Genomic DNA, 72,089 nt, shown 5'->3' with positions numbered 1-72,089 from the left:
TGCAGCTCTGGGGTATAATACATGATGTAACTCAGGATCAGTAATGTAATGTATGCACACAGTGACTGCACCAGCAGAATAGTGAGTGCAGCTCTGGGGTATAATACAGGAGGTAACTCAGGATCAGTAATGTAATGTATGTACACAGTGACTGCACCAGCAGAATAGTGAGTGCAGCTCTGGGGTATAATACATGATGTAACTCAGGATCAGTAATGTAATGTATGTACACAGTGACTGCATCAGCAGAATAGTGAGTGCAGCTCTAGGGTATAATACAGGATGTAACACAGGATCAGTAATGTAATGTATGTACACAGTGACTGCATCAGCAGAATAGTGAGTGCAGCTCTGGGGTATAATACAGGATGTAAATCAGGATCTGTAATGTAATGTATGTACACAGTGACAGCACCAGCATAATAGTGAGTGCAGCTCTGAAGTATAATACAGGATGTAACTCAGGACCAGTAATGTCATGTATGTACATAGTGACTGCACCAGCAGAATAGTGAGTTCAGCTCTGGAGTATAATATAGGATGTAACTCAGGATCAGTAATGTAATGTATGTGCACAGTGACTCCACCTGCAGAATAGTGAGTGCAGCTCTGGAGTATAATACAGGATGTAACGCAGGATCAGTAATGTAATGTATGTACATAGTGACTGCACCAGCAGAATTGTGAGTTCAGCTCTGGCGTATAATACAGGATGTAACTCAGGATCAGTACAGGATCAGTAATGTAATGTATGTACACAGTGACTTCACCAGCAGAATAGTGAGTGCAGCTCTGGGATATAATACAGGAGGTAAACCAGGATCAGTAATGTAATGTATGTACACAGTGACTGCACCAGCAGAATAGTGAGTGCAGCTCTTGTGTATAAGACAGGATGTCACTCAGGATCAGTAATGTAATGTATGTGCACAGTGACTGCACCAGCAGAATAGTGAGTGCAGTTCTGGGGTATAATACAGGATGTAACTCAGGATCAGTAATGTAATGTATGTACACAGTGACTGCACCAGCAGAATAGTGAGTGCAGCTCTGGAGTATAATACAGGATGTAACTCAGGATCAGTAATGTAATGTATGTTCACAGTGAATGCACCAGCAGAATAGTGAGTGCAGCTCTGGAGTATAATACAGGATGTAACTCAGGATCAGTAATGTAATATATGTACATAGTGACTGGTGACTGCACCAGCAGAATAGTGAGTGCAGCTCTGGAGTATAATAAAGGAGGTAACTCAGGATCAGAACCACCATATTTGTTTTCAACCATATACAAGGCAGCAGCTCGGGAATTGTAGTTTAGTATTCTCGGTATTACATTGAATTTCCGAATATCTAATTTATGGATAAACAGATAAAGCAGAGTGAGAACAGTTGTTAATGGCCCCTTTGTATATACTGAGTGTCGTTGTGCTGTGATAGGTTTTATGGACAGTAGTTGCCTTTAGAGCAGGGGTGCACATTATATTTGGTCCAAGTGCCAAAATTGCCATACCGAACCAATTACAAAGGCCCCAAAACATTTAAAGGAGTATTTAAATGAGTACATAACCAGAACCACTGTCAGGACATGAACACATCACAAGTTTTGGTAACTTCTGAGATTATGAAGAGGATCTGGACAGTTTCTGCTCCAAAAACTCAGTGCAAACACTCCTAACTTTCAGTGAGTTTTTAGAGAAGAGACTGTTCAGAAGCTCACCAAGTCCACCTCATATCAGAGCTCCAGGTTTTGAGCAATTTTGAGGTTTAACATACAGAAAGATGGGAGCTGACGTATGCCATTTGTCCGAGGGCCGCTGGCACGCTGACCGCACGCTGCAGGAACATTAAAATGGGCCCTTTATAGTCCAATAGCTCATCATGATGCAAAATCCCATCTACCTTGGAGGTGGTGGCCCCGGGCCCCCTGACCTCCCGCACAGGTTACACCTATAGCATGTCCATCACTGCGTTATGCTATTGTCAGACTTGTGTTTCCTCCTTACTGACGTCTTCCTGAGCTCTTGTGTATTATTATCCTCCTCACAACCCATCAATTCACTAACACATATTCATCTTATCTGAATTATTCATTGCCCCCCACCTTCTCGCTGTATATGTGTTCTGCATGGGAACGCTCAATGTATATATAATTACACATTATTATCTAATTACCTTGGAAATCCAGTGTAATTCATAATTAAAGACGTCTATTAGTGACGATATCAATATTACATTGTAGCGATCTGTCTCCAGCAACGCAGTAAATGACGGCTCAGGGTCTTTATATGCAGTAATGGGGTATGTCTCGTCTCTGCGGGAGTCCGCGCTCTGCTCTCTATTAGATATTAGACATGCAGCCGCTTCCCTGATATTCGGCACAGTAGAGCGCCGCTCGCTTTCTACCTTGGTTTATTATTTTCCCCGACTCTCCCAGAAACCGCCGGCTTCATCGCATTTATCAAATGTCGTATCTGCGAAGCCAAAATTAAAATTGTCTCTTCTGCTGATACATTTTGTTACTTTCATTACAAAGTCTGAGGAAAAAGCAGAAAATTTAATTTCTGCAAAAAACTTCGTTTTTAGATGATTTAGGTTTAGGTTTTCTTTTGTAGAGAAGCGGCAAAAATGTTTTTGGTTGCACAATTTAATTTATAATTGTTGTTGTGAAGGAAGCCCAGTTCCTCTCATGTCACCAATCTGTGACGTCACTACACAGGCACAGCTCTCCGGCGTCCCCTTTGTCTCTCAGGTCAGTAAGGGAACTGCACCTAGAGCAAATGACCGCCGGTGAGACTGCCCCGTTAGCCACGCTGGGTATTCTAAGATTCGCAATCAGAGTAAAAGGATCAGCCCCAAATTAATTTATGATTTAATTGCCTTAAGGGCGCACTAGGTAATTACAAAAATATACATTAAAAATATATCAAGAGTTACAGTCAGAGTAAAATATAACAATAATAATACAAGGCTTAAAGGTACAACGCTGGAGGTCAATATACCAGGTTGACGGTCGCTTGTGGAAGCCGGGGGGCTCAGCGTTCTGCAGGTCCAACACTTAGTTGCCGGGCAGCCCCCAGAAAGCGTGTGCTTGCTCCCCTCTGGCTGGCATACCCTGTTCCTTAGTTCATCGTCATCTTCTTCTGTTGAGTGTGTGACACTCTCCAACTGTCCTCAGATCTTAAACCTTCTGTGTCCCTCCCCCCTGTAACTGGGTGGGCTAGCAATCTCCACCCCTCAGCTTAACTGCGAAATCTGTACCCAATATCTAATATATGGAATAACAACTGCGCTCAGGATGATCGGATCAGTACATGGGCGGTACCAACGCATGTGGTTTGTTCTGCCGGTCATACAGGGATCAAACCTGGACCCATTCGATCGCTGTGGGAGGCTGATCTCCATATCTCAGGTGCCAGAACTCCCACGGACCCGGGAGTTGTGCTGTCAGATGCGCAATTTGTTTAGGGCGAGGGGGATATTGTTTATGAGCCTGTACCTCGGACGATGCGACCATAATTCATGATTCCATGTTGGAGACGGTTCGACTGGAAGAATAATAGACTTTGGCTCCTGCAGGGACCTGACATGCATGCTTTAATTAAGCTCCCAGTCTCTCCCGTGGGAGTCGACCAACATCTTAAGCATCTGCTTTAAGGTGCCATTGAACCGCTCACACAGGCCATTGGTCTGTGGGTGATATGGGCTGGCTACCAGATGTTGCACCTGTATCTGCTTACAGAGAGACTCCATCAGCTGTGACATGAACTGTGTCCCTCGGTCAGTGAGCATTTCCTGGGGAAACCCCACTCTGGAGAAGATCTCCAGTAAGGCAGTGGCCACTTTGTCAGCCCGAATGGATGACAAAGTTACCGCCTCCGGGTACCGAGTGGCATAGTCCACTACCGATAATATGAAGCATTTTCCAGAGCGGCTGGGAGTGGACAGAGGTCCAATGAGATCCACAGCCACCCTCGAGAAAGGCTCTTCAATGATGGGCAGAATTACCAGTGGGGCTTTGGGGTGCCGCCCCGCCTTCCCCACCCTCTGACAGGTGTCACAAGAATGGCAGTAGGCAATTACCTCGGTCCTCATTCCAGGCCAGTAGAAATGCTGCGCTAGCCTGGCCCTGGTTTTAGCGATCCCTAGGTGTCCGGCCATGGGAATCTCGTGTGCTATCCGCAACAATTCTGCCCTGAACGGATAGGGTACCACTAACTGTCGGTCCCTGGGCCACGCCTACGGTGAACCCTGCTGGACCGTTACCCGGTACAGCCGTCACTGGTCCCAGACCACCCGCTCACGGTCTGACTCCCTGGAAGGCTGTGCCGCCTGCTCCTTGAGAGCTTTCAGGCTAGCATCAGCTTCCAACGCTGCCTGAAATCCCTGACTCAATGTGGCGAGAATGGACGACACTGCCACATCCGCTGTCAGCTCCCCGGGATCTGTCTCCTGGCCGCTGTGTGACTCGGCAGCCACTTGGTCAGAGAGGGGGAAGCCGTCGGACCTCTGCGAGGATCCTTGGGCTCCGGCGCTCCTACTCCTGGTGACATCAGCCACGACCGCTGTGCCCATGGGTAGCGCCTGCTTCCCCCCGGCTCCTGACCGAGTCGCCGGGTCAGGCAGACTTCCCTGCACTCCTGACATCCCGGGTGTGGGGAATTCCTGCCCTGGGGTCTTACCTGGTGGCTTCTGTCCCGGAACGCCCCCTCCCCCGTGGCCTGTTCCTTTTCCTGTAGGGGCCCTAGACTCAGCAGGCTGGATTCACTTAGGGGCCCTACACTGCCCATAGCAGCCCCTCCCTCCACCTCTGAGCTCTCCCCTACAGTCTCCTCACCTGTCCTCCCTGTGAGCCCTGTGTGTTTGGTGTCAGTGTATGGAGTACCCTCAGGTTTCACTCCCTCCTCCACTGTTGGAGGCACCTTCAACACATCAACATTCACAGTAGAGTCATGACATTCTTGGGGAGCTGAACTTGGGGGTTCAGTGGCCACATACTGAGACACTAGCCGCTCCAAATCGGTCCCAAGCAGTACATTAGCAGGAATATTTGATGATACTCCCACCTCCCACATTCCCCTCCCGGCGCCCCAGTCAAAAAACACCTTGGCGACAGGCAGCGCCGGTTCCACGCCTCCAATTCCAGAGACGGAAAGGGTTTTCCCCGGCACCAAGTCTTGAGGGGACACCACCTCAGGACGTACCAGGGTTCGTTCAGCGCCTGTGTCCCGCAGTCCCATGACCGCTGAGCGGCCGATAGTGACGGGTTGGTAATTGTCCAGGGACCTCCCACCACCCCCTCCCACACATAAAACAGTGGACGGTTTAGGGTGCAGGGATGGGGCCTTAAGACGCTGGGGACATACAGCCTTGAAGGAAGTGTCCCAGCTGGTTGCAGTGATGACAACGTCTGGGTTCTGTGCCTGGCCTGGAGAGGGCAGCAGGGGGGTACACCCCTTGCACTCTGGGGGCTGGGGAAACAGGGGCAGGATTGGGCTTAAGGCCCCGTCTCACATAGCGAGATCGCTAGCGAGATCGCTGCTGAGTCACAAGTTTTGTGACGCAACAGCGATCTCAGTAGCGATCTCGCTATGTGTGACACGTACCAGCGATCAGGCCCCTGCTGCGAGATCGCTGGTCGTGTCGGAATGGCCTGGACCTTTTTTTGGTCGTTGAGGCCCCGCTGACATCGCTGAATCGGTGTGTGTGACACCGATCCAGCGATGTCTTCACTGGTAACCAGGGTAAACATCGGGTTACTAAGCGCAGGGCCGCGCTTAGTAACCCGATGTTTACCCTGGTTACCAAAAAAAACAAACAGTACATACTCGCCTTTCGGTGTCCAGGTCCCTTGCCGTCTGCTTCCTGCTCTGACTGCCGGCCGGAAAGTGAGAGCAGATCACAGCGGTGACGTCACCGCTGCGCTCTGCTCTCAGTGTACAGCGGCACTGTCAGAGCAGGAAGCAGACGGCAAGGGACCTGGACACCGAAAGGCGAGTATGTACTGTTTGTTTTTTTTGGTAACCAGGGTAAACATCGGGTTACTAAGCGCGGCCCTGCGCTTAGTAACCCGATGTTTACCCTGGTTACCGGGTGCTGCAGGGGGACTTCGGCATCATTGATGACAGTTTCAACGATGCCGAAGTCGTTCCCCTGATCGTTGGTCGCTGGAGAGAGCTGTCTGTGTGACAGCTCCCCAGCGACCACACAGCGACAAAACAGCGACGCTGCAGCGATCAGCATCGTTGTCTGTATCGCTGCAGCGTCGCTGTGTGAGACGGGGCCTTTACTCCCTCTCCAGGTGCTGCTGGCAGGCTTCTTCGGCTCAGGCGCCCTGTTATTGGCATACTTGTCTGCCAGGGCGGCTGTAGCAGAAGCCCCCTTCAGTTTCCGGTCACGGAGGAACTGCTGGAGGTCCTCTGGGCAGTTCCACAAGAACTGCTCCGTGACGAACAGTTCCTGCACCTCCTGGCGGGTGCTGAGCGCTAGACCCGAGGTCCATTGCTCTGCAGCTCTCAGCAACGCCCGCATGTGGTCGATCCAGGTGTCCTTTGGGCCCCGCTGCAGGCTCCGGAACTTCTTGTGGTAGGACTCCGGGGTGAGGTTGTAGTGCTGGATCAGGGCCCGCTTGATGCTACTGTAGTCCTGCTCCGCCCCGGCAGGTAAGTCCCCCAAAACTTTCAGGGACTTACCCCTCAAACGGGGGGTCAGGTATCTTGCCCACTGATCCGGGGCCAGATGGTGTTGAAGGCAGGTCCTTTCAAAGGCCAGCAGGAAGGAATCCAGGTCTCCATCCTTCTCAAGCAGAGGGAAGTCCTCGGCCCGGACTTTGGAAGCCCTGGACTCTGGTGGTGCTGGGGCGTCCAGCGGGAGCCCGTGTTGAGCCATCTCCAGCCTGTGCTGGCGCTCCGTTGCTCTCTCTGCTGCTGCTCGCTCCGCCACTTCATGAGTCTCATATAGGCATCTTCATTACCCGCCTCGAGACGTGCCACTGCCGCTGCAACAAGGGCCTCTGATGTGGACAGGCTGGGGCGGGTAGGTGGTGGGTAGTCTCTTGCCGGACTAAGCATGGGTGGCTGGCTCCTTGGGGAGTCCGGGCTGAGCTCCCCTTCGCCTTGAACAGTACCGTCTACCACCACCTCCTCATAGACCATAGCACTGGCCTGCGCCCTCACCGCGCTCCTGGTGCCATCCGCCATCTCTGGAACCTCTGGTTACTGACACAGCTGTAACCCTGACCTTGCACACAACTTATTATATCTACACTCTGACCGTCTAGTGCTGGGGTGACCTTAAGACCCCAGCAGTGAAAGTTACCGCTGGTAGTCTTTAGTGTCCGGGAGTAGGGGTCCCATGCACACTATTACTCCCAGCTGCCAGCAATGTGAAGGAAGCCCAGTTCCTACCACGTCACCACGTCACCAATCCGTAACGTCACTACACAGGAACAGCTCTCCGGCGCCCCCTTTGTCTCTCAGGTCAGTAAGGAAACTGCACCTAGAGCAAATGACCGCCGGTGAGACTGCCCCGTTAGCCACGCTGGGTATTCTAAGATTCGCAATCAGAGTAAAAGGATCAGCCCCAAATTAATTTATGATTTAATTGCCTTAAGGGCGCACTAGGTAATTACAAAAATATACAGTAAAAATATATCAATAGTTACAGTCAGAGTAAAATATAACAATAATAATACAAGGCTTAAAGGTACAACGCTGGAGGTCAATTTACCAGGTTGACGGTCGCTTGTGGAAGCCGGGGGGCTCAGCGTTCTGCAGGTTCAAGACTTAGTTGCCGGGCTGCCCCCAGAAAGCATGTGCTTTCTCCCCTCTGACTGGCATACCCTGTTCCTTAAGGTACCGTCACACTAGGCGATATCGCCAGCGATCCGTGACGTTGCAGCGTCCTGGATAGCGATATCGCTGTATTTGACACGCAGCAGCGATCTAGATCCCGCTGTGAAATTGCTGGTCGCTGCTAGAAGGTCTGCACTTTATTTGGTCGCTAGGTCGCCGTGTATCGCCGTGTTTGACAGCAAAAGCAAGGATACCAGCGATATTTTACACTGGTAACCAGGGTAAGCATCGGGTTGCTAAGCGCAGGGCCGCGCTTAGTAACACGATGTTTACCCTGGTTACCAGCGTAAAAGTTAAAAAAACAAACAGCACATACTCACCAGCGCGTCCCCCAGCCTCTGCTTCCTGACACTGACTGAGCGCCGGCCCTAAACTGAAAGTGAAAGCACAGCGGTGACGTCACCGCTGTGCTGTTAGGGCCGGAGCTCAGTCAGTGTCAGGAAGCAGAGGCTGGGGGACGCGCTGGTGAGTATGTACTGTTTGTTTTTTTAACTTTTACGCTGGTAACCAGGGTAAACATCGGGTTACTAAGCGCGGCCCTGCGCTTAGCAACCCGATGCTTACCCTGGTTACCCGGGGACCTCGGCCTCGTTGGTCGCTGGAGAGCGGTCTGTGTGACAGCTCTCCAGCGACCAAACAGCGACGCTGCAGCGATCGGGATCGCTGTCGCTATCGCTGCAGCGTCGCTTAATGTGACGGTACCTTTAGTTCATCGTCATCTTCTTCTTTTGAGTGTGTGACACTCTCCAAGTGTCCTCAGATCTTAAACCTTCTGTGTCCATCTCCCCTGTAACTGGGTGGGCTAGCAATCTCCATCCCTCAGCTTAACTGTGAAATCTGTACCCAATATCTAATATATGGAATAACTGCGCTCAGGATGATCGGATCAGTACACGGGTGGTACCAAAGCATGTGGTTTGTTCAGCGGGTCGTACAGGGATCAAACCTGGACCCATTTGGTCGCTGTGGGAGGCTGCTCTCCATATCTCAGGTGCCAGAACTCCCACGGAACCAGGAGTTGCACTGTCAGATGCGCAATTTGTTTAGGGCGAGGGGGATATTTTTTATGAGCCTGTACCTCGGAAGATGCGACCATAATTCATGATTCCATGTTGGAGACGGTTCGACTGGAAGAATAATAGACTTTGGCTCCTGCAGCCACCTGACATGCATGCTTTAATTAAGCCCCCAGGGACCTCCTTGTCCCCTGCTGGGGTGGCTTCCTCACTGAGCTTTGAAGTACCTTCTGCCTGCTACACTGAGCTTAATTATCATGCTAAAAGGAACTTTATTCATGAGAAGAGGTGGGGACCAGGAGCACTCATCTCTGCAGACCTGTGACCAGGAGACAAAATGGAGTCACGCCAATCTCTGTTAGTATGCCCGTATCCAAGATGGTGGCTGCTCCCTCATCACAGTTGTCTTGTGACAAATATTGGCATGTAGCCCCAGCCTTAACCCCTTTACCCCCAAGGGTGGTTTGCACGTTAATGACCGGGCCAATTTTTGCAATTCTGATCACTGTCCATTTATGAGGTTATAACTCTGGAACGCTTCAACGGATCCCGGTGATTCTGACATTGTTTTCTCATGACATATTGTACTTCATGATAGCAGTAAAAAAAATTTTGATATTACCTGCGTTTATTTGTGAAAAAACGGAAATTTGGCGAAAATTTTAAAAATTTTGCAATTTTCCATCTGTGAATTTTTATGCAATTAAATCACAGAGATATGTCACACAAAATACTTAATAAATAACATTTCCCACATGTCTACTTTACATCAGCACAATTTTGGAACCAAATTTTTTTTTGTTAGGGAGCTATAAGGTTTAAAAGTTGACCAGCAATTTCTCATTTTTACAACACCATTTTTTTTTAGGGACCACATCTCATTTGAAGTCATTTTGTGGGGTCTATATGATAGAAAATAACCAAGTGTGACACCATTCTAAAAACTGCACCCCTCAAGGTGCTCAAAACCACATTCAAGAAGTTTATTAACCCTTCAGGTGTTTCACAGGAATTTTTGGAATGTTTAAATAAAAATGAACATTTAACTTTTTTTCACAAAAAATTTACTTCAGCTCCAATCTGTTTTATTTTACCAAGGGTAACAGGAGAAAATGGACCCCAAAAGTTGTTATACAATTTGTCCTGAGTATGCCGATACCCCATATGTGGGGGTAAACCACTGTTTGGGCGCATGGCAGAGCTCGGAAGCGAAGGAGTGCCATTTGACTTTTCAATGCAAAATTGACTGGAATTGAGATGGGACGCCATGTTGCGTTTGGAGAGCCACTGATGTGCCTAAACATTGAAACCCCCCACAAGTGACATCATTTTGGAAAGTAGACCCCCTAAGGAACTTATCTAGATGTGTGGTGAGCACTTTGACCCATTAAGTGATTCGCAGAAGTTTATAATGCAGAGCCGTAAAAATAAAAAATCATATTTTTTCACAAAAATTATCTTTTCGCCCCCAATTTTTTATTTTCCCAAGGGTAAGAGAGGAAATTGGACCCAAAAAGTTGTTGTACAATTTATTCGGAGTGCGCTGATACCCCATATGTGGGGCTAAACCACTGTTTGGGAGAGCTCGGAAGGGAAAGAGTGCCGTTTAACTTTTCAATGCAAAATTGACAGAAATTGAAATGGGATGCCATGTTGCGTTTGGAGAGCCCCTGATGTGCCTAAACAGTGGAAACCCCCCAATTATAACAAACCCTAATCCAAACACACCCCTAACCCTAATCCCAACGGTAACCCTAACAACACCCCTAACCCTGACACACCCCTAACCCTAATCCCAACCCTATTCCCAACCATAAATGTAATCCAAACCCTAACCCTAACTTTAGCCCCAACCCTAACCCTAACTTTAGCCCCAACCCTAACTGTAGCCTTAACCCTAACCCTAGCCCTAACCCTAGCCCTAGCCCTAACCCTAGCCCTAACCCTAACCTTAACCCTAACCCTAACCCTAGCCCTAACCATAGCCCTAACCCTAGCCCTAACCCTAGCCATAACCCTAGCCATAACCCTAACCCTAGCCCTAACCCTAATGGGAAAATGGAAATAAATACATTTTTAAAATTTTTTAATTTTTCCTCAACTAAGGAGGTGATGATTGGGGGTTTGATTTACTATTTATAGCGGGTTTTCTATTGGATTTTTATGATTGGCAGCTGTCACACACTAAAAGATGCTTTTTATTGCAAAAAATATTTTTTGCGTTACCACATTTTGAGAGCTATATTTTTCCATATTTTGGTCCACAGAGTCATGTGAGATCTTGTTTTTTGCGGGACGAGTTGACATTTTTATTGGTAACATTTTCGGCACGTGACATTTTTTAATCGCTTTTTATTCCGATTTTTGTGAGGCAGAATGACCAAAAACCAGCTATTCATGAATTTATTTTGGGGGAGGCGTTTATACCGTTCCGCGTTTGGTAAAATGGATAAAGCAGTTTTATTCTTCGGGTCAGTACGATTACAGCGATGCCTCATTTATATCATTTTTTTCATGTTTTGGCGCTATTTTATAGAAACTATTTTATAGAAAAAATAATTATTTTTGCATCGCTTTATTCTGAGGACTATAACTTTTTTATATTTCGGCTGATGATGCTGTATGTTGGCTCGTTTTTTGCGGGACAAGATGACGTTTTCAGCCGTACCATGGTTTTTTATATCCGTCTTTTTGATCGCGTGCTATTCCACTTTTTGTTCGGTGGTATGATAATAAAGCGTTTTTGTCTCATTTTTTTTTTTTTTAAGGTGTTCACTGAAGGGGTTAACTAGTGGGACAGTTTTATAGGTTGGGTCGTTATTATTATTATTATTTTTTTTATTTAGATAAAGAAATGTATTTATGGGAACAATATATATATATATATTTTTTAAATTATTTATTTTTATTTTTTTTACACATCTGAATATTTTTTTTTACACATCCGGGGGGATGGGCATCATATTATAGTGTAGGATCGCTGATCTGACACTTTGCGGAGCACTGTGTCAGATCAGCAATCTGACTTACAGTGCTGCAGGCTTACCAGCGCCTGCACTGAGCAGGCGCTTGGTAAGCCACCTCCCTGCAGGACCCGGATGCAGCCCCGTGGCCATTTTGGATCCGGGGCCTGCAGGAAAAAGAAGGTAGGAGACCGTCGGAGCAACGCGATCACACCGCGTTGTTCCGGGGTTCTCAGGGAAGCCCGCAGGGAGCCCCCTCCCTGTGCGATGCTTCCATATACCGCCGGAACACTGCAATCATGTTTGATCGCAGTGTGCCGGGGATTAATGTGCCGGGGGCGGTCCGTGACCACTCCTGGCACATAGTGCCGTATGTCAGCTGCAATAGGCAGCTGACACCCGGCCGCGATCGGCCGCGCCCCCCCGTGAGCGCGGCCAATCGCATATGACGTACTATCCTGTCGGTGGTCATACGGGCCCACCCCACCTCGATGGGATAGTACGTCTAATGTCAGAAAGGGGTTAAAGGCATCTCAACTAAGACCCCTGGCGAATCATCCTCCATTAATCTGAATAGCAAAACTTTATATGGAATTAGACAGGATGGGGTCTATTTTGGCAACAACCCCCCCCCCCCCCAAAAAAAAACCAAAAAAAAAAAACAGAAAGACGTCAAAACCCCTGTAAAAATTAACCTTTATTAATATTATTTAAAAAGGTAAAACACCTAATAGACATGTCACAACCCTTATAAAGGCACATGGGGATATAAGCATAGATTGTGGGTATTTTAGGTATAGTAGGCAGTCTGACCCTAAGTGGTCCCTATATGTCTGAAATCCTGCCTTGCAGCAGAGGTTGGCACCATAGACATTCAAAATGGCTCCCCGCTCATTGTCGATTCTCCCTCAAGGACTTAGATTCCACTATTAACACATACACACACACATATATATGTATATATATATATATATATCTATATATATAATTGTCTAAGGGTTTTTCTGTCTGTCTGTCCCGTTTATTCATTCGCTGATTGGTCGAGGCCTCCTGGGCCTCGACCAATCAGTGACGGGCACAGTATCGACGTAGAAATCCTGCGTCTCTGATTGGTCGAGGCCGCCAGGCCTCGACCAATCAGCGACGGGCACAGTATCGACGTAGATGTCATAATGGTTGCCATGGCGTTGATGATGTCAAAAAGGTTGCCTCGACCAATCAGCGACGGGCACAGTCGGAATCATCATTGTCCATATACTACGGGGACATGCATATTCTAGAATACCCGATGCGTTAGAATCGGGCCACAATCTAGTATATATATAAAGGTAAAATCATACACAGTTAAGTTGCTGCTCTGATTCCACCAGGACTGTTTAAATACCAGTCTCAAAATTGCTGTCAATCAAGAAAATATATCAATAAAACCTGCGTCTGGCAATACATGTATCTACCCTACGGGAATCACCATCCACCAAAACCTTTAGGGTAATGCGTATAAATAGTGCAATAACCAATGCAATACAATAAAATGCACTGTGCTTCTAAAGACTTAATGTCACAACTATGTTGTCTGGTGTCCCAATATTGCGGCCAGCATGCAGCCAGCTTGTAAGGAAAGGGTGAATCAAACACCCGAAAACCCCGCCCATATGACCCAAAACTGGTCCCGCCAAATTCAGGTGACAGGTTCCCTTTAATGCACAACTATGTTGTCTGGTGTCACAAGACCAGAGGCTCCTTCCCTGTCCCTAACGCTAGGGGCGCCTTAGCTCGCCCTGTTCCCCAGATTATTTCTGATGGTGAAGATGCCTGGGCCACGTGTTATGGAAATATTAGGGTTGGATAAATATATCCCTGTGTGTGCTGTGGCCGCTCCCAATTAGACTGAGTATTTTGAGCGCTCATCAAGAATGGACTGTACACAACTGTGACAGAACAACATTCCATCAATACTGAATTTTATTGTACATACATAGTTTTATATTTTCACATAGAAAGGAGTGGTTAGGGGTTGTCAGGGGTGGTCAGTTAATTATCATATTGTCTAGCTCCTCTGTCATTGGTTATCTAAACATATATGGAATATTGTGATTAATGCTCATATGACTGCTGATTAAGCTGAGACATTCGATCAGCAGTCATCAAACATCTGACATTCTTCTGCTTTTAAGGATGGAAAACCCCATACGATCTGTCTGGTTTATATTAGTTCATGTCAGCCATTTTATGATCTGTCTAGGTTATATTAGTTTGTGTCAGCCATTTTAAACCATTGATTATAATGTATATATTTGATTATAGAGGAGTATACATGCAAGTGAGATCTACATGATATATATATTTCTATCACAAGCCCCCCTTAGATATCACTTGCCCTAATCCTAGCCTCCTGTCCCAAAGCGCTGCAACTCTTTTGTGCTGTTGGCGAACTGACACAAGCCTAACGCCTGTGCCCCACTCCATACAGACTTTTCGCAAATGGGCGGTCAGGAGATCTGTCCCTAACGGGGGTTCGTTGCAATCAGTCTCTTAGTCAATAGCATGTGTAGTGAGCGATGTGTAGTCTTTATCAGGTAGGTCATCTGTTCGGTCAGGCAGGGCATCCACGACATCATTCTGGCTTGGGTGTCATCTTCTGGTAGGGGAGCTTTCTTGCCATGCGATGAGTGGATCCAAGTGGGTCTTCCATCCAGTTTCACAGAGTTTGGTGTCATCAGCAGCACTTGAGCAGGACCATCAAATCTGGGATCGAGTGGTGTTCTCCTTACAAGCTTTTTCACCAACACCCAGTCTCCTGGCTTCTAGGAGTGCATACCGGACACTGAATCTGGATCTGGCAATGAAGAAAAAAACTCGAGAATGGATGTTAGCAAGTTTCTTGGTGATTTCAATTACATAAGCAGACAAAGTATCATATTGCATAATCAGCTGCTAAAGGAAAGGATACCCCTAACCTGGGACTAGACACAAACAAAATTTCATATGGTGACAGCTTTTCTGGGCCTCTGGGAGTGTGCCTAACACTGAGTAGTGTGATTGGGAGTGTGTAGGCCTAAGTCTGATCCTACTGCTGACTAGATCTCTCGTGTGAGATTTGCTGTGAATGCGGGTCCCTGGTCACTCTCTATCACTTCTGGGACCCCATAGCTGCATATCTCGTCTCTGAGAGTAGCTTCTTTGCAGTAGTCTTTGCTGACTGGTTCCTCACTGGGAAAGCTTCTGGCTGTCATCTTGAGAACATGTCCACGGCCACAAGGGCATATTCGAATTCTCCACTTGGCGGCATCTGGATGTGGTCTATCTGGATCCTCTGGAAGGGGGTACAGTGGTCTGGCAAGACGATGTGTGGGAACTTTCTTCATTCTCCCAGGGTTGCATTTGCCACAGGTCAGACAGCTGTTTATGAACTTGGCTGTTAGGGTGGAGATTTCTGGAGTGAACCAGTAAGCACCAATCGGATCATTCATCTGTGTCTTTAATCTGTGTGTGGGCCCATGTGCCCACTGGACCACCATAGGGTACATGCTTCGGGGTAAACAGGGTTTGTAGTCCATTTAGTATACCCTTCCTTCTTCATGTGTTGCTCACTTCTGCATCCAGCATTCCTTCTTGTCCTTTGGGGCTTGCTCTTGCAACTTTTTGAGCAGATCACAGGACGTCATCTTGTCAGGCTTCCTGTCTTCAGCCGTCCTGTAGTAGCCGTCCGGCTCTACGACCTCTTCCACTTGTCCATATTGTCTTCCCTTGACTGTTTCTTTGGCTGCCATATCCGCCATGTTGTTGCCTCGTGCCCCTACTGTGTTCAGTTTTCCATGCGCTTTGACTTTTAGCATTGTCACCACTTTTGGAAGTTGAGGTGTGTTCAGCAGGTCCTTAATGGCTCCATTGATGCTTCACGGTTGTTCCGCTTGCTGTGAGGAAGTCCCTTGCAGCCCAGATGGGTCCGAAGTCGTGTGCTATGCCATGCAAGTACCTTGAATCGGTAAACATTTTCTCAGTCTTGTCTTCTGCCATCTGGTAGGCCTTCATCAGCGCTATCAGTTCTGCTTCCTGGGCTGACAGACTGGGCGGCAGACTTCTGGACCACAGGATCTCTTGATTGCTGGTCGCTGCACCTCCCGTGTGGAATCTTCCTTCATCATCTGCAAATCTGGAGCCATCCACATAGAGGATCAACTCTGGGTTGGTCAGTGGCTCTTCTGCCACCTTGGGTAGTCCTGCTGTTTCCTGTTGCATGATGCTGAAGCAATCATGGTCATCCGTCCGGAGCAAATTCAGATCCCTGCAGAAGGTATCATGCAGATTTTGATCAGACTTTTTATCTGAGGATCCGTATCTGTATCCCCCCTTGGGAGTGGGAGTAGAGTGGGCGGATTGAGGACTGTGCATCTGGAGATGGTGACATTGTTGGGCAGGAGTAGAGAGCACTGGAGGCGAAGATGCCTGGCGGTGGAGAGATGTTTTGGCTGGGTTTGGTTGAGGATTGCTGAGATGTCATGCAGAGCCAGGATTTCCAATGGTTTTTCCACTGATGTCAGTAGTCCTGTCCAGGAGGGCGTGTGCTGCAACTGCTGCCTTCATGCGGGAGGAAGAGGCTTCCCTTGCAACTGGATCCAGGCAAGCTGAAAAGTAGTCCGAAAGTCTCTGCTTTCCCCCCTGAAGCTGTGTCAGGACTCCAGTAGCAAGGCCTTCTTTTCTCATCAAGTAGAGATGGAATGGCTTCTTGTAGTCGGATAGGCCTAGTGCTGGCGCTGGGACTACAGAGCCTTTTAACTTCTTGAACGAACTGAAGACCACATCTGTCTGGAGGAACGGGGTCACACTGACGTATTCACACAGAGGCTGCATTAGGACGGAAGCATCAGGGGTCCAGGCTCTGCAATATGAAACTTGACCAAGGAAGGCCTGTAGCACCTTTGGAGTTGTCGGAGGGACCATCTTCTCCACTGTGGTCCTCCGGTCATCTGTCAGGTGTTTCGCCTGGTGAGCAATACAGTGTCTCTGGAACGTAACTTGCTTCAGACACCACTGGACTTTGTTCTTTGAGATCTTGCAGTGCTGCTTCGCCAGGTAGAGTAGGAGATACAAGGAATGGGCTTTACACGTGTCAAAGTCAACTGCACAAAGGAGTAGATTGTCCATGTATTGTAGCAGGGTTACTTCTGCTTGTTCTGTGACTCAGTTGGTGAGAACTGTGGACATTGCTTTGGTGAACTGTGAAGGGCTGTTCTGGGCCCACTGTGGCATCACTGTCCATGTGTGGTGTCCCCCCTGGTGCATTAAGGCAAACAGGAACTGGTCTTCCGGATGAGGGGGAACACTGAAGAAAACCTTAGCCAGGTCGGTCACTGTGAACACTTTTGCTGTGGCAGGCACATTCGAGAGCAGAGTGTGCGGATTCGGCATAATTGCAGTTTCAAACACTGTGGTGTCATTCACAGCTCTCAGGTTATATACCATTCTGAACTTGGCTGTCTCTCCTTTTACAGTCTTTTTCTTGACGGGGAAAAGCGGGGTATTGCAAGGCGATTTGCGAGGAACAATGATTCCTATTTCCAGGTAGACCTTCAGTTGGTCAGAGGCAGCTTGACTCTAGGCCTGGCCTGGGCCTTACGAGGGTACGGGGTACATGGCTTGAGTGACACCCGTACTGGGGCAACTTGAGGTTTTCTCACGTGCTGGGGTCCCTTAGACCATAGACTTTCTGGTACTATGTCCAGTACCTCCTTGAGTAGGCCTCATTGGTTGCTTAATGTTCTTGTAGGGCCGCCAGCATGACTCTTCTTGGGTCAGGGATGAAGAAAGTGTCACTGTCCCATCTTCCTGGAACACTGTGGTTGCCTTCAGCTTCTGCAGTAGGTTCGCTCCCAGTAGGTTGAGTGGCAGGTCCTTTACACCACAAACTGGGACAGGATAGAGTGTCCTGGCTGAGTGCACACGCTCAGTGGCTTTGTAAGCTGAGAATGTCTGACTTGACCATCAATGCCCATGCGAGACACAGAGGATTCTGACAGGCAGGTGGGATCAGCGAGTTCCACAGGTGTCATCACACTTCTGGCTGCACCACTTTGGATCTGACAACGCCATCCATTTTAAGGGTAATTTGAGGTATTGGTCCTGCAGATGAAGTTTTACATGTCAGGAGCGTAGTGTCTTGCGGACCTGGCTTGCTTGCCTCTGTCCTATGGATGGGGTACTTCACTGCTTTCTGCACTTCCTCCTTGACCTGTTTCTCTGGACCAACTCTTGGGTTGCATGGGTCCAGTCTCTTCGGGGGCGTGGGTGCTTTTGCACTGGTTCTGGTAATGGCCAAACTTGCCACAGATGTAACCCTTGACACTTCTTCTGTCTTTGTAGGGTGGTTGTGCTTTCAGGTCAGTGGTCACCATGAGAGGGGCTGTCTTCTGCACCCCTGGTTGGGACTCAATCCTTTTGGCTACTGTGGACAACGGCATGGTGGGTACTGTAGCGGCAGCGGGGTCCGGCCTGCTGATTGAAGCTGCGGTGGTAAGACGGGGCCTGCAGGTGCATTCGTGACGAGGCCCGGGGGTGCCATGAGACCGGCGGCTGCATCCAACCCAAGGTCTTGGGGCATTACAGGGGCTGCGGCTGCATCTGCCGTCACTTCTTACCCCTGGTCTGGCATAGCTTCTCCCCTTTGCTAACCTTATTGAGGTCGGTGTCTTCTCTCTGGAGTCTGCAGCGGTTCTTCCTGTGTGTTGATCGGCACTTTGCAGCGTCTTCACATCTGGCTCCCCTTCTGGTGTTCTCAGCAGCACGGCACCCGTTTCCTTCTTCGTGCTCTTTGTGGTGCTATAATGGTGGCAGTTTTGGCAACAATTAGCAATAAACAGTCTCCTAGGCGCACATAAAACATTTTGCTGGGTCAGTCCACTGCTATTGACCTGTTCTCAGGCCTAGCCACTATCAGTGGTTTCCTGATTGGCTGTCTCAGTCCATGCCCAAAGGCCTGTGTATCTGGTCATGAATGGTGAAGCCCAAGTCTTGGAATACTTGCATTACTCTGCAATGAAACTTCTTTACAGACTCTGTCGTATCTTGGCTCATGTCATGGCTTGTCCTGCCAATCTGCCTTTGGCCCACTCTCTGAGCTGTTCAATTAGCTGTGGCCCTGACTCCCAAGCGTGTATGTCTGATTCTGCTGGAAGTTTGAATTGTTCCTTCATGATTGGCCAGAGTGCATCACCTGCTTCTATTTTCATTCATGGCCCAGAGATCATTCCAGCTGGCTGCATATGTTTGCTGCTTCTGCTACATTCTTCTGTAAAATGGCATGGGATGCATCCCTGGGTCTGGACTATTGTCACCTGACTTGAAGTGCAGTGCACATAGTGTAATGGTGGTGCCTCTATCTGCCCCTGCTTTCTTGGTGCCTGTGGGTTTCTTTTCTAGTACTAGACAGCATGTATGATGTTCCCTCTTCATCTTCATCAGAAGAATAGTTGTGATGGCTTGTACTGGGGTCATACACTGGCTGATTTTGGACTTAGAAGTTGCTTTTTTATGTGAGGATGTCTCCCCCCTTGCTGAAGCTATGATGGATTAGGATTATAGTTTCATGTTGGTGTGAATGTGGATGTAGGCAGCTCTGACCGGTGCTGAAGCTGTACATTATCAATACATGGTGATATCAAAGTTCATGTAAAATCTTAAGGGTTACAATATTGTTGACTGTGAAATGAGGTAACGGAGGATCTGTCAGTGAGCTCGTTCTGATATCACTCCTCCCCCCTCTGCACCCAGGGCTGAGCTGACTGCTGCCTGACGTGTCTGGGGCTGCCCACTGTAGGGGGGGCTTTCACCTTCTTTCCCCGATATCACAACTGGCAATGGCTGGACTGTGCCAGGGACACTTTGTGCTGTAAGCACCATATTGTCTGAATTGGGCGTTGGCCCAGCCGGCATCAAGGAGGGAAAAAGAGGAAGAAGAAGGGGGAGGGTTTGAGGAGTGAGACAAAGGAATAGTAGGAGGGGAGAGAGAGAGAGAGAGAGTGTGGAGAAGAGGGAGGAGAGATGGGTGTGTAGAAGGAAAAGAAGGAGGAGATAGGTGTGGTTGTGAAGTGGAGAAGAAGGGAGGAGAAGATGGAGGGTGAGAAGAAATATGTGGAGGAAGAGGAGAGGAAAAGAGAGAGAGAGAGAAGAATGCAGAGAGAAAAGACTGACAACAGAATGAGAACAATAGAGTGGAGCAATGATGCCTTCTCCCTGTAGGGAGAGATGGGGTGCGCCACATACTGTGCAAAAAAATAACTACCTACACCATGGATTCTGCTAAAAGCAGACTGCGCAGATTCTCCTGTCTCATACCCACAAAAATCATTTCCTGGTTTGCTCACAAAACTTTCTGTACCAACTAAACGATGTAAGCTCTGCTGCCACTTCATACCATGTATTAGTATTCAGCAATCTAACATCGGCTACTGTAACTTCCCTATTTTCCTTTCTACGTCACGCCACTCCGCAGCTTGAAGTCTGCCATTCTAATGAATTTCACGTACTTTGTACCTTCCAAAATCTTCACATACTTAATACCTTCGTATTCTGTCACTATCTAGGGGCTGTTTTCTCATCAGGAAGTAAAAAGACTTTCCTGTTGCTCGGCTACTTTATTCCCCATGGCAAAAGCGAAAAATGAAAATGAAAAACACACAAAAATGAGAAAAGAAAACAGTACTAAAAAAAACTTCTAAAAATGAGTATATAAAACACTAAGAAAAACTCAAAACGATAAAAAAAAACGTCAAAAACTTAGTTCACAACCAAAAAACTACAAACTTTGATACAAGAGTAAAGAAAAAACTTTTTTCAAAAATAAATAAATAAAAAATAAAAAGATAAAGAGATTGAAGATTGAGGAAAACTTAATTAAAAATTTTAAAATGCCGCAAAAAGGAAAAAAGACCCTTTAAGAGAGTAAAAAGAATTAAAAATGAAAACGGCTTTTCCCTTTTTTTTTTTTTTTTTAGAATCTCTGCGCCCAAATGCAGTCAGAGACACACTTCCTCTTTTTTAATACTATAATATTCTAATATGCAATGTCACTAAAATCCCGTTTGTCATATCAAAAATGATAGATACAATTTAAATTTCACTTCTTCACAAAAAAAACTACGCATACCCAGCATTGCAGCTGAAAACAGTCAGGAAAAAAAACTAGATATGACAGTTTGATTTACAATGCATATCTCTCTGCTAAACAGCACGGAGAAAGAGGAAGTTCGGACAAGAGAACTATTTCTGCTTCTTAAAGCGGCAATAGTACATGGCACAAACAGACAGATAGACAATCCGAGAGATGCCCTTTTAAATTCTGTGACACATGCAGGCTGCGCTGGGAACAGACTACTGCCAATCGCACTGGACGCACCTGCGCCCGGGCCACCTGAGTGCTTGAGAAGCACAACAAGCGGGAAATCTACCACCCCGGTCCGGACGTCCTGACTGGATCGCCGGCACTACGGGAATCTGCAGTAGCCCTCTTAAGTTATCACTACCCGTGCCTGGAACATGGGACTACCTGCCCCGGAACTCTGCGTGTTCCTCCTATGCACGGGAATCCTGCAATAACTTATCGAGCGATTTGGCCTCCTGCGGTCTGTTTCTCAGCAACCACAAACAAAAGTCACTTTTTCCTTCTTCTCTCGGATTTTACACAAACACATACACGGTCCACAGCAGACACCTCCCAGGGTGGATTCGTGGCTACGGATTTTTTACACTACCTGGGAATTTGTGACCACATCTTACCGGCAAGAGGCATAGACAAGGACTGGGCACAGGGGACTTTCAGGTAAGATGATAACGTTTTCTTACCTTACTTATGGAGCTGCGCAGTCTCCTGCCCCTGTGCCAGGCCACAGCCATAGCTTCCGTTCCGGTCAGTAGTGGGTCCACGTGTGCGTTTCATCCGAGCCGTTGGGCGCCATTCTGTTATGGAAATATTAGGGTTGGATAAATATATCCCTGTGTGTGCTGTGGCCGCTCCCAATTAGACTGAGTATTTTGAGCGCTCATCAAGAATGGACTGTACACAACTGTGACAGAACAACATTCCATCAATACTGAATTTTATTGTACATACATAGTTTTATATTTTCACATAGAAAGGAGTGGTTAGGGGTTGTCAGGGGTGGTCAGTTAATTATCATATTGTCTAGCTCCTCTGTCATTGGTTATCTAAACATATATGGAATATTGTGATTAATGCTCATATGACTGCTGATTAAGCTGAGACATTCGATCAGCAGTCATCAAACATCTGACATTCTTCTGCTTTTAAGGATGGAAAACCCCATACGATCTGTCTGGTTTATATTAGTTCATGTCAGCCATTTTATGATCTGTCTAGGTTATATTAGTTTGTGTCAGCCATTTTAAACCATTGATTATAATGTATATATTTGATTATAGAGGAGTATACATGCAAGTGAGATCTACATGATATATATATTTCTATCACACACGTACCTTGCCTTAACTCCTGAATCTGCCCTCAGGGAAGTAGCAGTATTCCTTAGTACAACAACCAGACTAACAAGGTAATACAAACAGTGATAAAGGAAAATATCAATCATACAAATATACTCACAAATACAACAGAGGAATGCAGCAGGGAGTGGAGGATGGGGTAAAGCCACATTAGGAGAAGAAGAGGAATTAGCACACTCAGAACCTAGCAACAGTCACAGAAAAATCCACCATACGCCTTCTCCAATAATATCCACCAACAACCTTCAGCCATGCAGCATAAGCTAGCACTGAAAATGAGTGCTAGCCAGGGCCCAGATTATATAGGGGAGGGGAGTGGTTAACAGTGAACAGATGAGAGCCTTAATGCAGGAAAGCTTCCTAATATATGAGATGGGAGTGGCTAACAGTGAAAAGATGAGAGCTTTAATGCAGGAAAGCTTCCTTATATAGGAGATGGGAGTGGCTAACAGTGAACAGATGAGAGCCTTAATGCAGGAAAGCTTCCAGAAGCTCTCAACTGAGCAGATTAATGCCTGCACTGCTAAAAGAAACCTGCACCATTTAATATGAAGGTGAAGTGCTTTTAACCAGTGCAGTAGGAGAAATCAAACGCTGCGGTCTACGCTGCTCCTCTCTGTCACAGTAAACCCATGACACTTAACAGCTAAATACCACCTGGATGCTAGAATGGTAAACTATATCAGTTTTGCTGCTTCATACTTACCATTCACTTCAGTATAGCTAAATACCAAGGTTGATTAAATAGGAGATACATTTTCATTAATCACATTAGAGGAATATCCTGTCCATTCCAGTATAATTCGTTTACAGATAAAAACAATATATATTCGAATCCAAGGTGCAACATATCTGTCTGAATATGCCGTGGGCAATCCCTCGTGTCAAGGACAGCCCTTTTGTCCAAGCAGTCTCTTTGTCCCTAGGCATTTCACCGTTGAGCTCCACATCAGGTTTTGCAGTTTGCCCTGCAGGTATCAATGACATCATCACCCTAGACCTATTTAAAGACCATTGACAGTGTAATGTGCCTCCCCTCCATAATGCTCCATACAGCATAATGGGCCATAGTGCTCTATATAGTATAATGGACCCCATATAGTAATCTATACAGTATAATGGCACCATATACTGCTCCAAACATTATAATGGCCCCACATAGTGCTCCATTCAGTATAATGGGCCCATATACTGCTCAATACAGTATTATGGACCCCATATAGTGCTCCATAAAGTATAATGGGTCCTATATAGTGCTCCATACAGTATAATGGCCTTACATAGTGCTCTGTAAAGTATAATGGGCCCCACATAGTGACCCATACAGAATAATGAGCTCCATATATTTCTCCCTACAGTATAATGAGCCACATATAGTGCTCCATACTTTATAATGGGCTCAATATAGTGCTCCATACAGTATAATGGGCCCCACATACTGTAGTCCTCTGTACAGTATAATGGGCCCCACATAGTCTTCCATACAGTATAATGGTCCTCATATAATGCTCCTTACAGTAAAATGGTCTCACATAATGCCCCATACAGTGTAATGTGCGTCCCCTAAATAGTGCTCCGTACAGTATAATGGGCCCCACATAGTGATTCATACAGTATTATGGACCCCATATAGTGCTCCATAATGTTTAATGGGTCCCATACAGTGCTTCATACAGTATAATGGGCCTCATATAATGCTCCATAGAGTGTAAAGTGGTTGCCCTCTATAGTGCTCCATACAGTATAATGGATCGACCCCAAAAGATGTCTCTGCAAATTGAGATTCTGTTTTGGCTTCTATCCCAAGTGTAAGTATAAATTGATGATCTGTCCTAAGGATAGGTCATCAGTATCATATCAGTTGGGGCCTACCACCTGACACCCAATCAATCAGCGGAGGAGACCAGATGTAAACAGTGTACTGAGAGAAATAGCTCTGTGCCAAACACTGTGTAGTGGCCATTCCAAGCACTACAGCTTAGTTCCTATTAAAGTGAATGGGATCTGAGCTGCAGTACAGAGAAGAGCCACTACACACTGTATGGCGCTGTGCTGATTTGCCTTTCTACACAGAGTACCTTCAGCTAAAAGCAGCTGAACGGAGGGGGCATCTATCAGACACCCACAAATTTGATATTGATGGCCCATCTTAAGGGTGTGTCTCAATATATAAGTCCTAAAAATGTCTACTGTTCCTTCCATGGCCAATCCCCTGTAAAGACAAATAAACTCCTATTGCAAGTTGTCTGAGCTGCAAGGATAAAACTTTTATCACGTATCCCAAGCGCTGCGATCTGTAATCAGAGCAGATGCCGAGCTGTATTACAGGGGACAGTGACAAACTGGTAATTGCATCTTTCATCAGACCGGGTTGCACTTGAATTTTCAGACAGCCGGAACAGAGAGTGCTCTCGTCACCTGCCAAATCCACGCACAATTTAGGCACGGAGGACGGGACTCAGCTTGAAGTTTTCTTGCTGCTCTTGAAGTTCAGAGACTTCAATGAGAATTGGAGATATTGGCCGAGATAGAATAAGAAAGAGCCGAGAGAACGTCTGTCTGTGATCACCGGGGACAGCCGAAATATGAGAGACGCGGAGCAGCAAGACAAGAGCATACAAAGGGCAACACACCAGGTATGAGCGCCTGCGAGCATGTAGAGATATGGCGCCTGCTGGTATAACCTGGGCATCTCCTGCATATAATTATATATGTAAAGCTGGTATAACCTGGGCATCTCCTGTATATAATTATATATGTACAACTGGTATAACCTGGGCATCTCCTGTATATAATTATATATGTACAACTGGTATAACCTGGGCATCTCCTGTATATAATTATATATGTACAGCTGGTATAACCTGGGGATCTCCTGTATATAATTATATATGTACAGCTGGTATAACCTGGGCATCTCCTGTATATAATTATATATGTACAGCTGGTATAACCTGGGGATCTCCTGTATATAATTATATATGTACAGCTGGTATAACCTGGGCATCTCCTGTATATAATTATATATGTACAGCTGGTATAACCTGGGCATCTCCTGTATATAATTATATATGTACAGCTGGTATAACCTGGGGATCTCCTGTATATAATTATATATGTACAGCGGGTATAACCTGGGCATCTCCTGTATATAATTATATATGTACAGCGGGTATAACCTGGGCATCTCCTGTATATAATTATATATGTACAGCTGGTATAACCTGGGTATATCCTGTATATAATTATATATGTACAGCGGGTATAACCTGGGCATATCCTGTATATAATTATATATGTACAGCTGGTATAACCTGGGCATCTGCTGTGTATAATTATATATGTACAGCTGGTATAACCTGGGTATCTCCTGTATATAATTATATATGTACAGCCAATATAACCTGGGCATCTCCTGTATATAATTATATATGTACAGCTGGTATAACCTGGGCATCTGCTGTGTATAATTATATATGTACAGCGGGTATAACCTGGGTATCTCCTGTATATAATTATATATGTACAGCCGGTATAACCTGGGCATCTCCTGTATATAATTATATATGTACAGCTGGTATAACCTGGGCATCTGCTGTGTATAATTATATATGTACAGCTGGTATAACCTGGGCATCTGCTGTATATAATTATATATGTACAGCTGGTATAACCTGGGCATCTGCTGTGTATAATTATATATGTACAGCGGGTATAACCTGGGCATATCCTGTATATAATTATATATGTACAGCTGGTATAACCTGGGCATCTCCTGCATATAATTATATATGTACAGCTGGTATAACCTGGGCATCTGCTGTGTATAATTATATATGTACAGCGGGTATAACCTGGGCATATCCTGTATATAATTATATATGTACAGCTGGTATAACCTGGGCATCTCCTGTATATAATTATATACGTACAGCTGGTATAACCTGGGCATCTCCTGTATATAATTATATATGTGCAGCTGGTATAACCTGGGCATCTCCTGTATATAATTATATATGTACAGCTGGTATAACCTGGGCATCTCCTGTATATAATTATATACGTACAGCTGGTATAACCTGGGCATATCCTGTATATAATTATATATGTACAGCTGGTATAACCTGGGGATCTCCTGTATATAATTATATATGTACAGCTGGTATAACCTGGGTATATCCTGTATATAATTATATATGTACAGCGGGTATAACCTGGGCATATCCTGTATATAATTATATATGTACAGCTGGTATAACCTGGGCATCTGCTGTGTATAATTATATATGTACAGCTGGTATAACCTGGGTATCTCCTGTATATAATTATATATGTACAGCCGGTATAACCTGGGCATCTCCTGTATATAATTATATATGTACAGCTGGTATAACCTGGGCATCTGCTGTGTATAATTATATATGTACAGCTGGTATAACCTGGGCATCTGCTGTGTATAATTATATATGTACAGTGGGTATAACCTGGGCATCTCCTGCATATAATTATATATGTACAGCTGGTATAACCTGGGCATCTGCTGTGTATAATTATATATGTACAGCGGGTATAACCTGGGCATATCCTGTATATAATTATATATGTACAGCTGGTATAACCTGGGCATCTCCTGTATATAATTATATACGTACAGCTGGTATAACCTGGGCATCTCCTGTATATAATTATATATGTGCAGCTGGTATAACCTGGGCATCTCCTGTATATAATTATATATGTACAGCTGGTATAACCTGGGCATCTCCTGTATATAATTATATACGTACAGCTGGTATAACCTGGGCATATCCTGTATATAATTATATATGTACAGCTGGTATAACCTGGGGATCTCCTATATATAATTATATATGTACACCTGGTATAACCTGGGTATATCCTGTATATAATTATATATGTACAGCGGGTATAACCTGGGCATATCCTGTATATAATTATATATGTACAACTGGTATAACCTGGGCATCTCCTGTATATAATTATATATGTACAGCTGGTATAACCTGGGCATATCCTGTATATAATTATATATGTACAGCTGGTATAACCTGGGCATCTCCTATATATAATTATATATGTACAACTGGTATAACCTGGGTATCTGCTGTATATAATTATATATGTACAGCTGGAATAACCTGGGTATATCCTGTATATAATTATATATGTACAACTGGTATAACCTGGGCATCTCCTGTATATAATTATATATGTACAGCTGGTATAACCTGGGCATCTCCTGCATATAATTATATATGTACAGCTGGTATAACCTGGGCATCTCCTGCATATAATTATATATGTACAGCTGGTATAACCTGGGCATCTCCTGTATATAATTATATATGTACAGCTGGTATAACCTGGGCATCTCCTGTATATAATTATATATGTACAGCTGGTATAACCTGGGCATCTCCTGTATATAATTATATATGTACAGCTGGTATAACCTGGGGATCTCCTGTATATAATTATATATGTACAGCTGGTATAACCTGGGGATCTCCTGTATATAATTATATATGTACAGCGGGCAGGGCCGGACTGGGACTAAAATTCAGCCCTGGCATTTGAAGTTACACAGGCCCACTTGTCACACGGTGACTGTATAATACCTTTGTACACTTGTAGGCAGGGCCGGTTTTAGGCAAAGTGGGGCCCTAGGCAAAGTTTAAAATGGGTCCCCAAATGCTAACATATTGCACATCACACAGAAGCCTTTCTGTTGTATTTACGTGCGCTGAGTTCAGGCCGCTAAACGAGTTTGATCGACAATACTGAAGTTGCTCAACGCTTGTTTCCCGGCCTCTTTCCACCAGCTGAGGAATAATGATGAGACAGAACGATCACTAATAGATCACCATACAGTATCATGTTTTCAGCAGCACATCTACAGTTTACACTGGCAATGTGCTGCTGACAACAAGGCTTTTTGTTCCAGCAAAAACAATCCGAATATGCAGCATTTTACTTGTTTAGTAAAATACACCCCATAGTCCTCCATATATTATAATGTGCTCCATAGTCCTCCATATAGTATAATACACTCCCTATAGTCCTCCATATATTAAAATACACTGCTCAGTCCTCCACATAGTATAATACACTCCTCATAGTCCTCCATATAGCATAATACAATCCTCATAGTCCTCCATATAGCATAATACAATCCTCATAGTGCTCCATATAGTATAATGCACCGCCACAGTCATCCATGTAGTACAATTCACTTCCCATAGTATAATGCACCCCATAGTTCTTCATATAGTATAACGTATTCCCCATAGTCCTCGATACAGTATAATGCAGCCCACATATAGTATAATGCAGCCACCCCAGAGTATAATGCAGCCACCCCAGAGTATAATGCAGCCACCCCACAGAGTATAATGCAGCCACCCCAGAGTATGTAACCCCATAGAATATAATACAGCCCACCTCCCCATAATATATAATGTAGCCCCCCATAGAATATAATGCAGCCCCCCATAGTATATAACGCAGCCTCCCCCATAGAATATAATATACCCCCACAATAGTATATAACACAGCCACATAGTACATAACATGGCCTCCCCCATAGAATATAATATACTCCCCATAGTATATAGCAAAGCCCGCATATTATATAGCACAAACCGCATAGTATACAGCACAGCCTGCATACTATAGCACAGCTCGCGTAGTAGATAACACAGCCCACACAGCAGTATTCAGCACAGACCACACAGTAGTATACAGCACAGACCACATAGAAGTATACAGCACAGTCCACACAGTAGTATACAGCACAGCCCACAGAGTAATATATACAGCACAGCCCACAAAGTAATATATACAGCACAGCCCACAAAGTAATATATACAGCACAGCCCACAGAGAACTATATACAGCACAGCCCACAGAGAACTATATACAGCACAGCCCACAGAGAACTATATACAGCACAGCCCACAGAGAACTATATAAAGCACAGCCCAGAGTACTATATACAGCACAGCCCAGAGTACTATATAAAGCACAGCCCAGAGAGTACTATATACAGCACAGCCCAGAGAGTACTATATACAGCACAGCCCAGAGAGTACTATATACAGCACAGCCCACAGAGTACTATATACAGCACAGCCCACAGAGTACTATACACAGCACAGCCCAGAGTACTATACACAGCACAGCCCACAGAGTACTATATACAGCACAGCCCACAGAGTACTATATACAGCACAGCCCACAGAGTACTATATACAGCACAGCCCACAGAGAACTATATACAGCACACAGTAGTATACAGCACAGAGCACAGCCCACAGAGAACTATATACAGCCCACAGTAGTATACAGCACAGAGCACAGCCCACAGAGAACTATATACAGCACAGAGCACAGCCCACAGAGAACTATATACAGCCCACAGTAGCATACAGCACAGAGCACAGCCCACAGATAACTATATACAGCCCACAGTAGTATACAGCACAGAGCACAGCCCACAGAGAACTATATACAGCACAGAGCACAGCCCACAGAGAACTATATACAGCCCACAGTAGCATACAGCACAGAGCACAGCCCACAGATAACTATATACAGCCCACAGTAGTATACAGCACAGAGCACAGCCCACAGAGAGCTATATACAGCCCACAGTAGTATACAGCACAGAGCACAGCCCACAGAGAACTATATACAGCCCACAGCAGTATACAGCACAGAGCACAGCCCACAGAGAACTATATACAGCCCACAGCAGTATACAGCACAGAGCACAGCCCACAGAGAACTATATATAGCACAGAGCACACAGTAGTATACAGCACAGAGCACAGCCCACAGAGAGCTATATACAGCCCACAGCAGTATACAGCACAGAGCACAGCCCACAGAGAACTATATACAGCCCACAGCAGTATACAGCACAGAGCACAGCCCACAGAGAACTATATATAGCACAGAGCACACAGTAGTATACAGCACAGAGCACAGCCCACAGAGAGCTATATACAGCCCACAGCAGTATACAGCACAGAGCACAGCCCACAGAGAACTATATATAGCACAGAGCACACAGTAGTATACAGCACAGAGCACAGCTCACAGAGAGCTATATACAGCCCACAGCAGTATACAGCACAGAGCACAGCCCACAGAGAACTATATACAGCCCACAGTAGTATACAGCACAGAGCACAGCCCACAGAGAGCTATATACAGCCCACAGTAGTATACAGCACAGAGCACAGCCCACAGAGAACTATATACAGCCCACAGCAGTATACAGCACAGAGCACAGCCCACAGAGAACTATATACAGCCCACAGCAGTATACAGCACAGAGCACAGCCCACAGAGAACTATATACAGCCCACAGCAGTATACAGCACAGAGCACAGCCCACAGAGAACTATATACAGCCCACAGCAGTATACAGCACAGAGCACAGCCCACAGAGAACTATATACAGCCCACAGCAGTATACAGCACAGAGCACAGCCCACAGAGAACTATATACAGCCCACAGTAGTATACAGCACAGAGCACAGCCCACAGAGAACTATATACAGCCCACAGCAGTATACAGCACAGAGCACAGCCCACAGAGAACTATATACAGCCCACAGTAGTATACAGCACAGAGCACAGCCCACAGAGAACTATATACAGCCCACAGCAGTATACAGCACAGAGCACAGCCCACAGAGAACTATATACAGCCCACAGCAGTATACAGCACAGAGCACAGCCCACAGAGAACTATATACAGCCCACAGCAGTATACAGCACAGAGCACAGCCCACAGAGAACTATATACAGCCCACAGCAGTATACAGCACAGAGCACAGCCCACAGAGAACTATATACAGCCCACAGTAGTATACAGCACAGAGCACAGCCCACAGAGAACTATATACAGCCCACAGCAGTATACAGCACAGAGCACAGCCCACAGAGAACTATATACAGCCCACAGCAGTATACAGCACAGAGCACAGCCCACAGAGAACTATATACAGCCCACAGCAGTATACAGCACAGAGCACAGCCCACAGAGAACTATATACAGCCCACAGCAGTATACAGCACAGAGCACAGCCCACAGAGAGCTATATACAGCCCACAGCAGTATACAGCACAGAGCACAGCCCACAGAGAACTATATACAGCCCACAGTAGTATACAGCACAGCCCACAGAGAACTATATACAGCCCACAGCAGTATACAGCACAGAGCACAGCCCACAGAGAACTATATACAGCCCACAGCAGTATACAGCACAGAGCACAGCCCACAGAGAACTATATACAGCCCACAGTAGTATACAGCACAGAGCACAGCCCACAGAGAACTATATACAGCCCACAGCAGTATACAGCACAGAGCACAGCCCACAGAGAACTATATATAGCACAGAGCACACAGTAGTATACAGCACAGAGCACAGCCCACAGAGAGCTATATACAGCCCACAGCAGTATACAGCACAGAGCACAGCCCACAGAGAACTATATACAGCCCACAGTAGTATACAGCACAGAGCACAGCCCACAGAGAACTATATACAGCCCACAGCAGTATACAGCACAGAGCACAGCCCACAGAGAACTATATACAGCCCACATCTCTTCTCTTCCTCCCCTCACCTCCTCCGAGAATGGCCCCACAGTCCAGAAAAAAAAAAAACTCTCCTCACCTCTCCTCGTGCCCAGCGTTGCTTCCTGGTTCCTGCTCCTGTCTCAGCAGCTGCAGTCTGCCCGGGACACAGCAGGTGCGCGATGATTTGACGTCATCGCGCACCCGCAGTGTCAGAGGCAGAGCGGGGAATGATGGGAGAGGAGCGTCTGTAGACGCTCTCTCCTCCATCATTGCATTCAACTGTACCGGCGTCTATACGCCGGTATAGTTGAATGCGACGGCGGGGGCGGCGGATTGAGCGGCCCACCACTGGCACCGGCCCTTCTGGCATTTGCCAGAAGTGCCCTATGGCCAGTCCGGCCCTGACAGCGGGTATAACCTGGGCATCTCCTGTATATAATTATATATGTACAGCTGGTATAACCTGGGTATATCCTGTATATAATTATATATGTACAGCGGGTATAACCTGGGCATATCCTGTATATAATTATATATGTACAGCTGGTATAACCTGGGGATCTCCTGTATATAATTATATATGTACAGCTGGTATAACCTGGGTATATCCTGTATATAATTATATATGTACAGCGGGTATAACCTGGGCATATCCTGTATATAATTATATATGTACAGCTGGAATATCCTGGGTATATCCTGTATATAATTATATATGTACAACTGGTATAACCTGGGCATCTCCTGTATATAATTATACATGTACAGCTGGTATAACCTGGGCATCTCCTGCATATAATTATATATGTACAGCTGGTATAACCTGGGCATCTCCTGCATATAATTATATATGTACAGCTGGTATAACCTGGGCATCTCCTGTATATAATTATATATGTACAGCTGGTATAACCTGGGTATATCCTGTATATAATTATATATGTACAACTGGTATAACCTGGGCATCTCCTGTAAATAATTATATATGTACAGCTGGTATAACCTGGACATCTCCTGTATATAATTATATATGTACAGCGGGTATAACCTGGGCATCTCCTGTATATAATTATATATGTACAGGTGGAATAACCTGGGTATATCCTGTATATACTTATATATGTACAACTGGTATAACTTGGGCATCTCCTGTATATAATTATATATGTACAGCTGGTATAACCTGGGTATCTCCTGTATATAATTATATATGTACAGCTGGTATAACCTGGGTATCTCCTGTATATAATGATATATATGTACAGCTGGTATATCCTGGGTATCTCCTGTATATAATTATATATGTACAGCTGGTATAACCTGGGCATCTCCTGTATATAATTATATATGTACAGCTGGTATAACCTGGGCATCTCCTGTATATAATTACATATGTACAGCTGGTATAACCAGGGCATCTCCTGTATATAATTATATATGTATGTCTGGTATAACCTGGGCATCTTGTGTATATAATTATATACGTACAGCTGGTATAACCTGGGCATCTTGTGCATATAATTATATATGTACAGCTGGCATAACCTGGGCATCTCCTGCATATAATTATATATGTACAGCTGGTATTACCTGGGTATCTTGTGTGTATAATTATATATGTACAGCTGGTATAACCTGGGTATCTTGTGTGTATAATTATATATGTACAGCTGGTATAACCTGGGCATCTCCTGTATATAATTACATATGTATGTCTGGTATAACCTGGGCATCTCCTGTATATAATTATATACGTACAGCTGGTATAACCTGGGCATCTTGTGTATATAATTATATACGTACAGCTGGTATAACCTGGGCATCTTGTGTATATAATTATATATGTACAGCTGGTATAACCTGGGCATCTTGTGTATATAATTATATACGTACAGCTGGTATAACCTGGGCATCTTGTGTATATAATTATATATGTACAGCTGGCAGATGGGGAGGAGAAGACCCCACGTATAGTTCGGACCCCGTGTAGAGTCTGGTTCCAGTGCATAAAAATCTAATAAGAAAACTTCAAATGGTGACTAAAGAATAACAATGTGGATTTCTCCACCAAATGTATCAGTTTTGTCTGTTTTGTCGCCATGTCTTTAGTCTGACTGGCTGAATGGTGCTGACGGGTTCTCTTTAAGAGCTTCTCCATGTGTTTCAATTTTCCTTGATTATTTCTGTAAAATTTTGCACTTTGTACAAAGGATCCACCCACTGGAGGTCTGCTACTATCTCAGCCATAGCCGGAAGATTAGCAGTCCTTTTTGGGGCATCCAGAGACATTTCTATCCGCCATTAGTGGCTGCATTATCTGAGGACACTAATATAACCACCTTCACTGGAAGAGATGCAGCAGATGTGTCCAAGTAATTGTTTCTGCCCATCTACTGGGAATGACGACTCTTCACAGAACCACTCAGAGGAAAAAAACAAACGAAAAAAAGCCTTGAAGCACACTGACTGTGCAGATGGAGCTGTCAAGAACTTCAGCGGATTTCCATGACCCACATTATCGGGTTTGTTACGACTGTTTCATGCCGACTCTAACAAGCAATGAATAATTTTACAGGCGTACGAATTTGGATAAACACAGAAAAAAAAAATCATCTCCTTCTAAATCTACGTCTGTTTTTCTACTCCAGCCAACATTTATTATCTTCTTTCTGCAAAAGGGAAAAAGAAAACAAATACCCGACTAGGAGATGTCAGTGCTGTTGTGTGGGGGGATAAGATGCTATACGAGTGATGTAGATACAAAGAAAATAATAATAATAATTGTCATTGAGAAAAATTAAAATCCATACAGAAATCTCCAGTGAGGGGACATGTCCCGCTCAGTGAACATATGGGATTAATTATAGCTGGGAAGAGAGAAACTAATTATATCTAGAGGGAGAGAAACTAATTGTAACTGAGGAAGTAGAGAGAGAAAGAGCTAAGACTTCAAACTCCATTTCAGTAGGAGCCTCCTGCAATGACCAGGTAATTACAGCAGAGAAATGCTATGAAGAAAATACAAGGGATAGAGCTTCCTCTGATCAAAGAACTGTTCTGAGACTTGTTCCCTCTGGATCCAGATATGAATATTGGGGTTTTGGATTGATCCCATATTTATGGTAGATATATATTTTTTTGTTTGAAGCAAAGGGAAAAACATCATGCAGTCACTATAGCACCATTAGAACCGTTCCAACTCAATACTGTTAAATGGATGATGTTATGTATGTCATGTTTCATATACATGAAAGGATAAAGTCAGGACTCATGATAGGAAAAATGGCAACAATATCCACTGCCTCAGAACTCTAGGGGAAAAGGTAACATGTAAGTTGGGGATCTCATGGAATTCTGGAGAATCTAGCAAATGCCGCAACCAGCGCCCATGTGAGTTCATCAAGGAGGGGAATGTGGGTGCAGCATGAAGCTGATAAAAATTAGAGTTTTGGTCTCTGTCTTTGTTTATTCTGGAATACAAAAGTTCACTGTGAGAGTGTTCCATTTTCCCAATCGGAGTGCTTGCCTCCATCTAAGCTCTGAGCCATTTCCGTGACATTAGGTTTAGTAATTTTTTTCGTTATCCCTTTTATTTTTTGTAATTGTAAATACAGTATTATTTTATTTCTATTTTGTATCATCTTGTATATTGTTATACACGCTCCCTATCTTTCTAGAGTAAATATATAACATTTATTAGCTCTGTTCCTCTTGCTCTGTAAACCACACCCCTGAAGACATACTCTACCTGTAAATGGTGTCTCATCGGCCTGTATAAAAACGATTGGTGGTGGTAACTAGTAGTTCCTTTTAGTTACTGTGATGTTGGCAGTGACCGTACCAGGGTATATACCGTATTTTTCGGATTATAAGACGCACTTTTTCCCCCATATTTGTAGGGAAAATGGGGGTGCATCTTATAATGCGGATATACCTTACCAGCCACGGTGAAGAAGGGTCCCAGGGTTGCTGCTGGAGAAGGCAAGAGTGGAGCATTGCTGCAGGCCGCAGGCTGGGATGAGGAGGTGTTTGGATGTGCGCCGCTGCTGGTGTTCTATTGTGCTGGGGCTCTGCCAACATTTTGTGAAAGTCCAGAGCCCGCACACTTACATAGATTACTATGAGGTGGACTCCGGGAAAATGGCTGCTGGGAGCGGTGCATGATGAAGATTTCGGCATTTCGAGAGATGAGATCTCAGCGCTGAGATCCACTAGGGGGAGCTCCTTGTATACATAGATGCATGATAAGATTCTGTCTGCAGCCACTACTAGGGGGAGCTCCCTGTATACAGAGATACATAATAAGATCCTGTCTACAGTCACCACTAGGGGAAGCTCCCTGTATACAGAGATACATAATAAGATCCTGTCTGCAGACACCACTAGGGGGAGCTCCCTGTATACAGAGATACATGATAAGATCCTGTCTGCAGTCACCACTAGGGGAAGCTCCCTCTATACAGAGATACATAATAAGATCCTGTCTGCAGTCACCACTAGGGGGAGCTAACTGTATACAGAAATACATGATAAGATCCTGTCTGCAGACACCACTAGGGGGAGCTCGCTGTATAATGAGATACATGATAAGATTCTGTCTGCAGCCACCACTAGGGGGAGCTCCCTGTATACAGAGATATATGATAAGATCCTGTCTGCAGTCAACACTAGGGGGAGCTCTCTGTATACAGAGATACATGATAAGATCCTGTCTGCAGTCACCACTAAGGGGAGCTCCCTGTATACAGAGATACATGATAAGATCCTGTCTGCAGCCACCACTAGGGGGAGCTCCCTGTATACAGAGATACATGATAAGATCCTGTCTGCAGTCAACACTAGGGGGAGCTCTCTGTATACAGAGATACATAATAAGATCCTGTCTGCAGTCACCACTAGGGGGAGCTCCCTGTATACAGAGATACATGATAAGATCCTGTCTGCAGTCAACACTAGGGGGAGCTCTCTGTATACAGAGATACATGATAAGATCCTGTCTGCAGTCACCACTAGGGGGAGCTAACTGTATACAGAAATACATGATAAGATCCTGTCTGCAGACACCACTAGGGGGAGCTCCCTGTATACAGAGATACATGATAAGCTTCTGTCTACAGTCACCACTAGGGGAAGCTCCCTGTATACAGAGATACATAATAAGATCCTGTCTGCAGTCACCACTAGGGGGAGCTAACTGTATACAGAAATACATGATAAGATCCTGTCTGCAGACACAACTAGGGGGAGCTTCCTGTATACAGAGATACATGATAAGATCCTGTCTGCAGTCACCACTAAGGGGAGCTCCCTGTATACAGAGATACATGATAAGATCCTGTCTGCAGCCACCACTAGGGGGAGCTCCCTGTATACAGAGATACATGATAAGATTCTGTCTGCAGCCACCACTAGGGGGAGCTCCCTGTATACAGAGATACATAATAAGATCCTGTCTGCAGTCACCACTAGGGGGAGCTAACTGTATACAGAAATACATTATAAGATCCTGTCTGCAGACACCACTAGGGGGAGCTCCCTGTATACAGAGATACATGATAAGATCCTGTCTGCAGTCACCACTAAGGGGAGCTCCCTGTATACAGAGATACATGATAAGATCCTGTCTGCAGCCACCACTAGGGGGAGCTCGCTGTATACAGAGATACATGATAACATTCTGTCTGCAGCCACCACTAGGGGGAGCTCCCTGTATACAGCGATACATGATAAGATCCTGTCTGCAGTCACCACTAGGGGGAGCTCCCTGTATACAGAGATACATGATAAGATTCTGTCTGCAGCCACCACTAGGGGGAGCTCCCTGTATACAGAGATACATGAAAAGTTTCTGTCTGCAGCCACCACTAGGGGGAGCTCCCTATATACAGAGATATATGATAAGATCGTGTCTGCAGACACCACTAGGGAGAGCTCCCTGTATAAAGAGATACATGATAAGAGCCTGTCTGCAGCCATCACTAGGGGGAGCTCCCTGTATACAGAGATATATTATAAGATTCTGTCTGCAGCCATCACTACGGGGAGCTCCATGTATACAGAGATACATGATAAGTTTCTGTCTGCAGCCATCACTACGGGGTGCTTCCTCTATACAGAGATACATGATAAGATCCTGTCTGCAGTGACCACTAGGGGGAGCTCCCTTTTATAGAGAGAAACATGATAAGATCCTGTCTGCAGCCACCACTAGAGGGAGCTCCCAGAATACAGAGATACATGATAAGATCCTGTCTGCAGTCACCACTAGGGGGAGCTCCCTGTATACAGATACATGATAAGATCCTGTCTGCAGCCACCACTAGGGGGAGCTCCCTGTATACAGAGATACATGATAAGATTCTGTCTGCAGTAACCAGTATGGGGAGCTCCCTGTATACAGAGATGCATAAGATCCTGTCTGCAGTCACCACTAGGGGGAGCTCCCTGTATACAGAGATACATAAGATCCTGTCTGCAGTCACCACTAGGGGGAGCTACCTGTATACAGAGATACATGATAAGGTCATGTCTGCAGTCACCACTTGGGGGAGCTCCCTGTATACAGAGATACATGATAAGATGCTGTCTGCAGTCACCGCTAGGGGAGCTCCCTGTATACAGAGATGCATGATAAGATCCTGTCTGCAGCCACCACTAAGGGGAGCTCCCTGTATACAGAAATACATGACATTCTGTCTGTAGCCACCACTAGGGTGAGCTCCCTCTATACAGAGATACATAAGATCATGTCTGCAGCCACCACTAGGGGGAGCTCCCTGTATGCAGAAATACATGATAACATTCTGTCTGCAGTCACCACTAGGGGGAGCTCCAAGTATACAGAGATACATAAGATCCTGTCTGCAGCCACCAAAAGGGAGTGCTCCCTGTATACAGAGATACATGATAAGATCCTGTCTGCAGTCACCACTAGGGGAGCTCCCTGTATACAGAGATACATGATAAGATCCTGTCTGCAGCCACCACTAGGGGGAGCCCCCTGTATACAGAGATACATGATAAGATCCTGTCTGCAGCCACCACTAGGGGGAGCTCCCTGTACACAGAGATACATGATAAGATCCTGTCTGCAGCCACCACTAGGGGGAGCTCCCTGTATACAGAAATACATGATAACATTCTGCCTGCAGTCACCACTAGGTGGAGCTCCAAGGATACAGAGATACATAAGATCCTGTCTGCAGCCACCAAAAGTGGAAGCTCCATATATACAAAGATACATGATAAGATCTCGTCTGCAGTCACCACTAGGAGGAGCTCCCTGTATACAGAGATACATGATAAGAGCCTGTCTGCAGTCACCACTAGGGGGAGCTCCCTGTATATAGAGATACATGATAAGATCCTGTCTGCATCCACCACTAGGGGGAGCTCCCTGTACACAGAGATACATGATAAGATCCTGTCTGCAACCACCACTAGGGGGAGCTCCCTGTATACAGAAATACATGATAACATTCTGCCTGCAGTCACCACTAGGGGGAGCTCCAAGGATACAGAGATACATAAGATCCTGTCTGCAGCCACCAAAAGTGGGAGCTCCATATATACAAAGATACATGATAAGATCTCGTCTGCAGTCACCACTAGGGGGAGCTCCCTGTATACAGAGATACATGATAAGATCCTGTCTGCAGTCACCACTAGGGGGAGCTCCCTGTATACAGAGATACATGATAACATCCTGTGTGCAGCCACCACTGGGGGGAGCTCCCTGTATACAGAGATACATGATAAGATCCTGCCTGCAGCCACCACTAGGGGGAGCTCCCAGTATACATAGATGTATAACATTCTGTCTGCAGCCACCACTTGGGGAGCTCCCTATATACAAAGATACATAATAACATTCTGTCTGCAGCCACCACTAGGGGGAGCTCCCTGTATACAGATATAGATGATAAGATCCTCTCTGCAGTCACCACTAGGGGGAGCTTCCTGTATACAGAGATAAATGATAAGATCCTGTCTGCAGTCAACACTAGGGGGAGCTCCCTATATACAGAGATATATGATAAGATCGTGTCTGCAGTGACCACTAGGGGGAGCTCCCTGTATACAGACATACATGATAAGAGCCTGTCTGCAGCCATCACTACGGGGAGCTCCATGTATACAGAGATACATGATTGGATCCTGTCTGCAATCACTACTAGGGGGAGCTCTCAGTATACATAGATATATAACATTCTGTCTGCAGCCACCACTTGGGGAGCTCCCTATATACAAAGATACATAATAACATTCTGTCTGCAGTCACCACTAGGGAGAGCTCCCTATATACAGAGATACATGATAAGTTTCTGTCTGCAGCCATCACTACGGGGTGCTTCCTGTATACAGAGATACATGATAAGATCCTGTCTGCAGTGACCACTAGGGGGAGCTCCCAGAATACAGAGATACATGATAAGATCCTGTCTGCATTCACCACTAGTGGGAGCTCCCTTTTATACAGAGATACATGATAAGATCCTGTCTGCAGTCACCACTAGGGGGAGCACCCTATATACAGAGATACATGATAAGATCCTGTCTGCAGCCACCACTAGGGGGAGCTCCCTGTATACAGAGATACATGATAAGATTCTGTCTGCAGCCACCACTAGGGGGAGCTCCCTGTATACAGAGATACATGATAAGATTCTGTCTGCAGTAACCAGTATGGGGAGTTCCCTGTATACAGAGATACATGATAAGTCTCAGTCTGCAGTCACCACTAGGGGGAGCTCCCTGTATACAGAGATACATAAGATCCTGTCTGCAGTCACCACTAGGGGGAGCTACCTGTATACAGAGATACATGATAAGGTCATGTCTGCAGTCACCACTTGGGGGAGCTCCCTGTATACAGAGATACATGATAAGATGCTGTCTGCAGTCACCGCTAGGGGAGCTCCCTGTATACAGAGATGCATGATAAGATCCTGTCTGCAGCCACCACTAAGGGTAGCTCCCTGTATACAGAAATACATGACATTCTGTTTGCAGCCACCACTAGGGTGAGCTCCCTCTATACAGAGATACATAAGATCATGCCTGCAGCCACCACTAGGGGGAGCTCCCTGTATACAGAGATACATGATAAGATCCTGTCTGCAGCCACCACTAGGGGGTGCTCCCTGTATGCAGAAATACATGATAACATTCTGTGTGCAGTCACCACTAGGGGGAGCTCCAAGTATACAGAGATACATAAGATCCTGTCTGCAGCCACCAAAAGGGGGTGCTCCCTGTATACAGAGATACATGATAAGATCTCGTCTGCAGTCACCACTAGGGGAGCTCCCTGTATACAGAGATACATGATAAGATCCTGTCTGCAGCCACCACTAGGGGGAGCTCCCTGTATACAGAGATACATGATAAGATCCTGTCTGCAGCCACCACTAGGGGGAGCTCCCTGTACACAGAGATACATGATAAGATCCTGTCTGCAGTCACCACTAGGGGGAGCTCCCTATATACAGAGATACATGATAAGATCTTGTCTGCAGCCACCACTAGGGGGAGCTCCCTGTATACAGAAATACATGATAACATTCTGCCTGCAGTCACCACTAGGGGGAGCTCCAAGGATACAGAGATACATAACATCCTGTCTGCAGCCACCAAAAGTGGGAGCTCCATATATACAAAGATACATGATAAGATCTCGTCTGCAGTCACCACTAGGGGGAGCTCCCTGTATACAGAGATACGTGATAAGCTCCTGTCTGCAGTCACCACTAGGGGTAGCTCCCTGTATATAGAGATACATGATAAGATCCTGTCTGCAGCCACCACTAGGGGAGCTCCCTGTACACAGAGATACATGATAAGATCCTGTCTGCAGCCACCACTAGGGGGAGCTCCCTGTATACAGAAATACATGATAACATTCTGCCTGCAGTCACCACTAGGGGGAGCTCCAAGGATACAGAGATACATAAGATCCTGTCTGCAGCCACCAAAAGTGGGAGCTCCATATATACAAAGATACATGATAAAATCTCGTCTGCAGCCACCAAAAGTGGGAGCTCCCTGTATACAGAGATACATGAGAAGATCCTGCATGCAGTCACCACTAGGGGGAGCTCCCTGTATACAGAGATACATGATAAGATCCTGTCTGCAGTCACCACTAGGGGGAGCTCCCTGTATACAGAGATACATGATAAGATCCTGCCTGCAGCCACCAGTAGGGGGAGCTCCCTGTGTGCAGCCACCACTGTTATGACCCCAATGGCAGAGGGTCTCAGGAATCAATACCAAGTCTGCAAACACAAAAAACCAGCTCATAGGGCAGTGGTAACTGGGCTGACTGTTGTGGATTCTGTTTGTGGGCTCCCTCTGGTGGTTACTGCTGGTACTGGGTGACTTTGGTGGGTTGCGGCCTTTGGTTTCCACCTGTCCATCAGAGGCTGGGTGTTTCCTATTTTACCTGGCCTTTCTGTCATTTCCTTGCCGGCTATCAATGTATTCAGATGTGCTCTGTTTTGTTCCTGCCTACCTGCTCCCAGATCTTTCAGGATAAGCTAAGTGCTGATTTTCAGTTGTTTGGTTTTTTGTCCAGCTTGCTTATTATGTCTCTATGCTAGCTGGTAGCTCTAGTGGACTGAGGTTCTCCCCATGTGCCATGAGTTGGCACATGGGTTCTTGTAATCTCAGGATGGTTTTTTGATTAGGGTTTTTTGCTGACCGCTCAGACCCCTTTTGTATCATTCTGCTTTCTAGTTTACAGCGGGCCTCAATTTGCTAAACCTATATATATCATCTCTATGTGTGTGCCTTCCTCTCATTTCACCGTCAATACATGTGGGGGGGGCAACTATACCTTTTGGGGTTCATTCCTCTGGAGGCAAGCTAGGTCTTTATTTCCTCTGCAGTGCTAGTTAGCTCTTAGGCTGGTGCGTGGCGTCTAGAACCAACGTAGGCACGCTCCCTGGCTATCTCTAGTTGCGTTTGTCAGGCGTAGGGCAGCGGTCAGCCCAGGTTCCATCACCCTAGAGCTCGTCCTTTATATATTTGTACCTTGCTTGTCCTGTGCTATCCCTAGCCATTGGGATTCATGACAGTATAGCCGGCCCACAAAGTGTTAATTGTTTGGGCTGAAGCAGGAGAAAAAGAAGTGTTTAAGGGAATTTTTTTTTTTTTTTTTTTTTTCCCTTCAGAGTTTTGCTGCCTAGCCCTTAATTGCTGTCTAGCTGCTTCTTACCTCCTCTTAACCCTTGAATGGCTCTGATCTTAGCTGTTTAACATGGATGTCCAGAGTTTGGCTTCCAGCCTGAGTAATCTCGCGGCAAAAGTTCAAAACATACAGGATTTTGTTGTTCACACTCCCATGTCTGAACCTAGAATTCCTATTCCAGAGTTCTTCTCTGGAGATAGATCTACCTTCCTGAATTTCAGGAACAATTGTAAATTGTTTCTTTCTTTAAAATCTCGCTCCTCTGGAGACCCTGCTCAACAGGTCAGGATTGTAATATCTTTCCTGCGGGGCGACCCTCAGAATTGGGCATTTGCATTGGCACCAGGGGATCCTGCATTGCTCAGTGTGGATGCGTTTTTTCTGGCATTGGGATTGCTCTATGAGGAACCCAACCTGGAGATTCAGGCTGAAAAGGCTTTGTTAGCCCTCTCTCAGGGGCATGATGAAGCGGAAATATATTGTCAAAAATTTCGGAAATGGTCGGTGCTTACTCAGTGGAATGAGTGCGCCCTGGCTGCAAACTTCAGAAATGGTCTTTCTGAGGCCATTAAGGATATTATGGTGGGGTTCCCTACGCCTACAGGTCTGAATGAGTCTATGGCTATGGCCATACAGATTGATCGGCGTTTGCGGGAGCGCAAACCCGTGCACCAGTTGGCGGTGTCTTCTGAACAGGCACCTGAGACTATGCAATGTGATAGAATTCAGTCCAGAAGTGAACGGCAAAATTATAGGCGGAAAAATGGATTGTGTTTTTATTGTGGTGATTCAGCTCATGTTATATCAGCATGCTCTAAACGCACAAAAAAGCTTGATAAATCTTTTGCCATTGGTACTCTGCAGCCTAAGTTCATTTTGTCTGTGACTCTGATTTTTTCACTGTCTTCCATTTCCGTTGATGCCTATGTGGATTCGGGCGCTGCCCTGAGTCTTATGGATTGGTCATTTGCTAAACGCTGCGGTTTTAGTCTGGAGCCTCTGGAAGTTCCTATTCCTCTGAAGGGAATTGACTCTACACCATTGGCTATGAATAAACCGCAGTATTGGACACAAGTGACCATGCGCATGACTCCCGTTCATCAGGAGGTGATTCGCTTCCTTGTACTGTATAATTTACATGATGTACTGGTGCTGGGGCTGCCATGGTTGCAAACTCATAATCCTGTCCTGGACTGGAAAACAATGTCTGTGTTAAGCTGGGGATGTCAGGGGGTTCATGATCATGCACCTCCGATTTCAATCGCTTCATCTACTCCTTCTGAGATCCCTGAGTTTTTGTCTGACTATAGGGATGTTTTTGAGGAGCCTAAGCTCAATTCGCTCCCTCCTCATAGAGATTGTGACTGTGCTATAGAATTGATTCCTGGCAGTAAGTTCCCTAAGGGTCGTTTATTTAATCTGTCACTGCCAGAGCATACTGCTATGCGGAATTATATTAAGGAGTCCTTGGAAAAGGGACATATTCGTCCATCTTCGTCCCCTCTGGGAGCAGGTTTTTTTTTCGTGGCAAAAAAAGATGGTTCCCTGAGGCCTTGTATAGATTATCGCCTTCTGAATAAGATTACAGTCAAATATCAGTATCCATTGCCATTATTGACTGACTTGTTTGCTCGCATTAAGGGGGCTAGGTGGTTCACTAAGATAGATCTTCGCGGTGCGTATAATCTGGTGCGGATAAAACAAGGTGATGAGTGGAAAACCGCATTTAATACGCCTGAGGGCCATTTTGAGTATTTGGTAATGCCTTTTGGACTCTCCAATGCTCCGTCAGTCTTTCAGTCCTTTATGCACAATATTTTCCGTGAATATCTGGATAAGTTTATGATTGTGTATTTGGATGATATTTTGGTGTTTTCTGATGACTGGGAGTCTCATGTTCTACAGGTCAGGAAGGTGTTTCAGGTTCTGCGGGCCAATTCTCTGTTTGTGAAGGGCTCAAAGTGTCTCTTTGGAGTCCAGAAGATTTCTTTTTTGGGGTACATTTTTTCTCCTTCTACTATTGAGATGGATCCCGTCAAGGTTCAGGCAATTTGTGACTGGACACAACCTACATCTGTTAAGAGCCTACAGAAGTTCTTGGGGTTTGCTAATTTTTATCGTCGGTTCATTGCAAATTTTTCCAGTATTGTTAAACCTTTGACTGATTTGACTAAAAAGGGTGCTGATGTTGCTAATTGGTCTCCTGCGGCTGTGGGGGCCTTTCAGGAACTTAAGCGCCGGTTTTCTTCTGCTCCTGTGTTGTGTCAACCAGATGTTTCACTTCCTTTTCAGGTTGAGGTTGATGCTTCCGAGATTGGAGCGGGGGCGGTTTTGTCACAGAGAAGTTCTGATGGCTCGGTGATGAAGCCATGTGCATTCTTCTCTAGAAAATTCTCGCCCGCCGAGCGCAATTATGATGTGGGTAATCGGGAGCTTTTGGCCATGAAGTGGGCATTTGAGGAGTGGCGTCATTGGCTTGAGGGTGCTAAACATCGTGTGGTGGTCTTGACTGATCACAAGAATCTCATTTACCTTGAGTCTGCCAGGCGTTTGAATCCTAGACAGGCTCGTTGGTCGTTGTTTTTTTCTCGTTTCAATTTCGTGGTTTCATACCTGCCAGGTTCAAAGAATGTGAAGGCAGATGCTCTTTCCAGGAGTTTTGTGCCTGACTCTCCTGGAGACTCTGGGCCTACTGGTATCCTTAGGGATGGGGTAATATTGTCCGCCGTATCCCCAGACTTGCGACGTGCATTGCAGGAGTTTCAGGTGGATAAACCGGATCGTTGTCCACCAGAATGACTGTTTGTTCCGGATGATTGGACCAGTAGAGTCATCTCCGAGGTCCATTCTTCTGTGTTGGCTGGTCATCCTGGAATATTTGGTACTAGAGACTTGGTGGCCAGGTCTTTTTGGTGGCCTTCCTTGTCTAGGGATGTGCGTACCTTTGTGCAGTCTTGTGAAGTGTGTGCTCGAGCTAAGCCTTGCTGTTCTCGGGCCAGTGGGTTGTTGTTATCCTTGCCCATCCCGAAGAGGCCTTGGACGCACATTTCCATGGATTTTATTTCTGATCTCCCGGTTTCACAGAAAATGTCCGTTATCTGGGTTGTGTGTGACCGCTTTTCTAAGATGGTTCATTTGGTGCCCTTGCCTAAGTTGCCTTCCTCCTCTGAGTTGGTCCCTTTATTTTTTCAGAACGTGGTTCGTTTGCATGGGATTCCGGAGAATATCGTTTCTGACAGGGGATCCCAGTTTGTGTCTAGATTTTGGCGGACATTTTGTGCCAAGATGGGCATTGATTTGTCTTTCTCGTCTGCATTCCATCCTCAGACGAATGGCCAGACGGAGCGAACTAATCAGACCTTGGAAACTTATTTGAGGTGTTTTGTTTCTGCTGACCAAGATGACTAAGTTGCTTTTTTGCCACTAGCCGAATTTGCTCTTAATAATCGGGCTAGTTCTGCCACGTTGGTCTCTCCTTTTTTTTGTAATTCGGGGTTTCATCCTCGTTTTTCCTCTGGTCAGGTGGAGTCTTCGGATTGTCCTGGAGTGGACGTGGTGGTGGACAGGCTACATCAGATTTGGAATCAGGTGGTGGACAATTTGAAGTTATCTCAGGAGAAGACTCAGCAGTTTGCTAATCGCCGTCGCCGCGTGGGTCCCCGACTTCTTGTTGGGGATTTGGTGTGGTTGTCTTCTCGTTTTGTCCCTATGAAGGTCTCTTCTCCTAAGTTCAAGCCTCGGTTCATCGGTCCTTATAGGATCTCGGAGATTCTTAACCCTGTATCTTTTCGTTTGGATCTCCCAGCATCGTTTGCTATTCATAATGTGTTCCATCGGTCGTTGTTGCGGAGGTATGAGGTGCCCGTTGTTCCTTCGGTTGAGCCTCCTGCTCCGGTGCTGGTGGAGGGAGAATTGGAGTATGTTGTTGAGAAGATCTTGGATTCTCGTGTTTCCAGACTCAAACTCCAGTATTTGGTTAAGTGGAAGGGTTATGGTCAGGAGGATAATTCCTGGGTGGTCGCCTCCGATGTTCATGCGACTGATTTGGTCCGCGCCTTCCATAGAGCTCACCCTGATCGCCCTGGGGGTTCTCGTGAGGGTTCGGTGACCCCTCCTCAAGGGGGGGGTACTGTTGTGGATTCTGTTTGTGGGCTCCCTCTGGTGGTTACTGCTGGTACTGGGTGACTTTGGTGGGTTGCGGCCTTTGGTTTCCACCTGTCCATCAGAGGCTGGGTGTTTCCTATTTTACCTGCCCTTTCTGTCATTTCCTTGCCGGCTATCAATGTATTCAGATGTGCTCTGTTTTGTTCCTGCCTACCTGCTCCCAGATCTTTCAGGATAAGCTAAGTGCTGATTTTCAGTTGTTTGGTTTTTTGTCCAGCTTGCTTATTATGTCTCTATGCTAGCTGGTAGCTCTAGTGGACTGAGGTTCTCCCCATGTGCCATGAGTTGGCACATGGGTTCTTGTAATCTCAGGATGGTTTTTTGATTAGGGTTTTTTGCTGACCGCTCAGACCCCTTTTGTATCGTTCTGCTTTCTAGTTTACAGCGGGCCTCAATTTGCTAAACCTATATATATCATCTCTATGTGTGTGCCTTCCTCTCATTTCACCGTCAATACATGTGGGGGGCAACTATACCTTTTGGGGTTCGTTCCTCTGGAGGCAAGTGAGGTCTTTATTTTCTCTGCAGTACTAGTTAGCTCTTAGGCTGGTGCGTGGCGTCTAGAACCAACGTAGGCACGCTCCCTGGCTATCTCTAGTTGCGTTTGTCAGGTGTAGGGCAGCGGTCAGCCCAGGTTCCATCACCCTAGAGCTCGTCCTTTATATATTTGTACCTTGCTTGTCCTGTGCTATCCCTAGCCATTGGGATTCATGACAGCTGACCATATATCTAATCCTAGCACCACAAATAGAAGTAGCCGGGGAACGTGCCTACGTTGGTTCTAGACGTCTCGCGCCAGCCGGAGAACTAACTAACCCTAGAAGGGAAAATAAAGACCTTTCTTGCCTCCAGAGAAAAGACCCCAAAAGTTGGATACAAGCCCCCAACAAATAATAACGGTGAGGTAAGAGGAAAAGACAAACATAAGAATGAGCTAGGTATTTAGCAAAGAGAGGCCCACTAGCTAATAGCAGAATATAGTAAAATGACTTATATGGTCAGCAAAAACCCTATTAAAATATCCACGCTGGATATTCAAGAACCCCCGAACCGTCTAACGGCCGGGGGGAGAACACCAGCCCCCTAGAGCTTCCAGCAAGGTCAGAAATCACATTTAGTACAAGCTGGACAAAAATAGTAGCAAAGCAAGTAACTCAAAAAACAAAGAAGCAAGACTTAGCTTAATTTTGCAAGAGCCAGGACCAGCAGACAGGAGCAACAGAAGGATCTGATTACAATGATGCCAGGCACTGGACTAAGGATCCAGGAAGTTAATATAGCGACACCCCTGGACTAACGACCCAGGTGAGGGCCAAACAGAAAAAAGACAATCCCAGAGTCATACCACTAGTGACCACAAGAGGGAGCCAAAAAGTCTAATTCACAACAGTACCCCCCCTTAAGGAGGGGTCACCGAACCCTCACCAAGACCACCAGGGCGATCAGGATGAGCAGCGTGAAATGCACGAACTAAATCGGCCGCATGCACATCAGATGCAACCACCCAGGAATTATCCTCCTGACCATAGCCCTTCCACTTGACCAGATACTGAAGCCTCCGCCTGGAGAGACGAGAATCCAAGATCTTCTCCACCACATACTCCAACTCGCCCTCAACCAACACCGGAGCAGGAGGCTCAACAGAAGGAACCACAGGTACAACGTACCGCCGCAACAAAGACCTATGGAACACGTTGTGAATGGCAAACGACATAGGAAGATCCAAGCGAAAGGACACAGGATTAAGGATTTCCAATATCTTGTAAGGACCGATGAAGCGAGGCTTAAATTTAGGAGAGGAGACCTTCATAGGAACAAATCGAGAAGACAGCCATACCAAATCCCCAACACGAAGTCGGGGACCCACACCGCGGCGGCGGTTGGCAAAACGCTGAGCCTTCTCTTGTGACAACTTTAAGTTGTCCACCACATGATTCCAGATCTGCTGCAACCTATCCACCACAGAATCTACCCCAGGACAGTCAGAAGGCTCCACATGTCCCGAGGAAAAACGAGGATGGAAACCAGAGTTGCAGAAAAATGGTGAAACCAATGTAGCGGAACTAGCCCGATTATTAAGGGCAAACTCAGCCAACGGCAAGAAGGTCACCCAATCATCCTGATCCGCAGAAACAAAACACCTCAAATAAGCCTCCAGAGTCTGATTAGTTCGCTCCGTTTGTCCATTAGTCTGAGGATGAAAGGCAGACGAAAACGACAACTCAATGCCCATCCTAGCACAAAAGGATCGCCAGAACCTGGAAACAAACTGGGATCCTCTGTCAGACACAATATTCTCAGGAATGCCGTGTAAACGAACCACATTCTGAAAGAACACAGGAACCAGATCGGAAGAGGAAGGCAGCTTAGGCAAAGGTACCAAATGGACCATCTTAGAAAAGCGATCGCATACCACCCAGATGACAGACATGCCCTTAGACACCGGAAGATCTGAAATGAAATCCATGGAAATGTGTGTCCAAGGCCTCTTCGGGACAGGCAAGGGCAAGAGCAACCCGCTGGCACGCGAACAGCAAGGCTTAGCTCGAGCACAAGTCCCACAGGACTGCACAAACGACCGCACATCCCGTGACAAGGAAGGCCACCAAAAGGACCTAGCCACCAGATCTCTGGTGCCAAAAATTCCCGGATGCCCTGCCAACACCGAGGAATGGACCTCGGAAATGACTCTGCTGGTCCACTTATCAGGAACAAACAGTCTGTCAGGTGGACAAGAGTCAGGTCTACCAGCCTGAAATCTCTGCAACACACGTCGCAAATCCGGAGAAATGGCTGACAGGATAACTCCCTCTTTGAGAATACCAACTGGTTCTGCGACTCCCGGAGAGTCAGGCACAAAGCTCCTTGAAAGAGCATCAGCCTTCACATTCTTTGAACCTGGTAAATACAAGACCACAAAGTCAAAACGGGAGAAAAACAATGACCAGCGGGCCTGTCTAGGATTCAGGCGTTTAGCAGACTCGAGATACATCAAATTTTTGTGATCAATCAAGACCACCACACGATGCTTAGCACCCTCGAGCCAATGACGCCACTCCTCAAATGCCCACTTCATGGCCAACAACTCCCGATTGCCAACATCATAATTCCGCTCAGCAGGCGAAAACTTCCACGAGAAAAAGGCACAAGGTCTCATCACAGAGCAACCAGGGCCTCTCTGTGACAAAACGGCCCCTGCCCCAATCTCAGAAGCATCCACTTCAACCTGAAAGGGAAGTGAGACATCAGGCTGGCACAAAACAGGCGCCAAAGTAAACCGGTGCTTCAACTCCTGGAAAGCCTCCACGGCTGCAGGAGCCCAGTTAGCAACATCAGAACCTTTCTTGGTCATATCCGTCAAAGGTTTAGCAATGCTAGAAAAATTAGCAATAAAACGACGGTAGAAGTTAGCAAAACCCAAGAACTTCTGAAGACTCTTAACTGACGTGGGTTGAGTCCAATCATAAATAGCACGGACCTTGACTGGGTCCATCTCCACTGCAGAAGGGGAAAAAATAAACCCCAAAAAGGGAACCTTCTGTACTCCAAAGAGACACTTTGAGCCCTTAACAAATAAAGCATTCTCACGCAAAACCTGAAACACCATCCTGACCTGCTCTACATGCGAGTCCCAGTCATCAGAAAAAAACAGAATATCATCCAGATAAACGATCATAAATTTATCCAGATACTTCCGGAAAATATCATGCATAAAGGACTGAAACACTGAAGGAGCATTAGAGAGCCCAAAAGGCATCACCAAGTACTCAAAATGACCTTCGGGCGTATTAAACGCGGTTTTCCATTCATCTCCTCGCTTAATGCGCACAAGGTTGTACGCACCACGAAGATCTATCTTGGTGAACCACTTGGCACCTTTCATTCGGGCAAACAAGTCTGACAACAGAGGCAAAGGATACTGAAATTTAACAGTGATTTTATTCAAAAGCCGATAGTCAATACAAGGTCTCAAAGATCCGTCCTTCTTGGCCACAAAAAAGAATCCCGCACCAAGAGGGGAAGAGGAAGGACGGATATGCCCCTTCTCCAGAGATTCCTTGATATACGAACGCATTGCGGTATGCTCAGGTACAGACAGATTAAATAGTCTTCCCTTAGGAAATTTACCACCTGGAATCAAATCTATGGCGCAGTCACAGTCCCTATGAGGAGGAAGAGCACTGGACCTGGACTCGCTGAATACATCCTGATAATCAGCCAAATACTCAGGAACTTCCGAAGGAGTAGAGGAAGCAATAGACACCGGCGGGGAATCACCATGAATACCCTGACAGCCCCAACTTGACACAGACATTGCCTTCCAATCCAAGACTGGATTATGAGTCTGTAACCATGGCAAACCCAAAACGACCAAATCATGCATTTTATGCAGAACAAGAAAACGAATCACCTCCCGATGTTCAGGAGTCATGCACATGGTTACCTGTGTCCAAAACTGCGGTTTATTTTCCGCCAATGGCGTAGCATCAATACCCCTCAGAGGGATAGGATTAACCAACGGCTCAAGAACAAAACCACAGCGCTTGGCAAATGACAGATCCATAAGACTCAGGGCAGCACCTGAATCCACAAACGCCATAACAGGGTAAGAGGACAATGAGCAAATTAAAGTCACAGACAAAATAAATTTAGGTTGCAAATTACCAATGGCGACAGGACTAACAACCCTTGTTAGGCGTTTAGAGCATGCTGATATAACATGTGTAGAATCACCACAGTAAAAACACAACCCATTCTGACGTCTATGATTTTTCTGCTCATTTCTGGTCTGAATTCTATCACATTGCATCAAATCAGGTGTTTGTTTAGACAACACCACCAGAGGATTAGCGGTTTTGCGCTCCCGGAAACGCCGGTCAATTTGAATAGCCAGCGCCATGGAATCATTCAGACTTGTAGGAATGGAGAAACCCACCATCACATTCTTAATGGCTTCAGAAAGGCCATTTCTGAAGTTTGCGGCCAGAGCACACTCATTCCACTGAGTAAGCACGGACCATTTCCGAAATGTTTGGCAATACACTTCAGCTTCATCCTGGCCCTGAGAAATAGCCAGCAAGGCTTTTTCTGCCTGAACCTCAAGATTGGGTTCCTCGTAAAGCAATACGAGCGCCAGAAAAAACGCATCAATATTTGCCAATGCCGGATCTCCTGGCGCTAGCGAGAAAGCCCAATCCTGAGGGTCGCCCCGTAAAAAAGAGATAACAATTTTAACTTGCTGAACTGAGTCTCCAGATGAACGGGGTCTCAGAGATAGAAACAATTTACAATTATCCCTGAAATTCCTAAACTTAAATCGGTCTCCAGAAAACAGTTCAGGAATAGGTATTTTAGGTTCAGACATAGGACTACTGGTAACAAAATCTTGTATGCTTTGCACACGAGCAGCAAGCTGGTCCACACTTGTAATCAAGGTCTGGACATTCATGTCTGCAGCAAGCTCAAGCCACTCAGAGGTAAAGGGGAGGAAGAGAGGAAAAAAAAAAAAAAATTCAGAATTTCCTTTCTTATATCCCACTTCTGCAATGCATTAAACATTCAATGTCGGCCTGGCATACTGTTATGACCCCAATGGCAGAGGGTCTCAGGAATCAATACCAAGTCTGCAAACACAAAAAAACAGCTCATAGGGCAGTGGTAACTGGGCTGACCATATATCTAATCCTAGCACCACAAATAGAAGTAGCCGGGGAACGTGCCTACGTTGGTTCTAGACGTCTCGCGCCAGCCGGAGAACTAACTAACCCTAGAAGGGAAAAGAAAGACCTTTCTTGCCTCCAGAGAAAAGACCCCAAAAGTTGGATACAAGCCCCCAACAAATAATAACGGTGAGGTAAGAGGAAAAGACAAACATAAGAATGAGCTAGGTATTTAGCAAAGAGAGGCCCACTAGCTAATAGCAGAATATAGTAAGATGACTTATATGGTCAGCAAAAACCCTATTAAAATATCCACGCTGGATATTCAAGAACCCCCGAACCGTCTAACGGCTGGGGGGAGAACACCAGCCCCCTAGAGCTTCCAGCAAGGTCAGAAATCACATTTAGTACAAGCTGGACAAAAATAGTAGCAAAGCAAGTAACTCAAAAAACAAAGAAGCAAGACTTAGCTTAATTTTGCAAGAGCCAGGACCAGCAGACAGGAGCAACAGAAGGATCTGATTACAATGATGCCAGGCACTGGACTAAGGATCCAGGAAGTTAATATAGCGACACCCCTGGACTAACGACCCAGGTGAGGGCCAAACAGAAAAAAGACAATCCCAGAGTCATACCACTAGTGACCACAAGAGGGAGCCAAAAAGTCTAATTCACAACGCACCACTGGGGGGAGCTCCCTGTATACAAAGATACATAATAACATTCTGTCTGCAGTCATCACTAGGGAGACCTCCCTGTATACAGAGATACATGATAAGATCCTATCTGCAGTCACCACTAGGGGGAGCTCCCTGCACACAGAGATACATGATGAGATCCTGTCTGCAGCCACCACTAGGGGGAGCTCCCTGTATACAGATATAGATGATAAGATTCTGTCTGCAGCCACCACTAGGGGGAGCTCCCTGTATACAGAGATACATGATACGATCCTGTCTGCAGTCACCACTAGGGGGAGCTCCCTGTATACAGAGATACATGATAAGATCCTGTCTGCAGTCACCACTAGGGGGAGCTCCCTGTATACAGAGATACATGATAAGATCCTGTCTGCAGTCACCACTAGGGGGAGCTCCAAGGATACAGAGATACATAAGATCCTGTCTGCAGCCACCAAAAGTGGGAGCTCCCTATATACAAAGATACATGATAAGATCTCATCTGCAGTCACCACTAGGGGGAGCTCCCTGTATACAGAGATACATGATAAGATCCTGTCTGCAGTCACCACTAGGGGGAGCTCCCTGTATACAGAGATACATGATAAGATCCTGTCTGCAGTCGCCACTAGGGGGAGCTCCTTGTATACAGAGATACATGATAAGATTCTGTCTGCAGCCACCACTAGGGGGAGCTCCCTGTATACAGAGATACATGATAAGATCCTGTCTGCAGTCACCACTAGGGGGAGCTCCCTGTATACAGAGATACATGATAAGATCCTGTCTGCAGTCACCACTAGGGGGAGCTCCCTGTATACAGAGATACATGATAAGATCCTGTCTGCAGTCACCACTAGGGGGAGCTCCAAGGATACAGAGATACATAAGATCCTGTCTGCAGCCACCAAAAGTGGGAGCTCCCTATATACAAAGATACATGATAAGATCTCATCTGCAGTCACCACTAGGGGGAGCTCCCTGTATACAGAGATACATGATAAGATCCTGTCTGCAGTCACCACTAGGGGGAGCTCCCTGTATACAGAGATACATGATAAGATCCTGTCTGCAGTCGCCACTAGGGGGAGCTCCCTGTATACAGAGATACATGATAAGATTCTGTCTGCAGCCACCACTAGGGGGAGCTCCCTGTATACAGAGATACATGATAAGATTCTGTCTGCTGTCACCACTAGGGGGACCTCCCTGTATACAGAGATACATGATAAGATCCTGTCTGCAGTCACCACTAGGGGGAGCTCCCTGTATACAGAGATACATGATAAGATTCTGTCTGCAGCCACCACTAGGGGGAGCTCCCTGTATACAGAGATACATGATAACATCCTGTCTGCAGCCACCACTAGGGGGAGCTCCCTGTACACAGAGATACATGATAAGATCCTGTCTGCAGTCACCACTAGGGGGAGCTCCCTGTATACAGAGATACATGATAAGATTCTGTCTGCAGCCACCACTAGGGGGAGCTCCCTGTATACAGAGATACATGATAAGATCCTGTCTGCAGCCACCACTAGGGGGAGCTCCCTGTATACAGAGATACATGATAAGATCCTGTCTGCAGCCACCACTAGGGGGAGCTCCCTGTATACACAGATATATGATAAGATCCTGTCTGCAGCCACCTCTAGGGGGAGCTCCCTGTATACAGAGATACATGATAAGATCCTGTCTGCAGTCACCACAAGGGGGAGCTCCCTGTATACAGAGATACATGATAAGATCCTGTCTGCAGCCACCACTAGGAGGCGCTCCCTGTATACAGAGATACATGAAAAGATTCTGTCTGCAGCCACCACTAGGGGGAGCTCCCTGTATACAGAGATACATGATAAGATCCTGTCTGCAGTCACCACAAGGGGGAGCTCCCTGTATACAGAGATACATGATAAGATCCTGTCTGCAGTCTCCACTAGGGGGAGCTCCCTGTATACAGAGATACATGATAAGATCCTGTCTGCAGCCACCACTAGGGGGAGCTCCCTGTATACAGAGATACATGAAAAGATTCTGTCTGCAGCCACCACTAGGGGGAGCTCCCTGTATACAGAGATACATGATAAGATCCTGTCTGCAGTCACCACTAGGGGAAGCTCCCTGTATACAGAGATACATGATAAGATCCTGTCTGCAGTCTCCACAAGAGGGAGCTCCCTGTATGCAGAGATACATGATAAGATCCTGTCTGCAGCCACCACTAGGGGGAGCTCCCTGTATACAGAGATACATGATAAGATCCTATATGCAGCCACCACTAGGAGGAGCTCCTTGTATACAGAGATACATGATAAGATCCTGTCTGCAGCCACCACTAGGGGGAGCTCCCTGTATACAGAGATACATGATAATATCCTGTCTGCAGTCACCACTAGGGGGAGCTCCCTGTATACAGAGATACATGATAAGATCCTATATGCAGCCACCACTAGGAGGAGCTCCCTGTATACAGAGATACATGATAAGATCCTATATGCAGCCACCACTAGGAGGAGCTCCCTGTATACAGAGATACATGATAAGATCCTGTCTGCAGTCACCACTAGGGGGAGCTCCCTGTATACAGAGATACATGATAAGATCCTATATGCAGCCACCACTAGGAGGAGCTCCCTGTATACAGAGATACATGATAAGATCCTGTCTGCAGCCACCACTAGGGGGAGCTCCCTGTATACAGAGATACATGATAAGATCCTGTCTGCAGCCACCACTAGGGGGAGCTCCTTGTATACAGAGATACATGATAATATCCTGTCTGCAGTCACCACTAGGGGGAGCTCCCTGTATACAGAGATACATGATAAGATCCTATATGCAGCCACCACTAGGAGGAGCTCCCTGTATACAGAGATACATGATAAGATCCTGTCTGCAGCCACCACTAGGGGGAGCTCCCTGTATACAGAGATACATGATAAGATCCTGTCTGCAGCCACCACTAGGGGGAGCTCCTTGTATACAGAGATACATGATAATATCCTGTCTGCAGTCACCACTAGGGGGAGCTCCCTGTATACAGAGATACATGATAAGATCCTGTCTGCAGCCACCACTAGGGGGAGCTCCCTGTATACAGAGATACATGATAAGATCCTGTCTGCAGCCACCACTAGGGGGAGCTCCCTGTATACAGAGATACATGATTCTGTATTCTTTCATTCCTTGTTACCTTGAGCTTCCTTCTCTGGATCACCTCCCTCACTCTCCCGCTGCTTTGTTTTTTATATTGGGTTGGATGTGTTCTTCCTGCGTACAGGTAAGGCTTTCTGTAATTTAGCTCTCCTCCAAATAGGGAGTAAAGGTCTCTGTCATGGAGATATTGGAGATACTGTAGCTGCCATGCAAAGGTTGGACATTTTAGTTATTGTAGGAAATAATTTGCAAACATAAAATTTGAAGACTAAAATCTTTTTCTCTTATTTTTGTGACCGTTTTGTTTTGCAGAAACTGCGCTGTTCCAGCCAATCTCTTCTCATTCTGCACAATCGTAGCCTTAGAGTTCAGACTTGGTGACATTACATCCAGACGTTACATCTCAGTCCTCCCCCAGATCCGTTCCTCACAGCCGTTGTTGCAGGATCTTCTGCACTTTTAGCCCGATAGGATGGATGACAGACACCAAGACTAAAACAACCTCAATCTTTGGCTACTAAACAGTAACATAAACTTGTCACTGTGACCACATATTTGTCATTCCCTGGAATAAATATTTGGAATAAAAATGCTAAAAAACATACAAATATAACTAATAATGAAATGGATCCAAAAACAGAGATAATGACCGGAAACCATTCATCATCTGTAGGAATGGTTCCCAATGTCTGTAAGGGGAGGGTAAAGGCTGAATTAAAATATCAAGAATTATTTCTCAATGTAGAACATTCGTGATCTGAGTCATATAGTAATCATCAGTAAATATATATGTATGCCACTCTATCATTGTGCCTGTGTTTTTGGAAAATAATCAATATTTTGCAGTGTTCCCCAAAAAATGACCTTATTAAATATATTTTCCTATTAGATATATTGTGATAGGTATAGCGATAGGATCCTTGCTAAAATGTAACACTAAAGAGCTCAGGGACAGAACAGTAAAGCATCAGACTATATGGTGTTAATGGATGGTGCCCATCATAACAGCCAGAAGTGTTGGTCATGTTCAGAGTCGGTGAGTTTGGTCATCAGCTGCTTAACTTGGAAAAACCTTCTGGGGACCCTCTCACCAGCCCGTGTTCAGCCAGCGGAAGTGGCTACCAAATAGGAAACGTCCAACCGAAAACATAGTCAAGTTATGTTCACAGAGGGTTTATATAAGAGGTTTTGAGATTAGATCCTTTCCAAAAATCCACATGAAAAATGCTTGAAAAACTTTTCTTATTCATTTTTATGGGAATTCCACTTAGCTGTACATATGAGGAGTTTTTTAAGCTCTTTTTTCCAAATATGTTTTCCTTAAAAAACATGGTGGAAAACAAATGCATGTCACTATTTTGAAGAGGATCCTGACGGAAACCTCTCCAAATTAGGCAAAAAAAAAAAAAAAGCTGGAGAAAATGCTTCATGAAAAAAACCCTTCTAAGGGCTTGTTCACACTTTGCAGATTTTGCTGCGGATTTTTCCACAGCGGATTTGGAAAAACCGCAGTGCAAAACCGCTGCGGTTTTCACTGCGGATTTTCCTGCGGTTTCTTCTGCGGATTCCTCTGCGGGTTTTCAACAGCACTTTCCTTGGTGCATGTTGAAAACCGCTGCGGAATCCGCAGAAAGAAGTGACATGCTCCTTCTTTTTTTCCGCAGCAATTCCGTGCGTTTTTTTCTGGGATTTTCCGCAATGTGGGCACAGCGGATTTTGTTTTCCATAGGGTAACATTGTACTGTACCCTGCATGGAAAACTGTTGCGGATCCGCAGCGTCAAAACCGCTGCGGATCCGCAGCAAAAACCGCAAAGTGTGAACATAGCCTAAAGCTTTTCAAAACCTGTTCCGCAAAGAAAAAATCCCCCCAGAAAGAGCATTTCCTGAAGCAGTTTCCGCTTAGACAACTTAGTTTTTTAGATGTTGAGAAAGATATTATGAACACAGCTATAGAGTCAGAAATGTTAGTAAATCCAGGAGACAATAATGATAAATTCCGAGACCAAATTTTTAAAATTTGGTAACATTGATAAAGTTGCTTGTTTTGTTTTGGGAGTCCCAAAAAATTTTCTGGGTTCCAACAATTTTTAAATATTTATTAAACCCCTCCAGAGTATTGTACAAATCCACTAAGGGCAATCGTTACATGAGTAATCACTGTTTGTAGAGCTGCTGACTCGTCCCATCACAAATGAACGTGGACTCAAACCTTGCGCTGACGTGACAGAATCCTTCAGAAAAATCGCTACATTTTGACATTTGCATTCAGAGTGTACAATAAGTTGTATTAAAACTTTCAGGCTGAATGACATTTATTTCAAGTGCCTCTTTCTGCAGCACAAGAGTGTCAGTCAATTAGCTGGAAACTATGGAGAGGAGAGACTCATCTTGACCGAAGACCGAGCTGACATGACCGCATTCTCAAATCTTTCCAGGCTGCTTTTAGAAAAATGAAAAACAAATCTTATTTTCGTGAATATTCGGTAAGATGACTGTTCGGATTTTAAAAGTTCTTTTCAGACATTTCATATCCTGGTTCAGAAGGGCTTTGTGTCACGGCTATGGGTTAACAGAAGGATTAGTAGTAACTCTCAATGCCAGGCAGCTGCCACAAAAGCAACAAAGTATTTACATAAATATTGACATAATTACCTAAACTTGTGAAGATCAAAAGGAAGAATTACTAACAGTAGTTCACGAGGTTATTGGTTCTCACTGAAGGGACATAATGCTATATGGAGGCTTATTTATTGCAACTTGGGAAGAAGCAAATAGGGGACTCTCTGTCTACAGAAGGAGCCTCTGCTTAGGTCATATGATACATCTGGAGCTAATTTATATAAAAGGAAAGTCTGATGGATCATGAGAATTGTGGAGCAAAGGCAGTAAATTCTGCAATAATGATACTGACACTCAGGATAATGACGCTGACACTCGGGGTACAGGAGTATAATGCTTCATACAGTATAATGAGCCCCATATATTGCTCCATATATGAAGAGTCACATATAATACTCCATACAGTATAATGAGTCCCATATAATGCTTCATACAGTATAATGAGCCCCATATATTGCTCCATGCATGAAGAGTCACATATAATACTCCATACAGTATAATGAGTCCCATATAATGCTCTATACAGTATATGATGCGCCCCATATTATGCTCCATACAGAATGGGCCACTTATTATGCTCCATATATAATGGGCCCCATATGATGATCCTGTGTATGATCTGCAGATTTGATTCTCCATAGCAGAGGGTGCACACTAGTGATGTCATCGCACCCTCTGACCTGAACGTCAGTCAGAAAATGAGGAAGACGCCGCAGCGGCGGAGCTGGGAGGGGTAAGTATCGCAAGTGTCAGGGCCCTGAGCAAGAGGGGGTCCACTCACGGGCGCCGGCTCTGGTGTCCTTGATAGTGAGGGGGCCCCGGCACTTGCCGGGGTGTGCTGGGTGCTGGTGCCGACCCTGGGTACAGGATAACAAGGCTGACACTCGTGATACAGAATAACACTGTAATAGGGTACGTTTAGATGAGATACATTTGGATTAGACATATTTTGGTTTCCTCGGTCTCGGGGTGAGTCACTCCTATGATGCTTGTTTACAGATCGGCATTGGTTAATAGTTGCTTAGAATAAACCGCGCATCACTCGGAGCGTTCAGCGGTGACAGCGCAATAAGTGGCGGGTTAGGTCTTTACACAGCGCGGTGATTTCACATTAATGCTCCTCGCTCAGTTCTTACCTGCAGTCATTATGCTTCTCATAGACCTTAATGTCTTCTCTGTAGAAATCTTGATTCCGGGAGTCATTATCTCATCAGCACGTAATAACGCTGTGATGTATCCGCCGAGCAGTATCGCATGCACGCATTACGCAAGGCGCATTTCACGCCTTTATATCCCCTATAAAGCTTCAATGTACAAACAGCTGAATATAGCAGGAAAACTATGGCACCGGAGACGTGGAGGGAATAATACAAACTGTTTATGCTAATAGTTAATGATACTGTGAGGCTAGGCACTGCTCACAGATAAGCCGTGAGGCTCAGTAGTCAAGAAGCCCGAGGTCAAAAGCCAAGAGGTTATGTCATAGTCAAAGGGGTGTAGGATAACTGCGGAGACACCATCACGTGTTTCTCAACGCAAGCAGTGAATAGCCAGACCTTTCCCCGGGAGGGAATAACCACGGGAAGGGCAGCATCCAATAAAGGAAAACATCCAATACAGGAAGACCACCTATGCCAAGCATGGTATCCATCCACAGACAGCTGTTTCGGGGTGTTTGCCCCTCATCAGTGTGGAGTAGGAATCTGGCTATTAGGAGCAGTGCCTAGTAAAAGGCTGGGAAGGAACAGATGATTGGCCTCGGGGAGACCAAAACATCCAACACTTGAGAAACACGTGATGGTGTCTCCGCGGTGTTGGATGTTTTGGTCTCCCCGAGGCCAATCATCTGTTTCTTCATAGTCAAAGGGGTGACACAAAGGCAAAGTCAGGAAAAGGTCTGAGGTCAGAATTCCAAGAAAATAGCGGATCACCACAAAAGGGTTAGGCAAATAGATGGTCAAGACAAATCCAAGGTTAAGCAGCAAAGAGCAGAATACCAGACAAGGAGCACAGAGCAAGCACACACCTCATGAACAAAGCTACAATTGGCAGCAATCAAAGGCAGAGAGCTGGTTAAATAACTAGTAAGTAAGTACTCTGGACAAGAGACACATGGATGAAGCCCCGACACACCCAGGCCCTGATTAGATGGTTATATTGTCACTCCAGACACTGACAGTTCAGCACGTCCCAGCATCCGATTGGCCTGCTGAGCTGTCCATCACCATACTGGCAGCTCAGGATGCCCCATTCCTAGATTGGCCGGCAGAACTGTCATTCACTGCATCCAGATACTCTGATAGGAGGAATTTTGACAATACCTCCTCTTCTAAGGGGGATGACAGGACCTCCAGGTTTCCCAGGAATCCTACAATGGAAGGCCCCGACCAGACTATCAGCCTTCACGAACGAGTGGGAACCCAGGATCTCTCATTGGATCCGTATCCCCTCCAGTGAACAAGATATTGGAGGGAATTTTGGACCCTTTGAGAATCCACAATCCTCTGCACCTAAAACTCTAACCCTCCATCCATGGAAACTAGAGGAAGCGGAGATGAGGGAGACAATACAGAAATGGTAAATTCTTTCAACAGAGACAAAAATGTGAGGGGGGAAACTTTAATCTAAATGCAACTGGGTTGATTACCTCCAAAATGTCATGAGGGCCAATAAATTTAGGACCCAACTTTGTTGAAGGTACCTTCAGCTTAATATTTTTTTATGATACCCACACCAAATCACCTTGAAAATGGGGCACACAGAACGCTCCTATTGACCTTCCATTTAATAATAATAATAATAATAATAATAATAATAATAATCTCTTTATTTATATAGCGCCAACATATTCCGCAGCGAGTTACAGTTTTTGCACACGCTATCATCGCTGTCCCTGATGGGGCTCACAATCTAAATTCCCTATCAGCATGTGTTTGGAATGTGGGAGGAAACCGGAGAACCTGGAGGAAACCCATGCAAACAGGGGGAGAACATACAAACTCCTTGCAGATGTTGTCCAAGGTGGGATTTGAAACCAGGATTCCAGCGCTGCAAGGCTGCAGTTCTAACCACTGAGCCACCGTGCTGCCCATTTCTGGTAAAGCTGAACCACCCCAATATTCTTCTGAAACTCTCTCCAAATATCCCCAAGTTTCTGTACGGCAACATCTACTCCAAGTCAATCCTAGAAAATTTGCAAAAATGGGCATGAAAACAGTAATTACTAAAAAATGCAAGGTTCCAGTGGACTGATTGACCCAACTGTGAAAGGTGAATTCAGCAAGAGGTAAATATGAGGACCAGTCCTCCTGCTGAGCAGTAATAAAACACCTTAAGATTTGTTCGAATGGTTGATTTTTCTTTTCTGTCTGATTATTGGTTTCAGTGTGGTAAGCAGAGGAAAATGACAAATCAATCCTCAGTATCTTGTAGAAAGCTCTCCAGAATTTGGACACAAATTGCACCCCCCTATCAGATACAGTGTTTAGAGGGATTTCATGCAATCTCTTCACATAATTGATAAGCCACCTGGAAAGGGTGTTCATCATTTGGTAGGCATGAAAAGAGAACAAAATGATCTTGTTTACTGTATCAGTCAATTACAATCAGTCAAAATAATGATTTTCCCTTTGGACAAAAGCAAATCTGTGATGAAATCCATGGACAGATGAGTCTTTCTGAAATTGGCAATGAAGCCAATTCCCGGCTAGCCTGTTATGACAGACTTTAGCGTGTGTGCAAACTTCACAAGCGGATGCAAAGTTCTTAAAATCATTAATCTGAGATGGCCACCAAATGAGTTTAACAATAGTTTTCTGTGTAGCTGTTACCCCAGGGTGACCACTGAAGACAGAATCATGAAACTCCTGCAAAAGATGTAATCTTAGGTACACAGGTACAAATAATTTGGACCCTGGAGTAGTGGAAGGAGCCAACGACTTGACTCTACTGATTTCCCCTTCCAACTCCATAGATACCATAGAAGCCACAAAAGATCTGAAAGAATTGAAGATGGAGGTTCTGGAGGAGAAACTGAATCAAGGCTGCGTGATAAGGCGTCAGCCCTAACATTCTTGGACCCTGGCCTGAACGGAATAGGAAAACTCAATCTATAAATAAATAAGGGCCATCTAGCCCAGTGTTTCCCAAACTCCAGTCCTCACGAACCCCACGGGTCATGTTTTCAGGATTTCATTAGTATTGTGCAAGTAGTGGAAGTATCATCAAGGCATCAGGAATTGTCTCATCTGTGCAACACTATGGAAATCCTGAAAACATGACCCATGGGGTCCGTGAGGACTGGAGTCTGGGAAATACTGATCTAGCCTGTCTTCAGGTTAACCCTTTAGCTGATTCAATATAAGCTAATTTTTTATGATCTGTCACCACAGTGACCTGATGAACAATACCATCCACAAAATGTCTCCACTCTTCAAAAGCTAACTTGACAGCAAGGAGGTCAGAATTCCAAGAAGGTAGCGGATCACAACAAAAGGATTAGGCAAACGGATGGTCAAGACAAATCCAAGGTCGAACAGCAACGATTAGAATAGCAGACAAAGAGCACAGAGCAAGCACACAGCTCATGAGCAAACCTACAATTAGCAGCAATAAAAGGCAGAGAGCTGGTTAAATAACCAAGTAATTACTCTGGGCAAGAGACACATGGATGAAGCCCCGCCACACCCAGGCCCTGATTGGATGGTTATACTGTTCAGCACGTTCCAGCATCCGATTGGGCTGCTGAGCTGTCAATCACCATACTGACAGCTCATCACGCCCCATTCTTAGACTGGCCGGCAGAACTGTCATTCACTGCATCCAGACACACTGATAGGAGGAATCGTGAGCGATACAACCATAAAAAGACAACAGTTGTGAATCGCACTAAACCTAGTGGCTCTGGGGGTTTCCATGCATCTGAACAAGTGCTGAACTTCACATGATGGGTGCAATAGTGCTGAGCTTCACATGATGGGTGCAATAGTGCTGAGCTTCACATGATGGGTGCAGTAGTGCTGAGCTTCACATGATGGGTGCAATAGTGCTGAGCTTCACATGATGGGTGCAATAGTGCTGAGCTTCACATGATGGGTGCAATAGTGCTGAGCTTCACATGATGGGTGCAATAGTGCTGAGCTTCACGTGATGGGTGCAATAGTGCTGAGCTTCACATGATGGGTGCAATAGTGCTGAGCTTCACATGATGGGTGCAATAGTGCTGAGCCTCACATGATGGGTGCAGTAGTGCTGAGCTTCACATGATGGGTGCAGTAGTGCTGAGCTTCACATGATGGGTGCAATAGTGCTGAGCTTCACATGATGGGTGCAATAGTGCTGAGCTTCACATGATGGGTGCAATAGTGCTGAGCTTCACATGATGGGTGCAATAGTGCTGAGCTTCACACGATGGGTGCAATAGTGCTGAGCTTCACATGATGGGTGCAATAGTGCTGAGCTTCACACGATGGGTGCAATAGTGCTGAGCCTCACATGATGGGTGCAATAGTGCTGAGCTTCACATGATGGGTGCAATAGTGCTGAGCTTCACATGATGGGTGCAATAGTGCTGAGCTTCACACGATGGGTGCAATAGTGCTGAGCTTCACATGATGGGTGCAATAGTGCTGAGCTTCACACGATGGGTGCAATAGTGCTGAGCCTCACATGATGGGTGCAATAGTGCTGAGCTTCACATGATGGGTGCAATAGTGCTGAGCTTCACATGATGGGTGCAATAGTGCTGAGCTTCACACGATGGGTGCAATAGTGCTGAGCTTCACATGATGGGTGCAATAGTGCTGAGCTTCACACGATGGGTGCAATAGTGCTGAGCTTCACATGATGGGTGCAATAGTGCTGAGCTTCACACGATGGGTGCAATAGTGCTGAGCTTCACATGATGGGTGCAATAGTGCTGAGCTTCACATGATGGGTGCAATAGTGCTGAGCTTCACATGATGGGTGCAATAGTGCTGAGCTTCACATGATGGGTGCAATAGTGCTGAGCTTCACATGATGGGTGCAATAGTGCTGAGCCTCACATGATGGGTGCAATAGTGCTGAGCTTCACACGATGGGTGCAATAGTGCTGAACTTCACATGATGGGTGCAATAGTGCTGAACTTCACATGATGGGTGCAATAGTGCTGAGCTTCACATGATGGGTGCAATAGTGCTGAGCTTCACATGATGGGTGCAATAGTGCTGAGATACTGTGTGATACTGCTGGATTCCAAGATAGACACTTCTTTTAATTGTTTCCTAGTTTGAAGATGCTGATACACTTGGTTTGTGCCATCCCGGAAAGTTCGCACTTGTGACACCACCTCGTAGCTATTCATTACTTATGACAATGTGCCGTCCTCCATGTTGGATTTCCTATATCTATCTACCTCTACACTTTTTACCTAATTGAATTTAGCTGTAGTGGGTTTTTTTTGTTAATGTCACTTTATTAGTTTTCTTATGTATATGCACCTATTTATCTATTACTTTGGTTTGGTTACATTATGAATTATCCCATAGAGTGAAGTTATTGCATTTTCACGTGTCCTATTGTCCCTCTGGTTTCTTTATTCTTATTTTTAACCTTTATCTTTTTAATAAAATATACTTGTTTTTATATCCTTTTTATTCTTTATTTTTGATTTGTGTTCGCCTTATATTGTAGGTACATACTGTTTATTCCGGGCACACAATATTTATTGCCCATAGATTACATATTGACTGTATTTTTTAGCTTTCATTAATTTATTTTATGCCTTTCTATCACTGCTTTTTTAGTTTATACAAGACAAAAATAATTGACGGGGGCGAAGTCAGGGAGATATTCAAGATGCAGTATCTAGAAAACAGATAAACAGGAGACACAAGCCAGGTTATAACTTATAACCGTCTCAACACACAGCTGGGAGTTTAAATAAGGTGTGGTTCTGCCCAATAGATCATAACAAGGACCATAAGTTCCAGCCACACCAATACACTTGGCAGGACTGTGCCTGTGCACCACCATGTCCATCACCAGAACACATCCGGTGCTGGCTAACAACAGAGGCAGAGGCTACTGTAGAAGAGGACAAGGGTGTAAGAGACGGTAAAGAGGGTTTATTGAAGGGCTAGTGGTAAGGGCTGATTAGCACACCATTTCCAGCACAAAGTTTGGTGGCCAATCAGCACGTTCTGCACCTTATTTTAATCCACCCGTTCCCTTTCCTAGATCTATATCCTGACCCTTATTATTGAGCTGGGTTGTAGTCATCACATCTTCTGCCTCATTCTTGAATTGCTACTAAGGTTGAGCGAACTCAAACTTTAAAATCCAAGATTCGTCCCGGACACGTAGAGTCCAGTGCTGATCTCCGGACATGGACTTCTCCCAGAAGTCTGAGAATTTGTGAGTGAACTCTGTGTTACTGTTCAGAGTTCGGATGCTTAATAAAGCTTGTTGAAAGACTGTAGGGCAGCCAATCAACATGGGCTGTGGGCTTTGACAAGTATCGCAGCCTCGGTAGGTCACTGCCGGTCATGTCTCCCGGGCGATGACGTTACTGACATCATTATCGTTTGTGCATTTTGGATATTTTCATCCTTTCTCATCTCTTTTGATATGTGTTATTTGTGATTATTTGTTGCATTACACTTAACATTCTTTTCTCCTTTCCTTTACAGATATTGGCACATTGGAATATTTGACTGTATCTACTGCGTTATTTTCTTTATTTATTGCCTTGTATTGTGTTCTTATTAACTTGTGTCACCTGGTGGATTAGGGCGGCCACACTCTATTCTGATCAGTATGGGCCGGTACTGAGTGTCAACTCTTTGGCTTTTTAAGTGTTCTTCCTTTTCTTTGGCTTGTAGTTTTGTGTTAATAAAATGTGTTATTAGTTTTGAGATCCTGGTTTCCTGCATATTCTTTTCTCTCTTTTTCTACTGGTTATCGCAACATATGCAATAGGCTGATCTCCATATTTGTGGCGGTGGCCGCCCTTACACATTTCTATATCGGCAGCCGTACAGTCGCTCAATTCAAGAGTATGGAGCAAGGTCGCGTCCAGTAGACGAGCTCTACATTGCATAAAGCATCGGTCCCGGCTCAGAAACTGGCGAGTCCTCGCATCTCACCGTGCGCTGCCTGCGGCGGCTCATAAGCCTGCAGTCACACAGAATCGGTGCAGACTTTAGACCGGACAACCTTTGTAAGGGTTAAAAAAAAAAACACCATTGTTATTGGATTGGGCACATAAACTTACACTGGTCTCAGCACTAAGGATTTGTCTTCATATTAATATATTGTAACCAGTCAGAGATGATCTGTAGGAGCAGGAGATAATCATGGCTTCATCTTCCGTGTTCTTGGTTTTGCAGGCGACCCCCTCAGTCTATCGCTCCAGGGTCTGCGTTCTGCTGTCACTGTGCTCCTGACCTTTATTACCTTTAACGAGACCTGGGGAGATATTAGACCTTGATGAAATAATTAGATAAAACCCAACGACCTGAAAATTTCCCGTCAGACCTTGCAACAAAGTAACAAACCATCAATCTTCCGTTACCTGAGGTTCTTGTGATTGGATTGGGGCTCGGCTGCAGTGTGATCTCTTCACCTCGGGTGAATTAAGAATTGAGTTAGGAAATGTATTAGGACAAGTATCCTGACAGCAAGTGCCGGCCCCGGTCTCATCATACGTGGACTTAACAGATTGGTGTCAGAAAAGCGTCTGCCTCCCCAATTCTGCACCACAAGAAAGAGTTTCATTGTATTAGACCAAGATACAAAGGAAACTCAATGTAACATCAGACTGCGGAGAATAAATAGATATGAGACATGTAGGTAGATAGATAGTTATCTAGGCAAACAAACGATAGATAGACAGACAGACAAAAGGCAGAGAGATACACATTGGATCATAATGACCTCCTGCACATCTCCCTGATGGATACATAGATGCTCGCGTTGTCGGTCCATTTTGTCATTTTCGGCAGTTCTTCATTTACAGCTACCTTCGTCATTCGTCTTCTTCGCTACAGGTCTTGTCGAGTCTTCGGCACATCGGCAGCTATTAGGTCTGATGAGAACTAAATGTTAGGTGGCACAGAAAACAGTACAAGACCCATAGTGGAAGGAGCAGGGAGCCGGGTGCGGTGAATGAAAAATGGTCCAGAACAACCAAGTGGGGAACCGCACAGACAAGGTGAGACCTGGGCAGAGATGGTATTAATAACTATTTTTGCATCAGCGCTGGGTACAGTCATGGTCGAAAGTGTTGGTGCTCTTTAAATTGTTCCAGAAAATGAACTATTGCTCAAACAAAATTATTACAATTACACATGTTTTGTTATACACATGAAAAAGGAAAAAAAAAGGCATCATTGGACATAATTTCTCAAAAAATCCCCCAAAATGAGCCAGACAAAAATGTGGGTAAACAACTTTGTTTCAAGCATGTGATGCTCTTTCAAACTGACCAGTGGCAAGTAACAGGTGTGGGCAATATGAAAATTACACCTGAAACCAGATAAAAAGGGGAGACGTTGCCTCAGTCTTTGCAATGCGTGTCTGTCTTTTCCGTGGAGAACAGAAAGAGGAGAAGAGAACTGTCTGAGGACTTGAGAACCAAAATTGCTGAAAAATATCACCAATCTCAAGATCACAAGTCCATCTACAGAGATCTTGATGTTCCATTGTCTACGATGTGCAATGTAATCAAAAAGTTTACAACCCATGGCACTGTAGCTAATCTCTCTGAACACGGACGGCAGAGGAAAAATTGATGAAAGATTGCAAAGCAGGATAGTTTGGAAAGCGGATAAGCCCCAATCAAGTTCCAAAGAAATTCTAGCTGCAGGCTCAGGGTGCATCAGTGTCAGCGCGAACTATCCATCCATATGTGAATGAAATGAAATGCTATGGCAGCAGACCCAGAAGAATCCCACTGCTGACACAGAAACATAAAAAAGCTAGACTGCAGTTTGCCAAAATGTATGTGAATAATCCAAAATCCTTCTGGAAAAGAGTCTTGCGGACAGATGAGACCAAGATAGAGTTTTTTGGTAAAGCACATCATTCTACTGTTTACAGATAACAGAATGAGGCCTACATAGAAAAAACACAGTACCTACAGTCAAAGATGGTGGTGGTTCAAATATGTTTTGCTGCCTTGGGGGCCTTGTCTGGGTGCAAGGAATCATGAAATCTGAAGATTACCAAAGGATGGGTTTGAATCCTAGGTCATGGGACCCCTAACCGGACAATGATCACAAACATACTTCAAGAAGCCCCTAGAAATGGATGGAAGCAAAGTGCTGGAGAGTTCTGAAGTGGTACCAATAAGTTCGGATCTAAATCCCATTGATCACCTTTGGAGAGATCTTAAAATTGCTGTTGGGAGAAGACACCTTCACATATGAGTGACCTGGAGCAATTTCCAAAAGAAGAGTCATCCAGGATTCCAACTGAGAGGTGTCAGAAGCTTGAGGTGGTTATAGGAAGTGATTGATTACAGATTTCAAAGGGCGCAGCCAAAGATTAAGTTGAGGGTGTCAACAAATTTGTCCGGCCCATTTTTAGGGTTTTGTGTGATATTATGTCCAATTTGCACTTTTTTTTTCTTCAGTTTTTCTTTGTGTTGTTCCAATATGTACAAAGGAAATAAACATGTATAACAAAACGCGAGTAATTGTAAGAATTTTCTGGGAGAAATACTTCATTTTCTGGAACAATTTCAATGGCGCCAATACTTTCGGCCATGAGTGTATATTCTTGGCATCTCATTAAAGGAATAAAAGTTAATAAACTCATGAACAGCCCAAGCCCAGGAGCAGGTGGAGCCGTTACTGTGAGTTTTTTGTCAGTTGTTGCCCTTTCTCAGAGCAGCATTGTCCCCGGAGAGCACGCGTCTGCCCGGGCTCATGGCTCCTCACACATTCCCTTTGCTGTGCAGGTCTCTGTGGATTTGTGCAGATCACGGCTGTGTATCCTCATAGCCTCATTACTGCAAACAGTCTGAAAGCTTCTCCACAGAAACCCCAAAACACGGCTTCACTTCTTTATGTTCATCCTTTGGCATTTCCCTTCATGTCGGCCCTCGCAGACCTCGGCTCACATCCTCATTATTTCGTTTTGAATTGAGCAAACTGAGATTTAAGGAACGAGACATCGGCAAGAGGAACCTGGGAATGGCGGAAAAGCGCTTATTTATATAAAGAGCAGGACTTGTTCACATGTCCGAAGACAAGATGACGGCCTGCACCCCGCTGATCTACAGGACGGGAAAACAAACATTGAGGTTTCCGTGGATTATAGAGGAATTATGGCTGAAAATGTGGTCACATCACGAAGGTCCTGGTGGAAACTTACTGTGGAATGTAAGACAGATGTCATACCAAGAAGTAACGATACATAATTACTAGGAAGAAGGATCCATTCCTACTGCCATGAGACTACACTGAAACATAATTATATACAGGAGAAGCCCAGGTTATACCAGCTGTACATATATAATTATATACAGGAGATACCCAGGTTATACCAGCTGTACATATATAATTATATACAGGAGATACCCAGGTTATACCAGCTGTACATATGTAATTATATACAGGAGATACCCAGGTTATACCGGCTGCACATGTATAATTATATACAGGAGAAGCCCAGGTTATACCAGCAGTACATATATAATTATATACAGGAGAAGCCCAGGTTATACCAGCTGTACATATATAATTATATACAGGAGAAGCCCAGGTTATACCGGCTGCACATATATAATTATATACAGGAGAAGCCCAGGTTATACCAGCAGTACATATATAATTATATACAGGAGAAGCCCAGGTTATACCAGCTGTACATATATAATTATATACAGGAGATGCACAGGTTATACCAGCTGTACATATATAATTATATACAGGAGATACCCAGGTTATACCAGCTGTACATATATAATTATATACAGGAGAAGGCCAGGTTATACCAGCTGTACATATATAGTTATATACAGGAGATGCCCAGGTTATACCAGCTGTACATATATAGTTATATACAGGAGATGCCCAGGTTATACCAGCTGTACATATATAATTATATACAGGAGATGCCCAGGTTATACCAGCTGTACATATATAATTATATACAGGCGATGGCCAGGTTATACCGGTTATACATATACAATTATATACAGGAGAAGCCCAGGTTATACCAGCTGTACATATATAATTATATACAGGAGATGGCCAGGTTATACCGGCTGTACATATATAATTATATACAGTAGATACCCAGGGTATACCAGCTGTACATATATAATTATATTCAGAAGATACCCAGGTTATACCAGCTGTATATATATAATTATATATAGGAGATACCCAGGTTATACCAGCTGTACATATATAATTATATACAGGAGATGCCCAGGTTATACCGGCTGTACATATATAATTATATACAGGAGATGGCCAGGTTATACTGGCTATACATATATAATTATATACAGGAGATGCCCAGGTTATACCACCTGTACATATATAATTATATACAGGAGATGCCCAGGTTATACCAGCTGTACATATATAATTATATACAGGAGATGCCCAGGTTATACCACCTGTACATATATAATTATATACAGGAGATTCCCAGGTTAT

General features: G+C 45.3%; 1 long non-coding RNA gene across 1 annotated transcript; it reads left to right on the top strand.

The window, feature by feature from the left end:
- Nucleotides 1-24,523: 24,523 nt before the first annotated feature.
- LOC143768331 (uncharacterized) lies at nucleotides 24,524-67,325 on the top strand. Its single transcript, XR_013213811.1, has 3 exons — nucleotides 24,524-24,980; nucleotides 59,154-59,299; nucleotides 67,107-67,325. It is a non-coding gene; the product is annotated as an uncharacterized LOC143768331 (long non-coding RNA).
- The last annotated feature ends 4,764 nt before the right edge of the window (nucleotides 67,326-72,089 follow it).

Source organism: Ranitomeya variabilis, chromosome 4 (genome assembly GCF_051348905.1).
Source record: "Ranitomeya variabilis isolate aRanVar5 chromosome 4, aRanVar5.hap1, whole genome shotgun sequence".
Lineage (NCBI taxonomy): Eukaryota > Metazoa > Chordata > Amphibia > Anura > Dendrobatidae > Ranitomeya > Ranitomeya variabilis.
Note: the sequence above shows the minus strand (reverse complement) of the source record. Positions and strands in the feature narration are given on the sequence as shown.